Source organism: Neolamprologus brichardi, chromosome 17 (genome assembly GCF_056152115.1).
Source record: "Neolamprologus brichardi isolate AB-2024 chromosome 17, ASM5615211v1, whole genome shotgun sequence".
NCBI lineage: Eukaryota > Metazoa > Chordata > Actinopteri > Cichliformes > Cichlidae > Neolamprologus > Neolamprologus brichardi.
Window position 1 is genome coordinate 28,406,316 of NC_142120.1, and position 72,089 is coordinate 28,478,404.

Consider the following 72,089-nt stretch of genomic DNA (forward strand, 5'->3'; position numbering starts at 1 on the left):
TATAATCGAATGAAATCCTGTCACTGGAAGTGCACATTCTCATCAATCTCATAATGTGGAAAATACAATGGAGACAGAGAAGAAACATTCCCGTGGGATCTGCTCTGCAATGTATAAAGAATACAAAATACGTTTTCACATGTGGGATGGCTTTCATCTGTTTTTATGTTACGTTTCCACGTGAGTGTTTCTCATTGACAACTATTAACCACAACATCATGGTTTATAAATAAAATCTATATACACTCATTGGCAACTTTGTTAGGTGCATCGGTTCAACTGCTCATTAACTATGTTATCTAATCAGCTAATAATAGCAGCAACTTGATGCATTTAGGATTGCAGACGTGGTCAAGATGGGCATCAGAATGGAGGGGAAATGTGATTTTCGTGACTTTGAATGTGGCATGGTTGTTGATGCCATTTCCCACTCAGCCATCTCTAGAGCTTATTGAGTAAAAAAATGTCTTGTTGATGTCAGATGTCAGAGGAGAATGACCAGACCTCTTTGAGCGGATAGGAGGGTAAGAGTAACTCATGCAGCCATTCATTACAGCCAAGGTATTATAAAAGCATCTCTGAACACACAACACAAAATTAACCTTTTAGGTAGATGGCCTACAGCAGCAGAAAATCACACTGGGTGCCTCTTCTGTCAGGTCGCTACGGGAAACTGAGACGATGTCCACACTAATACGTTTTCGTTTGAAAATGTTTTTTCTCTCCGTTTTGGCCTTCCGTCCACATTGAGACGGCGTTTTTGGTCAAGGAAAACAAAGGTCTTTGAAAACGCTCTCCAAAGTGGATACATTTGAAAACGCCATTTTTGCATCGCAGCGTGGACTGTGAAAACGGAGGCTTTCGAAAACGATGATGTATTTTAGTCAGGTGATGCAGTCATGTGACCAATTCAACTAAGACGGCGGACGGCATTATACAGCAGTTGTTTTGTTTTGTGTTCCCATCTTTTGGTGGCTATTTCTAGCAGGATAACGCACCATGTCACAAATCTAAAATCCTTTCAAACTGGTTTCTTGAACATAAAAATGAGCTCACTGTACTCAAATTGTCTCCAGAGTCAACAGATGTCAAGGAATGTTCCCAACACCCTGTTGAATCTGTGCCATGAAGAATTAAGGCAGGTTCTGATGTCAAAGGGGTACCAAGTACTGCGAGACGTTAGGTACACCTTGCAGTACTGGACTGCAGTAGTTGGTGAGTGTACATAGGAAGAGTTTATAAACTGTGACCTGATAATTATTAGTATTCAACTGAATAAAAATGCAGTTCAATTTTTTGTTATATAGCACCACTTCACCAAAAAGTCGCCTCAGTATTGTAAGATAAAGACCTTGTAATACGAGATAGAGCCCCAACAATCAAATGAGCCCCTGTGAGAGTGACCTACATTTTCTATCAACCTTTTTAAGAGGTGATTATAAGCGCTGGACATAAGCGGATACTACTTAATGAGAACAAATGTAAAATGTTAAATAAGGAATCCAGGATCCTGCTTTTTTTCCGTTTAACATCAATAAACACATTTATCCTTGATTTAGTTGTTATTGAATCTGTTTTCTTCAGCTTACTGAATGCCACTTAACCCACAATGTTGATCTCACAGCTGCCACGTAGCTCCACCACACTTGCACTGGATCGATCCTCAATTTCAGCATCTTCCTTCTGACTGGCAGTTTCAGGCCTCCAAGGTGCAAAACGAAGCAATACAGGAAAACTTTTTTTTTTCTTGAAATGAAACTAAAGAAACTATTGGAGAATTGGGGAAAAAATAGTGTAACCTGTGGACTTTAATATTGTGTTAGGAACTATATGCTGTTTTAAGATTTTTCACATCTGGTTTTTTTTTTCTTTATTATTGTGAAAGGCTCCTGTTTTGTTTCCTGGCTTTCATACTTCACTGTCTGCTCTCCTTGAGTATCATAAAAGATCCTCTGACGGTGTGAAGACAGCTCTTTTATTGAGAAAACAGACATATTCAGGCAAAGGTAGGCTTCTCATTTTTTGCAACTCAGAAATCCATTTGATAACATATTAGATGCCTCCTCACCTCGCAGGCTTGCATATTAATATTTTATCGCAACGAATAAAAACAGCATGTCCTTGCATTAGTGAATCATCTTTGCTTTAAAGATGACATCAGCACACGTTAAATCAGCGCTAATGCATTTCATGCCATCTGAAAAAATATCTCCCTCAATAATATGTTATTAATGGGAGTATATGTGGCAGGCAGTGTACGCACATGCACAGCCGAACGCCACATACACATGCACAGGCCATCTGGCAATCCTGGCAAATGTCAAAAGGCTTGCTCTGGGCCCTGGCATGCTGAAAAGCTCTTGGCAAACAGAAAAATAGTCAAATATTTGTGAAAGAATATGAAAGCTGCAGGGTACATTCATTGCACTGGCTACAACTTCATCAAATGTGCTAATAAAACGTGGCTTATGTGCTAATAATCAGTGAGTTGTGGCTTTTGGAGTGCACAAGTAGGAAATGGTGGCACTGGCCCTCATTAAAATGCATCAGCTCTAAGTGAGATCAACATTTTAGAGGTCACTTAAGTGCACGAGTTTGCTTGGCTTCAAAAAAATACAAAATAAAATTAAAAAAGGATCCCGTTAAATGGCTCGAGTGCTGTTTATTTATTATTCTTGTCATGGTTTAAGCTAATAAATAAGCGTTTCCAAAGCTAAATTAAAAACTTGTTTTGCTTTTGTTCATTAATTTTCCCTGCTGCACTTTTTTTCCATCTGTTTTATTAATATTGCCAATTATTTATCTCTTTATTAATTGCTGCTATTTCTTTTGTTGCAAATTTCATTATCACTTTATTTTTTTCTGTAATTAATTGGTCCGTTTATATTTTTTGTATTTCACTACATTTTTTACTGCCATTTTTTGGCACCTTGTCTGGTGAGTTTTTCCAGGGTTAAGGTTAAAAACCCTTTCGATATAATTTAATGCTGGTACCAGAGGAGGGAGGGGCTTATGCTGACTTGATTCACAAGATGTCCTGTTGGTTATTCATTTGGTTGATGATGCAGCTAAGAAATATGCTTTTTGATTTTCCTCACGTCACCACAGCCAAACACGCTCAAAATAATCTGCACCAGTTGTCTAGATCAGCAAATGTACATAGCCAGGTGGTCAACAGATCCGTACTCCAAACTCATTACAAACTGACAGTAGTCAAGACACGTAGATGCCACATTTTAAAGCACTTGCTATCTCATTAGCACTTTTCAACATACAGGGTCAAAAAGGATTCTACAGAATTCCCCCACTGTTTGAAATAAATGCCATTAGACTGCTGTCAAATGTGCTCTGTTGGTCTTATGGAAAGATGGTGATTAAAAAAAAAAGAAAGAAAAGAAAAAGCACAGCAACAGTGGTCGGCTTATAACAGCATGGGGTATAATGCATTGTGTTAATGACGCTTCATCGCTACCTCACTCCTCTGTCCTCCAATCAAAGCCTGCAAACTGGTCAAGGTCAACCATAAATGAGGCTGTTCCAATCCTCTAAATATGTCTCAGAGAAGATGAGGAATATTTACAGTTATAGCATCATAAAAACTGGTTTGTACCTGACCCCTTAATGACCACTCAGTCACTCTAATTTCTGATCCGGTGAGACAGTAAAGCGGCAGCTTCCGTGGATATCAGTTCACCAAACAACTATTGAACATGGTCAAAATCCAGTTTACTCATTTCTTTCTCAGCATCATTTGCTTTATTTGTTCAAAACACTTTTGGGACTCCATAAATGTCAAACTTTGTATTTACTTTGACACATTAAAAGCAGTTAAGAGACTTTAAAGCCTGATGAGACATAAGTGTCTTTTCAGTTAATGTCATTGCTGACAAGTGACTGGAAAAACATTTGCATTTGCCTTTAAAGTGAGAAAAAATGAACAAAAATCACATTAAATCTTCACACTTGGTGTGCCTTTTGGTAGCACCCACGGCTGTTTTCTGGTAAACTGAGTTATTTTGGCCGGCCCTGAACAGTCTGTTTGACAAAAGCTAACAAAGCGAGATGAGTCCATGCAACACGCATGATTCTCACTCTCACGGCAGTATTCCCAGGGTGAGGTTCTGCACACTCAGACATACACAGGTGCAAGTGTGTGCACACCTATGTGCATCTCTCAGTAATACAAATAGTCCCAGTGCACCACATGATGATATTTAGACAAGCTGGCCAGTCAAATGGAAGGTCAGAAGAAAAGAAAAGCTTGAACAGAAAGAAGTAAGATAAAGAAGAAAAGACTCTTTACCAAGCAGAGGTAAAAACTACAGCACTTTGGGATCAATGTATGGAGGCCTGGAGAGGTCAAATAGACTGCAACTTGAGAAAACGCCTGCATCTTTTTCTCCCTCACAACACTGATGAATCAGACGCTTCTTTTAAGCATGTCTCAGTGCAATCCTTCATCTTTTGGTTTCTGTCACTTCTGCAGGTGGTCATTCACATTAACCTCACCCCAAGAACACTCCTGTTGTTTTATTCAAAATTCTCTGGATAAATTCTTCTCTCTTTAGTTTTCTTTCAGTCTGCAGTGTGCTAACGTCTAGCTTTTCCCTATATTCTCCAAAGACAGCTTTTTGAAAAGGGCCATGACCCATCACTAATTACTCTAAACACAGCTGTAATTGATTTGGAAATCCAAAATTCCAAGTTTGGGCCACCAGTTCACCTTACTGAACCAGTGGCCCGAAACCAAACACTCCACTGAAGCCCACAGAGCTTTCATTCTATTATATTTCTACATTTGTAAACGTTTCTATAATTACTCATGTCCATCAACTTTTTGTGTCCCATGAGTGCTATTTGGAGTTGTGCAACCTTAAGACCTGAAATGTAGACAAATTCCAAAAACTGCAGTTCTTCTAGGTGTCTGTTGAGGCTGGTTTTAACTGGCTCCCATGTAAAATTGTTAAACTTTACAACATTAAATAGAAACTTTACAGTACATGCTTGAAAATGCCCATATGAAAAAGAAATAGGAAAAACTTGCATCAGCTTTAGCTTGCTTCATATAGTGAATCTTATAAGGCTTATATGATTTACTCATGAAAGTGGCCACTTTCTCAGTACTTTCATATATTGTTTTAGTAAGTATCCAAAACATACAAGTTTCATTTATATAATTTTTCAAGGGATCTTATATCTGTTTTCACTTTTGTATGCTTTTCATACAAGTTTCACACAAGACAGACACAAACTTTATAAGATTTATATATATATTTTCCATATGGGTGCTATGGAGCAGTTTATTTCATTATCTGACTAATATTGTTGTGACAAGACAAATCCAAGACATTTGTGATTCAGTTTTGATGAGTGAAATGCTAATCTTATTAGTCCATTAGTCACTACTAATTAACCGACATGTGTGTCTTTGCATTGCACCCTTACACTTTATGCAAGCTGTTTCGTAAACAAGTCAGCTAGTATTAGCTGAGAATTTAGCACTCCACCTATGTATACAATGGTAACGGCTATGCTAAAAAAAAGTCAACATGGCAATAGCCAAAAAGCAAGTGTTTAATTCACTTCCGTTGAATTTATCTTTGTTTATATAGCATCAGCATCTATTAGCAGTCACCTCAAGTCAGTATATACGCACTTGGCAACAGTGGGAAAGAAAAACTCAATTATAACACAAAGAAACCACCGCAGCACCAGGCTCAGGGAGGACCAGCCATCTGTTAAGTGTTAAGGGTGAGGGGAGGGAGGCAGGAGAAAAGACAAATTCCTAATCTGTTGGAGTCCACTCCACTAGTTTTAAAGGGATATTCATGTTGTATCAGTTTTAAATGGGCTAATCAGTTTTTAGCTCTCTCTATGTGCGAACAATAATATTGCAACAAGCCTTGCAACAATAATCTTACACATTATTTTCTAAGGCCTACCCATACAGGTGCATGTAATGGTCCCAGTATGATTTTTCACACACTGTTTACATTGATAGATATAATATGAAATGATAAAAATGCATTCATAAATTCAATCAGCAAAAGTTCCCCAGGGCCGATTAATGAGAGATCAAAACAAACATCCCTATTCATGCTCTAACATGTACAAAAGTAATTATTGAAGCTTCTACATTTCTGCTCCTCATAATAGAGGCAGTCAGGAAATCTAGTGTACCTCCCGTAGAGTCACTTGAAAACTTGCAAACTGTAACTGTCATCCTGATAACACATATTAAAGAGTTTTCACTGCTGGTTTAAAACCAATAGTGTGGAAAAATTAATGGATGTAAAGTGGAGACGTGTCTATTTGAGATTGTTAAACAAGCACAGACAAGCAAGTCCGACATAAGGAGGACTTATCAGAGGAAAGTAATTATTCTCTCATTATTCTCAGTTTTCAGATGTGGAAATCGTTATGATAACTTGCCAAACATTTCCTCCTGAAAGCAAAGGATCCAGCTGAGATGTTATGACGAGTTGCAGTAGAGTGTTGACATGGCTGAAAATTGATTAGAAATCCCAAAGTTTCAACACTTTAAGTTTGAAAAAGAACAAAAACAAAGAGAGAGAGAGAAACGCACCATAGCTCCTGTGTCCTCCCCGGTGAGCGAGACAAATTGATTTTATTATTCCTGGCTGTTGGCAGTCACTATAATATAATATTCAAAACCAAAATAACGCCATAGGAGCAGCGGGGAGTTTATGCATCACAGGAAGATACTTGATGGTTATCATTTTGAGAAGAAAACATGCAACGAATTACTGTTAAGTCCATGCTAGCCCTCCCACCGTGCCGGTGCTGCTTTTTGTGTACAATAACCTAATCGAGACAAAAGACAGTAGCGTTCACGTTGACTGTTTCTTAAAATAGAAATAGAAACATTTAATATACTCAAAGAAATAAATAAAATAACAATGGGTAATGTGACAGAAACTTTAAATTAATTCAGTCCCATTAACACATACACGTTCATGAAATAGGTGTTACCTTTCAACTTGCTCACTTGCTCCAAGGTGACAATAATTCTGTTATATTTGCAGGGATTTGTCACATTAACAGCACTGCTGAATGTAAACTGTATTTCAGTAGTGTTGAAACTGAAGGTGTTACATTTTTAAGTATATTCCAAAAGTCATTTAACTACCAAATGAAAGTAAACTGAAGAGACGTAAAGCTTCAGAGGTGTCAAAGAGCTCCACATGAACATGTTTTAGGTTGGTAGCACTACAGACTGTTCCAGATTTTAAGCCGTCAGCTTTATGGCTGCTGCAACGTTTGCTTGTTTTTTTGTGTAGTTAGAAGTGATCATATTTAAATATTTTTTTTTTCCATTACCTTGTGTAGAATTTAACTAAAACAGAAGAAATAGAAGATTTGTGGCTCTGTGAAACCATATACACTTTTAGCTAACTAGCTTAGAGTGTATGTGGTATGTGGTGTGTGGGATCATACCAAAGATACTGCTCCACTTTAAAACAAGATTTAATAAACAGGCTTCATTTTTTAACCTAAAATGAGTGACTGAGCCCATAAACAGATGTCAACACAGAAAGCTGTTTTCTTACAGAAGTCCTTTTGGAAACACAGTCATTGACCCCCGGTGGCCTTTGGATGGAAAACTGAACTGAGATCATTTTTTGACTTGTGTGTTATACTATCAATGGTTTTTGACGGTGACTTTGATGAGTTGGCTGGTTAAATAAAGCCTGACTTTCTATCATATGGTACAAATTGGTTTTAAGCTACAGTTCAGCCTTAGGTAAACTTCAGTTAATATCTTTGATGACTTCAACAACCTATAAAAAGTTTTACACATGCTGTCAAATCTTCACATTCTGCTGATGGCTTTAGCTCCTTGTGTGCAGTGCTAATTTACGAGGTAACATTACTGAGTTTGTTTGTATGGCAGAGCCACAAATACCTGCTAATTCTATGTAATAGAATAAAAAAATTTCCCTCATAAAAACTACTCCACAAGCGTTTGGACAGTCTGTTACACAGCATGTCATAACATGTGTTTGTTCATTTCACTCAGAACACTTCAAAAGGAATAAATGAGAGTCAAGAAGTTACAGTGACTCAGAATCCTGGAGGTGAAGTATTAAAGCAAAGCCCCTAACTTTAAGCCCTACCAATGCCAAACAAATGCTTTACAGAAGACAAAATCGCCCACCAGAAACCAAAACTGTTTTTATACCAGCACAAGTATAAGGTTACAAAATGTTATATTTTAGTATAGTGTTCTGCGGGATTGACTTATCTTTGGAACCAGCCTCTAGTGGCCACAAGAGGAACTGCAGTTTTCTTCCCAGTTGGTTTCTTTTTTTATCACTTGTGTAACACAAAATTCAATTTATTTTAAATTTATTTAGAGAGTGAGGTACTTTCGCTGCTCCCTTATTTCCCAGGGGTTCCCAAATTCCCTTCCTGATGGAATGTTCCCATTTATCTAGGCTTGGGAGTGGCAGAAAACAGAATAGATGCACTTGTGACCTCCCTCAGGCCGGCATTTTTGTATCTCTTCCCAGTCTCGACCAGGGATTTTTTTTAAGTGTAAGGCAAATGTGTTAACCACTATACAGATAGAAAGTAAAATCAATATAAACACAACACCAGTTGGGGGGTGGGGTTATTTTTCAGCTTAGCATTTGTTTGGTGACAGTCAACCAGATTATATAACAGAAATGATATTGAGGTAGAAGAATTAAAATTTCATTAACAGTTAAGTAGGATTATTTTGAATTCATATTATCATAACTGTGATATGCAAATACATTTTCAAAATGAACATGCTTAATAGCTTATTATTTGCACTATGTTCCTCAGTCTTTTTCTTTTTTTTTTACTAGAGGAATGAACGAGCCTGAAATGTTTGGAGGGGTAAATTAGTAACCTGGCTCTCCTCCCACCAGAAGCCGCTATTGCAGTCATACAGTGACTATATCACACCCTATTAACCAGAATGACCCAGAACCCAGGTGGCGGGGTACTTATTCATTTCACTGCTTCTTATGCAGTGTGGTGTAAACTCTGCAAAAATCTGTTATTAAAACACTTCCTCGGGACATAATTTAGCACAGGCTGGCGAGTGTGGAGAAAGGCCAGCATGTTTATAATCCATTTCGTGGCTTGGAAGCTGCAATGAAAAAGCAACTGTAAGTCCCCAGTAATTGCCACAACAACCTCTGAACCTCTTTAATTTTCATACAACCTGAAGGGATCAGGTGATTGCCCTAAGTGGATGAAGTACAGCGTCAGCGGCAGGGTATCATGCGCTGGGGGTGGGCGTGTTTGTGTTGTCAAGCAGTCCGACCTGCACTGTCCCCGGCTCTTGATGAGAACTGCCGCTGCGCCAAGCCGGGCCCGTGGGAATCAGTTGTGCTCGGACAGAATGCGGGAGGTGTCGTGGATGAAATATGATTTCAAGGCTCACTCTGAAATGGGCAAATATCACATTACAAGCATAGAGTTTACTGTATGTCTCCATGCCCTAAAGATACACGGGTTCATTATGCAGCGGCTTTGATGTATCTCACAGAATTTCAATGTTTATCGCTGTGGTCTCTTTGTCGCCGCGTGCATTAATATCACAAGGCCTCGCCGTTGTTCTTCTTTTTCTTTTTTTTTTCCTCGGAACTCGGTGGGAAGAATGGATTACTGTGGCCTCATTTGTCTGCCTCGACTCCTTTCCGGGTCAACAGCGAAACATCGAGTGAATTGTGTCAGTGTGCTTTGTGGAATTATGTCCAAATTGAAAGACTGGGGTAACGGAATTTATTTCTCTTTTTTTCCCCCCCATTATCAGAGCAGAGACGTGGCTTTCTCAATACACCTGTGGCTAAGTGAGTGGTGTCATTAAAAAGGTGGTGACAGAGATTAGTATTACAGCTATCACCCCGTGTATTCTGCCGCTCTTGATGGGTCCAATCACTGCGGCTTAGAGGGGGCTTACACTCGCAACGCATCATCAGTACCCCATCAGTGATGAGAAGGCAAGCATGGAGGTGACACTATAGCCTTTTAATATGCTTTAAGAGCAAGTCTCTCTCAGAGTACTGAGCAGCTTCAGAACAAAAAGCAATATTCATCCATTTGGTCGCATCCAGTATGAGAAGCTGAACTGCCATATGCCTGTTACATCCAATTAAAAATACATCTAACTTCTGCGCTGTCAGACACCTGCATCTTCAAAAACACAGTGAGATCCAACTCTAGCACCTTTTGACAGCTGGTTTTAAAAGAAATAAGGCAGGTTTCCTCGATGCATTATGCTCAAGCTGAAGAATTTGCAGCACCTGGAACGTTTTTAGCATCTTAAAAGGTTGCGAAGCTCAAACCCGATAACTGGCCATGCCATCAGTTTGCTTTGGTCAGCATTCCCATTAAAAATGTGACAATTTGCCTTCTCACAGCTCAGCTTTTTCTCCACCACACCAATCTCACTGCCACTTAGTAAGCCATCTTCCATGTTTCACACTATATTGCCACCCATATGTTGATATGCATCGTCCGTGCGTGCTTGTGGAAACAGTTTTGAGTACTGTATTCTCTACTGGGCAACAGAAAATGCTGGGATCATTTTCACGCTTCGGACATGAAATAAAAGAAATAGTTGGCACATGGGTTCCCATTAAATGTTCTCATTAAACCACCCTGAAATTTTTGCATTTGGTTATGTATTAAAACTTATAATATGTTCATTGGTGAACTTCAAGTGTGCTTGTGACAAATTTAGTAGCCCTTGGACTAGTTTTGTTCAAGTCTTTGTGTGCCTATAATGTCTAAATTAGGTGCAATTTCTAAAGCAGGTTCTGTAAATGAAAGACTCCTTATTCATTATATGTACTACCGTCTACTGCCCAGGATCATTTTACATTTGGTAATGTTATGAGGACACTTACTACTTCCATCTGATAGCCATCAGGACCATTCAGCAAATGGTGTGCAATTTGCAGAAACCTGGACCTGTTTCTGCTCCTGTTTCTGTTTTTCTCCAATGTGGAAATGGTCTAAGTCTGTATTCTTTATAATGGCCAGCAAAGGATTCTTCTGGTTGTAATAATCTATGAGAAAATGACCCTACTTCCACAGATATAAAAGATGGAAGTATTCCCTGTGATGTCACCTGCTGGTTTGTCAAGCTCCCAGAAGAGCAGTTTTGTTATCACCATCTTGATGTTTGAAACCAAATGTTTTGAGTGAGGAGTGGATATGCCTTTGAAACTGACTGCTCATTGACTAACAACTTGTCAATCACAAATCATTAGCCAATAAGTATTGAGGTTTTGCTGACACGTGAGCACTAACCACATGATGTTGACTTGCCTGCCATTTTGGACATGCGACTTGACCAGATCAAGTCAATAAAGACCCAGTCAAACAGGCTAAGAGATAGTTCACAACCATCTGGCAACAAAAGAAAAATGAGTATCACCAACCAGTTGGGAGGAGTTGCTGGAGGTCGAAGGCAGTCACTAAGAAAGTGATTTCTAAAGCCCCTCTTAATCCACTCTTAAAAGACCAGCGAGGAAAAAATTAATTATTAGGAGATTTTTGGTCCAGCACCTACTTCACAGCTGATTTAGCCAAATAACAGCCAGCAACTTCCAGGAACTACTGCTAGCTGGTCAAGGAATACACATTTTTACCTAGCAACCAGTTGTTACACCAATATCCAATATGGCAGACAAATCTCGAGGAATGTGAACATTTCTCACATCACTTGAGAAACTTCAATATCTTGAAAAATCATTCAAGTACATAGAAATCTTGGTTAACCAGACACAATGTTTATTTTGAAATTAAGGTCCCCGTTCAGAGTGAAGCAGGTAGGGCCTCTTGTGATTGACAAGTCACTACGGTTTTACCCAGCAGTACCATCTGTGACTCATTAAGATCCACCTGTAACTCATCAGGTATGGTTTCAAAAAACCAAGATGGCAATGGGCACAACAGGACTTAACAAATCATAGTAGTAACCATATTGGCTAACATAATAGAGCTCATCAATTGGGTATATATTGATATTAAATACATACGATTATTTTAACACCTCTTTTTATGTTGAAAAATAGAAAATAATAGATTTAGTTGCAGATTTCAGAAGGTGTTGAAGGCTTTCAGGTACCATGTGATTAGATGGAGATTAAACGAAAAACTCTTTAACACCAAAGATGCCATTTTGGGTGAGGACTAGCCTAACACCGAGCTGCATTAAAAGTCTGGAATAATAAATATCTTTTTTCTGACTCCCCTCTGCAGATGCTGCTAAAACGCGGGGTCAACTTTATGTAACATGCCAATTATTTCGCTTCTCTGAAAACACATATCTAACTGCTATCAGCCACGCATGTCTTTTCTACCTGGCAAATGCTCTTAGAATAATTGCTTTTTGCCCTAACGTGACCTTCCCATGTAAACGCTGCTTATAAATATGATTATAAGAAATTACCAGAGGGTTTAACATTTTCCATAAGGTGTTTACATCATTCCCGCCTGCTGTAGCTTGTTAGTTGGTGTGCGGCACAGCTAATATTTTGTGGTGTACATTTAAATGACTGGAGGAACACGTTTTGGTAATATTAGGGATATTTTCATTAATGGAGACAGCGGGACGAGAGTTAGCAGGCTCATAGGCAACACATCTGAGGGGGATTCAGCAATCATTCTCCTATCAGGGGGTGATCTAGCCACTGTGACCAGATTACATGGGGGGAACCCAAGAGGCTCTCTTTATAATTACTTTGCTGATTGGAAAAATAAGAGCCCTCTAACAAGCTCTGTCAATCAAGCTTGCACTGTTTTTCGTAATGATTATGTAGAGAAAAATGTTGAGCCGTTCATGTGTTATTATACAGCCCGCAGGTCTACTAAAACTTGAAACTAAAGGTTGGCCAATTTAGCAATTTCACAAACAAAACAACTGCAATCCAAAAACCCTACACATTCATAAACATGAGTTTCCGCTTCAGTGAACCCACTACTAAGATACATGTGGAGAGGAGGGTGTGTGACTGTGTCTCTGTGGGTGTGGGTGGGCGTGTGCTCACTTTAGTGTGAAAAAAAGGATCATGCATGCTCGCATTGGTATTTGCATGTGTTATTAGCTTGTGTGTCCAATGCAGTCCAAACCAAATCCAACATCCAGCATTTGTTTATTTGTGATTTGTCCCGTTGCGGTTTGCGCTCATACTAATCCCTATCTGAGGACTTATTCTGCTCTGTCGTTTGGGGTGAGACTCCAAGTTGATCGCAGAGCTTGGCAGGAAGGAAGGAAGCCTCTCGCTCTCCTGCTGGCGTGTCATTGATGCATGCCATTAGGCGCCATGTGTCACATTCTTCAGCTAGAGCAGGCGGCTTTTTTAGAAAAGGCACCAAACAATGCAGTGCAAATAAGGGACAACCTGCAGGATGGCATTCTGGGGAGATAATAAGGACAGCCAGGCGCTCAACATGAGAGAGCTCTATCTACAATTTGCAGAGGGTAAAGATTCATGGAGAACTAAAGTATTCATTTCTCACTACCTTTTTTTTGCTATTAAATGACCTACCAATATCAAATTGGCCCCCGAACCACACACTCGTGCACAACATACACACATGCTTACTTCTCCTTCTGACTGTGTGTGTGTATGAGTGCGGATTGGCTATAAATAGTACCAGAAGGATACTATACCCTTGAAAAGGAGGGTCTTCAGAAGCACAAAGGGCAAAAAGGAAAAAATAAAATAAAATAAAAAAAGCTGCAGCCTTGAAATATTGAGCAAGCATTAGAAGCAATACAGCCCTGTGCAAGAATTCACGTTGTTTTATGTAAGACTTTGAGACCCAAATAAACAAATCAAAAAAAGAAGACAAAGCAAGTGGCTGTGATGAAACTGGGCTGCAATGACATGTAATTTAGCCTGAGTGGAGCACCAAGAGACATGGAAGGGACTGCTCACCATCACGTTTTTATCCCCTGAGCTACTGCTGCCACTAAAGAGCTTTCTCTATGGGTACAAAGGAAAGGAATAGCTGCACAGGCAGGCATCCCTCTGTTGCTCCATGAATCAAACAGCAGATACAAAAATACAGGACTTCCCATTGTAGATGCATTAAAAACAGAGTCATCATTTTGCTTTTCCGTGTGGCATTTCACAAAAACTTACGTGTTTCTTTTTTTTTTAAGTTGTACATGCCATTTCGCATCTGCTTACACAAGCAAGGGCCAAATGTTCTCTTTTTGAAGTTATTACAGTCCCTCAAGGAAAACAAATTGTCAGGATTCAGGGTGCAAGGAGTTGTGAGCATATTGCTGTGCACTCACAAGCGCCGGCTTCCAAAGGGAATGCAAAAAGTTTAAAAGACAGCTAATAAACATGCCCACAAAGCCATGGCGCAACCGCGTAATGAATATTCATATTGTTACAGAAACAGGATACTTTGAAAGGACATGCAGCGGTATAAGACTGAGAATCCATGAGCATTTATTATTGAAATAACAGTTAGAAAAGGGAAAAACTGTTACAGGGAAAACAGATGGTTGTACTACATTTTTTTGGCCATTTTAATTAATTTTAAAGTAAAAACCACTGTTATTGGAGAGCTGCAGAGTTGCTTGGGATTTCCATAAGAAAACAGTGATGAGAGGTACAGACTGTTCTGCATGGTATTATGTTGCATTAATAAGTCCATCCAATTTTATTTATATGGTGCCAATTTACAACAACAGTCGCCTGAAGGTGCTTTATACTGTTAGGACACTAGCATATTTGAAATGATTATACGTATTGTATCTCTGTATTGTGTGTTGTACAACTGGGAGACCAATTGCTCTTAACTCATTCTGTGAAGCACTTTGGCATACCTGTGGTTTTTTAAATGTGCTATATGAATAAAATTGTATTGTATTGTATGTATGTATAATGACAAGAACATTCACTTGTGAAGCAGTCAATGCTACACTCATGCAGTTCAGTAGAGGCGGGCAGATCGATTCAAATATTGATACTAATTCTGGTATTGATGTTGGATAGATACTAGCCTGACAGGATCTATACCTTGTTTCTATCCTCTAACTTCAGCATGTAGCTCACTGTATTATGTTCAAAAAATGTTTTTTGGACATGAAAAAATATACCTCAAACATGCACTATGACACACGTCTGAATCTTTTTTGTTAACTGTCATGTCTGTTTTATTTATAGCCTATAACACATTTTAACAACAGAAGTTGACCTTAAGTGCTTTAGAGACAGACACGTTTAAATTCCAGGCCTTCAAAAAAAAACAGTTTCAAAATACATGAAAAGCTGAAAGGTTTGTTTCTATTCTCATCTCAATCTCGTCCTCATCCTCCTAACCTTAAGCCTCACTCGTGAACTGAAGTGAGGATTCTAACATAAGAAATCCTACATGAACATACTTAATCTCGACATTGTCACAGTTAATTATTGTCGGCAGATCAGATATGTGACCCTCCTGTCTCTGCACAGCTGAAAAGAGATGGCTAAACAGCAATATAAAGTTATAAGCTAACGTCATGCCAGCTAACATTAGACTGTAGTGTCCTAAAACTTTTAAACTCAACCTCAACAATTCACCTCAGTTTCACTGTCATTATTCAGAATGAGCTATGCATTGGTTGACGGTGTTAGGGATAATGCACAGATAATGCACAGAGACATGTCAATATCAAAATGTAATAAAAATCAGGCAAATACCTAAGCATGCCAACTTAATCCAGTGACTATAGTTCCGGGCAGAGTCCAGTGGCTGGGGTTTGTTACCCATCTTGACACAAAATACTGATAAATAGGTTTTTAACAATCTTTAGGGATAGTTACAAATTCAAAATGGCTGACAAGTTAATGTCAGCAAGTACACGGTTGCAGGTCTGCAAAAAATATCAGTAGTTTTTGATAATAAACTGATGGGTAACATCATGGTAGCTACTTCCAATGTATTTTATATGTATGTGCAATCAAGCGAATATCAGCCAGTTAGCTGTTAACAAGCTACTCTGCACAATTAGAGGTAATTTGTAATGCTAACTGATAAAGTAGCATGGAAATGACCAGCTGATTTATATCATCCCTGATAGTTTAGGGTGAATTTACAACCTGAATTAGCAATTCATTTATAATAGCAGCCATGCTAGCATTAGCCAGTAGAAAGACTGCTCAAGGCCGGATTAGAGTCCACAAACCAAACAATCCCTTCATTAATTAAACACCCTGCTGTAGTTAACCATCTTTTCAATTGATTAGGTAATTATCCCTTTAGACAGATGGCCTTTTTTGTTTTAGAAAAACATGTATTTGTTATGGCTGGTGTTAGATATTTTCAGCTAGCTTGCTAACAACATAACAGCTACTTCAGTTAGATTGCTTCCTTGCTGGTCATTTGTTGATATGTATTGTTCAGTGGTGATGCTGGGTACAGAAGAGAGGCACTTTGGAGAATGCATCTTCAGAGCCTTGGCATTATGGATGGGCCTCAGGGGTCCAAGCCCACCCAATAAAGTCACTGTGCCCCCTCAGAAATCTACTGATATAGTTGAACTATAAGTTAGACTAATTCATTCAATTTAGTAATGAAAACGTATACTATATAACACCCATATCACCGATAAGTTATTGCAGTGCAAGCTTAATTTAATTATTCGGTTCACAGTAGTTTAATGCTTCTGCAGCAATCGTGGTAACCAGCATGATTGAGGAGGACACTAAGAGAATGGGCCTATGCAGATCAGACTTTGGGAAGTACCCCTTCATCTCTCTTTGGAACTAAAAAGAGGTCATACATCAGCTTGTGCAGCAAGTTCTACTCGGAAATTGCAAAACAAATGGAAATGTGAGGATATTCTGCACTCACAGTCGGCTGTCCTAGTGTGCGGTGAGTTCATTGATCCACTTCTTCATCCAGAGAAAAGTGTCCTCCTGTTTGTCTTCCTGATAATAACCCTTTACCACGTAGAAAAATGGTGAATTTTTTTAATATCATATTTATTGGGTCTAATGAAAATGAAGAGGCAAGTAGATGTGCCTTATGATTACGGATTTTTGTGTGTGTGGACATTAAGCTTCACTATCATATTATTTTTCATTTCATGCTGTCACAGTTGATGTACATGTTTTTTCTTTAAAATGAGTTACTGTTAAAGATAAAATGACTGCATTAAAGTGTCTGTTTTTGGCTAATACAGTGAATGAAATGCCTGATAAGTGAAGGCACCTCATCACACTAATGCAAAAGTCCTATAAATTTGGTGATGCTGCAAAATAATGCAAAAGTTCCTTCAGTGACCTTATAGGGATATTAAAGTGTTAGCTGCTGTGGTATAAGTGGAACAGCAAATCTCTGATGGCAGACAAATATATTTTAAAGATATGAACCGCAGTTTGTGTTCTTGGCATGGCGATGTGAAATTGGATGTTACATAATAGTAAAGTTTGTATTTTTTCATTGTATTTGCGAGTTCTGAATATTTTGCTTCCCTTCAAAACAATAATATTCAAAGTCACTTTAAGTACTATTTTATTTTATTTATCAAATTAATTTCCCCCATTACACATGAAGTCACAGTTTAGAGCCAGAACCAAATATAGATTTTTTTTATATTTTTAGGTCAATTTGTTTCGTATTATACAAAAAAAAAAAAAAGATTATCTAAATTCAGTTAAAAAATAATTTCACCTACATTTTTATGTGCTCAATATGCACCCAACAGTATCCAGCTGCAAAAAGACACAGCAAACTAGGTCCTCCTTGTTACCTCGCCATGTCCGCGCCCCCGAACCGTAGTAAGGAGACCTCTGGGAATTATTTCGGATCCCGTGACTGGCTCGTAGCCGATAACTAGCTTACTGCGTGGGCCAACCTTGCGATTGAAGAGACAGAAGGAGCCAGTGGAAACTTCTTCACCAGAACTTTATTTTCTTCAGAGGCGCAAACACCGTGCACAGTGGGCTTCTAACACTTTACTCACAACGGGCATCGCCGACACATCCCTGGCTGCCGTGGGAGTTATTATATTTCTTTTATGCCTTTCCTTTCCTTTTTTGGTAGCCGTTGGTAATTCCCCTTTTCCAACTCGCTCCCTCACTCACATACACAAACACCCAGGGGCAGTCCCATACATCCTTTTTCCACAGTCTGCAATACATTTACCAATAGGCTTCACCCTTAAAGGGCCATGTCTGTAACATCCTGTTCACCGCATGCTTCTGAAGATAGAAAGCAAAGAAAAAAGTGAGACAATATAAATGCATGTAAGTGGTTAACGGTTGCAACAAGAACATCAGTTTGTTGCATTCTACCTGAAACATCCTGAGCTAGCAACGTAATGTATAAAAAAGGCAGTGACTTTAATAGCAATTGATTCCACACAATCCTGACTTTGTTAACAGAAACAGGTCAATGGATTTAACCCTAGCATGTGCAAAACTGTTCATAATATGTGGCCATTTATTTTTAATTGCACAGAATTTCAATCTGAAGGCTTTATTCAGCATCCCAAATGACCTCAATTACACAAGAAGATTTTACCACATTGTTTTGAGGACATTTTTTTTTCCCATTTCTATATTGGTTGTACAATCTCTAATATAAGATGGGGACAAAAAAAATCAGTTCACCCAGGGAAAAAGGATTTAGTGAGTGATTTTACTTTCTGTGTATTTATTTGTAAATGGGCCAATTGGTTAAAACAATTACTTACACCTACTTAGCTATTTCAGGCTAGAGTATTTGAACAGCTGTGTGGGGAGAATAAACAGATAAAGCTAGCATCAGAAAACAATGATGATTGTATTAATGCCCACACATTCTTTAAACATGCACTGACACAGTTTGTCTAAAGATAATAAGAAATAAAAAGGAAAAATTTAAGAAAATTATTTGCTCTTTATTTCATTTTAAAAAGAGTAGGCGGGAAGTTTATTGCCATTGATTTCTGCTGCTCTGCTATTTTGCTACACAACTCTAGCCTTGTGACTGGCTCCTTTCGACTCCATTTTGAAATATAGCAGGAAATGAGAGATGCGACTACGACTACTTTAAATCAACTTGTGACAGAGACTCCACAATCCGATCGTAGCATTAATGGTTAATTGCAGTTACAATTAATTCATTTAGCAGCACTAAAGGCTAAAGTAGATCTTCATCTCATTTCTTACCATTCAGCAATATTTTTTAACATGTGTTTTTTTTAAACTTGGTGTAAGGCTGCAGCCTTCAGAATAATAGCCCTGCCTTGCCTTTTCTCCTTGCTCATCTGTAACTGAACTCATTTTCTATTCACACGCTCAAGAAAATCTTATCAGAGGAGAGTTGTTGGCTTGTAGGCTGGTACAAAAGTTTTAATGATGAAAGTGCCAGCAGCAAATTGCGACACGATTCCCTGGAGTCCATGAGAGGCTATTTGACAGGGGAAAAAAAGCAAGAAAAAGAAGGGAACAGACTAATTCAGGCAACTGACCTCTACTAAGAAAAAATTAGGAAATAATTGTTTTGACAACAAACTTTAAATACTTGCAGTATGGCTTTTATAAAAGAATAAAAAAAATACATCTTCACTTATCAACTATATAAAACGTCTTAAAGGATGTGTGGGGGTTTCTCTTTAGGCTGTGCTATTATTCATGTGCCTACTAATGGAATTAGTTTTCTTAATGCAGAGTGAGCCCCCCCCTCCCCCTCATCCATCAAACTCATGAAGATGATGAGCAAGAAAAAAGATGGCCTCATTCACTTTATTTATACATACACACCTACAACTAATATTTACACATGGTACTGTTAGATAAACAGTTGCTTAATTGCACTATTCCACAGCTTGTTAAGACTCTCGGTATCCATTAACGTGAGGTAATTAGTCGTAATTTGCATCATTAAAGACAAAACAATAGCATAATCGTTTATGAATACTCAATCAGAGGATAATTACTTAGTCTTGATCTGCATCTTCAGGCTGGAGAGATGCAAAAAAAATGCAAAGGAGGGTGGGGAGTCTTTGTTCTCTGACTGAAGAACAAGGGGCCTGCATCTTTTCGTTCCCCCATGAACATACTTTTTCAGCTTTAACAAACCCTGAAATTTGGCTATTTAATTGCTGTTGGCCCAGTTTTTCTTTCTGTTCTTTTTTTTTCCTTCTTGGTGGTGGAAAGTGTTCAACAAAGTTGCTGCTTTTGTCTTGTCTTGTAGCCTGTAAGACTGGAGAATGGCATCTCTCTTTGTTGGGTATAGAAAGTGAGGATCATTAGTTACCGAGAAGATGTAATGAGGGGTGCGCTGGAGAGAAATATTGTACTGTGTGAATGTGTGATGTGTGTGAACATTTGGTGAGTGAAAGCTTAAAGTGTGACTGTATGCGTACCTGCTGCTGCTGTATTTTGGACAAAACCAGTGTGCAGTAGAGTGGCAATTTGTTTCCATCACGTATCAGTTAAACTCTGTGCTGTTCTGCCTGCAAACAGCCCCACACTAATGACTCTTTTTGAATGCCAGGGTATGAGTATTACTCAGATGATTTTGAGGTTTTCAAAAGAAAAGAAAGGCTGTAAAGATTTTATTGGAAACTGAATTTTTAAAATGTAATCATAAATTCTTCATGTTGAAAGTTATGACTGAACGTATTGCATTTCTGAAAATCATTTAGCTGAATATGTGTGTTTTGAATTCTCTTTGAAATTGCCCACTAATACAAGTTTGTAATTCCAGAAATTTCTTTTCCCTTTCTTCAAAGTGTATCCAGCGTATAAGGAACTTAAATGGACCACATTATATTTTTGTTGTGCAAGGTTCAGTCGACATTCAAGACGAGTAACCTCAGAAACACATCAAGAAAACAGACGAGATCGAATTTTCTTTCTATTTGGATTTTCTTCCCAACATGTTCTAAAACATTGTCCAGAGTGCCCTCAGTTTCACATGTCAAATCTTAAATTGAACCTTGTGAATTAAAAAAAAAAGATTAATTTCAAAGTAATATTTTCAGTGGGATTAATTCAGTACTTGATTATATTTGTGAAGTAAGTAATCATTTGCCTCTGATCTCTGTAGACAGATATCTGCTTGAACATGCAGAGTATGCAGGCAAAGTAATGCAGTGTTTGGTGCTGGAAGCTTTCTAGGTTGCACTTGTCTGTCTGTTATATTCAGGATTTTATTAGTCAACCAAATTTGAGCAGGATTGTAGAGAGTAAAATGAGAACTGCATTGCCAAAAAAGCAATCTCAAAACAGTCTGACAATCTGACAGTGATATAGCTTTTTTTTTTTTTTCAAAGATGGATATACATTAATCAGCTTTTTTGAAGAATGGATCAATGGACCAGGAAGTGAGCTATCTGCTGAAACGCCCCCCCCCCCCCAAAAAAATATGCATCTGCATCTGATGGAGCTGGTTCAAAGTTTCAAATTATTGTAGTGTTACTTTGCTACTGCAGTTTTCAGACACAGGTTTGAGACGGTACATTTTTATGTAACGGGAACCCTGTTTCAAATTCTCTGCAAACCTAAAATTGTGTGAATGAAACCAGAGCATGGGTTATGTTGGAAAATGAGGACACTGCACATTCATACTGTAGCAGCTCTTCAATGCAAAAGTAGGTAAGCTCTGAAGTACAACTCTTGTTTTATTCTAAACAGGACCATCATTTAAAAATTGGCGGGATGTTGTAATAAATAAGAGTCGAATTCAGGCAATCGAGACCATAAACTGAGCCGAATTTGATCTGGAATGGGCCGGACTGCTCTGCCGGACTCCAGATCTACTACCTTCTGACCCCAGCGTGAACATACCTGGCTTCAGGACTTTTTTGGGGGCCGACTGGCATGTTAAACTAAGCGGTAAGAAACTTGGAGCAACTGCAAAGACATGATTGACAAGTGGTGACATCCTGGATACGTTACTGGATACGTTACTGTGAAAAAACTTGGACCAACTGCAAAGAAAGAAAGAAGTGCAAAGAAATGATTGACAAGTGGTGACATCCTGGATACGTTACTGTGAAAGAACATTTCTGTGGCCTGAATATTGCACTGCTAGCTGTAGAATGTGTCTCTTACTTCCTGAGGTGATATTCATTGCTGTTTGAATCCAGCTGAACTAAGCAAAAATATTATTTTATTTTTTTATTAATACATCTTAGTGAGGTCTAAAAATGCATTTTCATTTTTTTAAATAGATTTTCAGTCTGTGTTGCGATACTGTTTTCAGCATGTCTTCCATTTTCCATTCATTGGAAAATGAAATCTATATTGGAGTTTATGGTAATTAATAATAACTTTGTTTTGATTGTCACACTTTACAAATCCATCCAGTGGGAGAGATTTGACCCTTTAGCTAGCTGGCTGCATGCTCAGCACCCTTGATCTATGCCATTGCATCAGAGGCAGTCAGATCTGTTGCACTATGGGGACTGTAGCAGCCTGTTTTTGTGGAGCTTTGCCCGAATATTAACAAGATTGATTCACCTGCATCCCCACCTGCCCCAAGTTACAAAGCTCATTGGACACAAAGAGAAGGACTAAAGGAAGAAACCAGTGCAGCAGCTGGGGAAACCTGCATGCAGTTCTCCGAGAAGACAATAGCGTTTTGCTCAATGGCGTTTATGTTCAGTGTAGGTGAAGTGCTGATTGGTTAAAAAAAAACACATAAAACATCAAAGACAAAAAAGCTGAGATGATTTTTTTAACACTTGGTTTTACTCGTCTACAAAGGCATTATTTCCCCTTGGTATTCTCCAAGGCAGGTGATTAGCTCAGGGACCTACATCAACACAATCACAAACAAATGGAGCCCATATTAGAAGAAGTTTGTTGCACATATTTTTGACACTGCCCCCCATGTGGCAGTACAGCTAGAGCTAGGTGTGGGACCCCAAAGGTTTGTCTCACCCCTAAGGACTAACATGCCAAGACCTTCAGACTCACTCAGGTTATCTTCGACTCTCCCTGTCTGCTAAATAGCTAGAATACTGAAACCTTGTTAGATCCTGTGCCGTGATCGTTTAATTCGTTCACCTCCTCGGCATCTCTTCTTATTATCAGATTGAATAATGATGCTGAAGTGTTATAAAGATAGCTGTTATAAGGAAACATGATGTTAAAGAACTCAGGTGAGTTTGTTTGTCAATGTGAGAAGGATAATAAATCACAGGCAACTGCAAAAATGTTAAGAAAAGAATAACTCATTTCAGCTGTCCCGCAGAGAGGTGTGCCTGCAAATGAGATTCCATTAATAGTTGGTCTTGTATTTGTATTTGGCCATTCATCTTCGTAAACAAGACAAAAACACCCCTTGCCCATAAAAGCTACCTGCCATGCAGTCACTAATTTGGAGTTAAGCACCTTTTTCATACTAATGCAAACTCACAGAGAAGAGGATAATTGCATATGCATGAAGACCAACAGAGAGATTACTCCCACCGCACATAGCCTAACTACCGCCATGCACACACACATGTGCATTTCAGACTCACTTTGACAGCTGTCTCATCTCTCTGCATGATGAATGTAAATTAAAGAATTAGCACACGCAAAGAGCAAAACACCCAAACAGACACATGTGCCACACACACGTGCACGCTTCCCTCGCCCAAATGGTCACTCCAAGCTACAGAGCTGTGAAACGCCGAGGCCACAGCGCATTAGTCCGAGGGATTCAGACTTCCCAGCTGAGCTTTTAACATGAGGAACAACGGCCCACAGCCACTGCATATGATGCCATGTGCCAGAGAGACAGACAGGCAGAGGGGAAGACAGAAAGGAAGCCAGAGCGAGACAGAGCAGACGCAGAGACACAGCTCCCCACAGTGGAGCTGTATTGTACCATCTACAAAACACCATAGGAAACGTAAAAAAAAAAAAGAAAGATATAAAAGCGTCGACACCAGCAGAGAGCTTTATTTACCCTACCTGCAACTCAGGTTTTCACTCCTGATCCTCAGAGCAGCTGCAATAGTTCTGTTATACCATCTTTTAATGCTCCGCATGGGTGTTATTTATCGCTTCACAGCAGAATTGCATTAAAATAGGCAAAAAAATAAATAAACCTTTGTAGGCTGTGAGGGCTTCTGAGATGTACTTTCATGGCCTGCGGCAACAAGATTCCCCCCTCCAGACGCAGAAGCGGAGAAATTATATTTTTTCCTATCTGTGTGTTGCTTCCTGTTTTTGTCACTGTCTTGACTTTTTTGCATCACACCCAAAGCCGCGTGTCTTTCCAACCGCGCTCTGGATAGGCCGTGCCCTGCGAGCATTCTGTCAAACGTAATGTAATTAGAGAATAGGGGTGACACAGCCAAACAGGGGTGAGGAAGGCTAATCAACTCTCTGTGTTGCTCTCCATCTGTAATCAGAGGGACAACAAGTGCGAGACAGATGCAGAGGGAGATTAAATTGATTAGAAATTAAAATCCCAGACCATTTATGTTCTAAGAGAAGTTAATTACAATTAAATTGTTCACTTATGCAGATTTTGAAGTCATTTCCCCAGCCTCTGCCTCCATTTTTCCATCTCCCTGACTTCATCTGAGCGCAAACTTTGTCAAAAGGCAGATACTGTGCAAAGCTATGCACACACCTGAGCATTCGTCCTACGTTTCAATGTTAAACAGCTCGCATTTGCAACATGATTCTGCCATAACAGCATTCCTGAGAGGACTTTTCGCCCAGCGTTGACGAAAACGTCTTCGTCGACTCAAAGGATTTTCTGCTATTCAGTCAAAAGAGCATTAGCGAGGCCAGACTCGGCTCGCAGCCAGCATCCCTGTTTATCCCAAAGGTGTTGAATAGAGTGAGGTCGAGGCTGTAAGCAGTGGAGTCATGTTCTTCGACACTACCCCGGATTGGCAGCTTCTTCATGAAGACATACTGGAGCTCGGGAGTGATGTCTTGTTAAAACACAAAATGCACTTTTCCAAACTGCTGCCACAAACTTGGAAACCCACTGTTAACTTACTAAAACAGAACTTCATGCCCTAACATAAAAAAATCCTCTAACACTCCAGGAAATACAACCTCCAGCCAGTGATGTATTTTGGCCTTTCGCAGTTATTTACAGTCACATCAGGCAATTAAACATTATTACATGTGGTTATACTGTGCACTACTGATGAGCATGATGCCATTAGCTGTTCCCAGAAACATCATTTGTCTGTGTTATTTATACTGCAGCATAATCTGCAACAGCTTCATGCGACAGTTCTGTTTAAAATATTAGAGTTATAGCCTCCTCATTCTGAATATGATTCTGTTAATTATAATACAGCAGCATTTCCTACATCTTCATGTCTATTTCTGTTGTTCTTGATGGCATTCTTAAAATAAACACAGTGTTTTGTATTTGTATTTATTTCTAAATATATCTGAAAATGAGTTTTTCTGGTCTCCCCGATTGTCTCGTGGATTTGGGTGTAAATGATGTAAAAAAAAAAAAAAAAGAGGAAGAAGAAGAAGATGTCCACATCATTTCAAATGTTTGCTTTTGCTTTAAAGCAAATGTGCCAATAAGAGGACTGTGCAAAAAGGTTTCTTCATATGTTGCTTCCATGGAGCCAGACTTTCCTTTGGTTTCTATGATCTTGAGCAATAGTTCTTGACCTATGAATCATTCAAGCGTAAAAAAGGCGCCTGACAGGGTTATGTCTACACATAGCAGCAGACAAAAGAACCAATTTTATAGATTTGTCCAATTTCAAGAAATTGGACAAGTGGATGACAAAAGAAAAAGTGGCAGGCTTACAAAAGTATCTACAGCAGGTGAACGGTATCTGAAAGCCTTGTTCTTACAAAACAGTAGAAATCCAGCAAACACCTGACACAGGACATTTGAGGGATACATCTGGCCTTTCAGTTAATCCATCTACTGTTCACTGAAGCCTCCTTGGAAATGGGCTCAATGGATATGTGGCTGTCAAGAAACCATCTTCAGGAAGTGAAACAGGGAGGAAAGGCTGGGGCATACGAAATTACACAAGAACTGAATAGAAAATCAGCATCAACAAGTCGGTGATGAATGCTAATTTGAAATATTTGGTTAAACTTACAGTAAATATGTACAGAGAGGGTCAGGGGAGAGGTATAACAGTAATACCTCTGTAAGTGTGTCCGTCCTGTAAACACAGTTGAGGCGCTGTCTTGATTTGGGGCTACATTTGAGGCAGTGGGGTTGGGACTCTTTGAAAATTCATAGAATTATTAAGGCATAAAAGTGCCGTCAGATTTTGATCCAGAAACTCAGTTTTTTATTGTATAAACTACATTTTCTTGTACATGCTTCAATAAATCTTTGCACCCATTTTCCAACAAAATAAAAAGGCATGAGGTGTGGCTCAAGACTTTTGCACACTGGATACCAAAGTTAAATTACCTGTAGTTTTAAATAGCTTGTTGTGATCCAAGGGTGTTATTAGGCTGGATGTGGGCCTCCCGTGGCCTTCATCTACCAAATTACTGGCATCTTACGTTAATGGTTTATGCAAATGAATATGGGTATGTACAGTTCAATTACCTGGTTCTTATAAGCAAAGGTGGGTTATTTAGGACGGACCTTGATGAATAAATTCTAAGCAGATGTTCTCTCCATGCAAAACTGTTATATTCCCATTGTTCAATATGTGCCCTGTGAGCAAGCATGAGAGACCTGTCCTTCAGCAGCTCATACATAGTCAAAACAGTTGTTTGTGTTCTCTGGGCAAGACAGACGTCACCAGTAAGTGAAAGCTTTAAATAAAGACACATTTATTTGTGTTTTGTAAAATACAAAATATAAAATAATGTACTGGAGTTTAACGTAACTGAAATACATTTCACAGAAGCGTCTTGTTTCATTTAATTAAGCCAAGGTTATCTACTTAGGGCGAGGGCTTTTATTTCACTGAATCCCAGAGTACGGCATGTTAGTTGTTCTTAATTGTAGTGTGTAGACATAATTTGCATTACACTGGCCTGGACTTTGAGTGGAATCAATGATTATCTGATTGCTTTGGTGTAACAAAAGAATCTGTACATACAAGACTGATGTATTACTATCTTTAAAAGAGGCACATGATAGCAAGAAGTTGCATATTTACACATGCAGCAGGCAGAGACCAACAGTAGCATTCACTCAACCCTCTGTCTCTTTTTTCTATGTTTCAGTCTGGGGGACTATATCTGTCATGGTCTGGGTGTGTGGCTGTAAAATTCCATTGAAGGTCTGGACCATCTGGGTCTGGGTATCCACCCATGGGCAGGGCCTACAGCCTCCCTCACCTGAAGCTGATTGAGGCAATCAGGTTGGAGATTTAAGCTGCTTGCTGACACTGCTTCCTCGCCAGTTCGTCAACTACCCTATGTTGGTAACCAGGCCTCATGCTTCATGTTCATGAATCTCAAGTGCTCTACTAACCTTGTAATCTCGTGTTCTAGTTACTCCAGGAAAACTCCATCCAACCACTCATCTTGGAAATCTGGTTAACCCGCCAGCTCTCAGAATCATCTCCTTGCCTCACCTGCCTGCCCTCCTGCCCTTACACCACCTCGGGACCTTCACGACTCAGGACAGCTGCCAGACACCACCTAACCCACCTCTCCCTCAACGCTTCCATCTCCCACCTGCACAGTAAGACGAAGATTTTCATAGCTTCCACTCTCTCCAGAACTCCTCATTGGCTACCGCTCGAACACTGCTCTCCTCTCTTCCAGTACGTACCTAATCACCAGCAGCTGCCGTTGTTTTCTTGGACCTGTCCCCTTGCTTATCCCTCTCCCCTGGCCAAGACCCTCACGCCCCATATATCAAGCCTTAAATCAAGTACTAACGTGAACATCATTTTGGTGTTAGTTAATAAACCTTTGTTAAACCCTTTACTCTGCCTCCGCCTTGGGTTTCCTGCACGTGGGTTTGATTTTTGGTGCTCTGCCTCCGGCCGTTTTGTGACAATATCTTGCTCTCAAGCAGCTACATGTAGTTCTGTATTCACCTGCTAGCTTTCAATTTTGTTAACGTGAAACATAGAGATGGTATGTACCAATGTCACCTTGGGGCAAAACCACCATTATTACCATTATTATTATTCGTAGTAGTGGTAGTACTGCATGAAAATCTAGAATGTACCAACATAAACATAACACTTTATAACAACCATCAAATTTTTAGCTAATTTAATTTATTATAAAATCATTATATTATCCTATTGTCAACATATGATTAAATGATTTTATGAAATGCTGATAAAAGGCATTCGCAATTCTAATTGGACGGAATGGATACATGTAACTTACACTTGATGTGGCGGTTGTGAGACTAACTCTTTTTTAATAAATTAGCACTTTTAGAACCCTAGTCTTACCAAGCAACGTATAACATATAAATAAGAGTGAAACTAAAAGAGGAGTAAATCTGAACACGAGCTAGTCTCAGTGTTTACAGTTAATGAATTATACCATTGCCAATTGGGCTCTCTATATGTTCTTTAAAACCAGTACTATATAACTATCAATTTTAACTTTATATTAAAAATATTTATAGCTCAAATATAAGTCTAGAGTATGGCATATAAGTATAAACATCAACTTTACAAGAACCGTCCATGTGAAACAGGCATAGTTTATAAGCCAATCATAAACCAGTCAATAACACATAACACCTGGTGTCATCATGCCATACTATAAAAATAATATAGTGACCTGTGTTAATGTCTGAAATCCACTCTGCCTCATCAGAAGTGTCTGAGGTAATATGCTTATTGTAGATTTACAAAGTGGAGCTGGAGATACAGCTGCATCTGGGTCACTCTTAAATATAATCACTCCATCTCATCTCATTGTCAGCCAGGCTTTTATTGGAAAGTCACTCTGTTGCTCTTTATCTGAACCTTTGATCTCCACACACTGAACTTGCTCAGCAACCTTAAAGCGTAAACATTATCGGTCCGGTATAGACCGGATTTGTAAACCTGCTTGGCAATCTTTTTCACTTATACCTGCAGAGTGTTTTGACCAAGTTTATATGTATAAAATTATATTTCAAAATGATGTTGCATAAGATTTTACAAGTAAACTTAAGACAAAGACTGTGGGCCATGAGGAAAAGCCAAGCGATATGTAATTTGGTGGGAAAGGCAAAAAGAAAAAGCAGTTTTCCATCACGGTGATAGTGATAGGTTGGCAGATACAGGGATGAATACCGCTCAGAGTGCGTATGTGACAGGTTTGCGGTGGGAACGTCATACTCGCAGCATCTCCAGTGAGGTCATTACAGATGCAAATCCCAGTCGCAGCGGTGTTTTATGACATCTGTTCTTGTTCTCCGGGTTGGCCCCGGCAAGCGGCCCGTCGAGGACTTGCAAATCAAGACAGAAAACGAGAGATGGGCGGACAGGTAGGCCCGCTCAGCTGTCAGCGCTGTCCCCCGTTTCCCTTCTTTTCCTCTCCACTTCTTTCCTACTGATCACAGCTCTGCCATTTGTGCTCCCATCAGTCATTTTCATTGCCCCATCCCTCTCCATGTCTTTCTCTCTCCGTGTTAGATGAGGACATTACACCCCAACCTCTGCCTGATACTTCAGCATCTGCCTCTTTCTGCCAATGGTTTTCTCCAAGGAGTTTGATGTTTCAGAGTGAACTGGGTCAAAGAGCTTCCTTTTCCCTACACAGATGCCTGCTTCATGCAAGGGAAAGAGACCGCGATAGTTATGAGGTGACAAGCCTGTAAGAACACACCTACAGCATAGTTAGCTGCCTAAATCATAAAACGAGGTTGAGTCAGTAAAGGCAGAGTGACATTTAACTAACTCACAGCCATCTAAGAAATAAATTTGTACTTTCACGCTCAGTGCAAACATTCAGTAAAGTTTTGTCAGCCAGAAAGTAAGTTAGGTTTGAAGGTCAGGAGAGTGGATGATGGGGATAATATAGCGAATAATTAAAAGTGTAGCAGGACACTCACAAACAAAGGCATGCTGATTACAGTCGCAACACAGGAACGTTGTGGAGGCAGCGTGGATTTGCCATTTAAATAACAAATATACAAACACTGGGCTGCCCAATTAATTGTTCAGGATGAAACATAAAGGAGGATAACTCAAACACTCAAACAACTCATGTACGCATTCTTACTTAGGAGTGTTTCCATGGTGAAAGTAAAAAAACTGCCCAACTTTCAACCAGAACACTGGTTTAAGTTTCATCTAGGACTGGCTTTCATTCCTGTTCAGTGAATATTAGGCAGCAAATCTACTTGTTAGTCGGTGAAATCAACTGGTAAAGTCCCAGTCATGCAGGCCTAAAGACTGGTCAGTCACCCTCGCAGTAACCACCAGTCATAAGAATGTGTATTACTTGAGCAGTTGGCATGTAGCACCACAGTGCACGAGGTCCGGAGCTCTGCAGTGAAAACCTCTTTGTGATTGTTTTGTTTGTTAGCAGGTTGCCTGTAGTTTGAGTGACACACCAATTATACAGTCCAGATCAAAAGCTTAAGACCACTTGAAAAATGGCAAAAAAATCAGATTTTGCATGGTTGGATCTTAATAAGGGTCCAAGTAGAGCTTCAACATGCAACAAGAAGAAATAGGAGTGAGACAAAACATTTGTTTTGAGCATGCAATTTATCGAAAACAACTCTTAAACTGAAACAGGCTGATTTACAGCTGATCAAAACTTTAAGACGTGTCTTTAAAAGGTCACATCTGTGCAAAAATGTGGATTCATTGTCATTTTCTGTCAGGTAGTCACACTGTCATGACGTTCTGATGGTAAAGGCAAAATACTTTCCCCTTTTGAACATGGTCGGGTTGTTGAACTGCATAAGCAGGGTCTCTCGCAGCACACCATCGCTCCTCAGGTGGGAGGCAGTAAGACAGTCATTTGGAATTTCTTAAATGATCCTGAGGGTTATGGAACAAAAAAGTCAAGTAGAAGACCCCAAAATATTTCACCAGCACTGAGCTGTAGGGTCCAATTGGCTGTGCGTCAAGACACTGGGCGATCTTTGACCCAAATTAAGGCCGTTACTGGTGCCAACTGCAGCCCCTTTACAATCAGACGGCATCTGACAGGGATGGGCTTCAAAACAATTTTACTTCTTTTATCACATTTAGGTTCAATCAAGAGAGTGTCTCCTGAATTAAATCCTCAATCAGCAAATCAGCAAAATCAGCTGTCCTATAAGAACAACTCATAGTTGATACCAATAAAATAACAAAGTGGATTCAAAATATTACAAAATACTGCAAAAAAAGGAAAAGTGTATGATATTCTGTCACTAGTAGTGATTGCTGTTTTTGTTGCTTTTTTAAGTTGAATATTATGTTGCTATAGCAACAACTAGTCACACAGATCTACAGTAATTATACTCACACATTGTGAAATTTGCCATTTTGTCAGACAGCAAATGCACTTGAAGCATTACCTCCTGGGTTTCTTTTTATTTTAACCCTTCCTAAACAACTAGGAATGATATTTACTGCTGTAATTAGTGTCCCTCCTTTGCCTAAGGCCTTAATGCTGATCCCTTTTCTATTATACTGGCTCATTTGTAGAATTTTCTATATCCAATTCCAATATCCAAACTCTCAGACCTCCTGTTTCCTATTTCTGAATTTGGCCAGTGTTCTTCTGACAGTTTCACAATTGCTTCCATGAATAAATACATAAAGCAAATTTTACTGGGTCACTGAAAAGCGTAACACCTACTGCTACAAATAGTGAGGACATGTTCATCTCACTAAATAACATTAATGATTATCTTAGCCATTTTTTAGTATGAGCAAAGAAAATGTTTGCGCTTTATTGTTAAATTAACAGATTCCTCACATCGGTTGCACGGCAGTCTCGAAGGGCCAAAATCTTAGCCAAACAGGTATGCAGCAGCAGGGAGGAGTTAGGAACTAATGATTTGCTTGAGGTCTATCTTTCTTTCTCAGTTTGAATGATTCACATTTCTAAATGTCTATAAACGCTAGCTTGAGAAACACATCTGTGGAAAGCAACAAAATGTGGGCTTTTGGTGCCAAAGTCCTGTGGCTTCGCTTCTGTTTTAGAGCGCGGTTAAAAACTGACGAGTGAAAAGTGACATTTCTGTCAACCCTGGAAACGCCTGTAGCGCAAGCTCAACATGCACAGACTTGTACCTGTAAAGTAAGTCAGAGGAAGAGAGAAAAGCCCGACAAGGAGGACACTTATCTGCACAACGGCAGAAAAATACTTTTCGGCAACAGAAAACACATGTTGTAAGTATGAGCTTCAAATTGGCTTCACGCTTCAAGACAAAGAGGTTGTCTGTCAGTGAGCTTTTTGGTACTCTTGAATATTCTCACTGTTTTACTTCCCCTCCGGTCTGCTTTGTTCTTCGGTAATGACTGACTTTCTCTGATCTCGCCTATACAGAAAACATGTTGCTAAAATAAAACTGGGATGTGTTTTGCGGATGGTTTTCTCTTGTCTGCGAGTTGGAGAACAAGTGTTTCTGATGGTGCTCCTGTGATCTGTGCCGTTTTTATTGGAACTTTCTTCCTTTGTGTTTCTCAGTATGCCTGCAGCTCTCTTTCGCTTCACTCTTTCCCTCCCAAAGAAAACATGAAAAAGGGCCAAAGACGAGCGAGAATACTTTGAGCTGAATGTGCTCTCTGTTCTATATGATGCACTCCAAAAACTGAGTGCCTGCATTAGGATAGCCTTTCTTCTGATGCCTTGTCCTGTACTTCTGAAGAACTGCTTGATAATGGTCATGAAACTGCAAACAGAATTTAAAGATGTCACAGCCTTTGGCTGAGTTTTGTTTTGTTATGAATAATTTTAGGAATTGAATGATTAGAGCAACAGTGCTTGGACAAGTGAGCTTTTTACACAATTATCTAACAGAAATATGTGCCAAGGCTGTCAGTTTGAGCCTTCCTATTAATCTCTTATATGGCATTTTCTGCCTTCAGCATCTTGTCAACACCATAAAAAAGCAAAAGGGTTTGAAAAAGTAAAGACATCTTCTCATATTTGATGTGCTATATGCATCTGCAAGCTACTTTGAGACCCACCTCCACCCTCATCTCTCGTCTCTTCTTCTTCTTCTGGACGTTTAGCATAAATATTAACACAAGCAGTTCTGTCTTTGCCTCCTCCAGCTAACACACAGCTTTACACTGCATGGCTCCAGACAGACAGGGTCACAGTGCCTCCCCTCACTAACAGCTGAAGTAGTTAACATTCATAACACCATACTACATTATAACAGAGACTAGCAATGATAGTTAGATAAAAGAGGAATAACTACAGGTCGGAGATGGGATATTAAGCCATGACAGAGCAGATTATGGACATGTAGAGAATCCATCAGGTTGCTGTCTGTGCACGGCAGCCGGGGAACTGTAGCTGAACTGAGCAGAGGGTTCAGAGTTTGGAGAACTAATCTGAGTAAATAAATAGTAACATCTAGAGCACAGCAGTGCAATCAGACAGACCTCAGGCCTGAAAAGCAGAGCCAAGGATGCAAAGAAATGCAGACTGAGAGTGAGCGATCTGTGGGTTTTTTTGTGTGTGTCTCTTTTGCATTTTCCATACTGCTGTTCCACAATAATTAAATCATTAAGATGCCAGGTATTGTGTTGTTTCCTTTGTTTATTAGTAGGTTTTAAAATATGTTATCTTCACGATTCGTGATGATCAAAATAATTTCTAAAACCTTTTATATTAAATCCTAAATAGTTACTTTGTAAAAAGTTACTTTTAATAGGGGAAATTAATTGTTAATTAACAAGTAAACTTTGACGTCATTACTTCTGTTGTTGAACGATGGGGTCAAAATCTTTCCCATCATATCAAAAAATGGTTTCCAGGATTTTCCTCTTATTTAAAATCGTACTATTCTGACAACCTTAATGAACATTAAAGGACAAGGCAGCGTGCTCTTCCCTTACATTTTTCACTTATTTGGATGGAAGGGAATTAACCTAATTTAATTTAAAAGAAGAAAAGGTTCTCTAGTTCATATGCTTACCTTCGTCAGGGCATTAATTTGCAGCTAAATGTTTCATAGAATTCAGCAAAAACAGATGTTAATCTGTTAACTAGAATCTGATAGAAAAATATGGGGGAAATCTGCTAGTTTGCAAGCAACACGAGTCTCCAGCATCTGTCTGTTATGCTCAGTCATTTGGGCAGCTGTCACAGCAGAAAAGTGCATGACACTAACTCTGCAATGTTGGCTTGCCATAGCAGGCTGGACTGTGGTGCCTGGAGCAGTCTTGCACCAGGTACTAATGCCTGCCTTACAGTGTCAGGCTGATGCTGCTGACTTAATGACATCCTACAGAGAGAAAAAAATCCACTGACATGAGGAAGTGTTCTTGATTTCTATATTTCTTCACACTGACAGCTCTCTATAGCCTAGCATATGGGAAAATTATTCTCAAGCACTGTTAAAGAAATTATGATGCCCATAACTGAGGCTCTAAAAACGGTCCCCAAAAAAGCTCACAGCTCTGGTTGCCAGGCATCTTCTGAATCTCGGACACAGGACATTCATCTATGATGTGCACATTTCTGAGTGTGTATCTTATAAAGAAGCAGGGCAGAGCAGTGTTTAAAGCGTACCCTCTCTGGAGCGCTGTCTTCCAGTGGCTTCAGACACACCAGCAGCTTCTTCTCTGCTGCACCTGCTCCTCTCAGCGCTTTCCTTTGTTCTTTTCTCAGTTCATTTTCAGTTTTTATTTTTAAACTCCAGTCTCAAATATTAGTCCTACAGAAATAGAAGGCCTAACTGTAATTGGCCACCTGGTGACTTGAAATTGTTAAATGAGATCTATTTAGCTTTATACATACAAAAGTTCCAACCTGAACCGCTAAGCATCAGCCAATTTGTGTTCAGTCCAAATCAACTTTAGCACAAGCTAAAGCAAAAAGCCACAATTCCAAAAAGGTGTGTAAACTGTAAATAACAGAATGAAATGATTTTTAAATCTCATAAACCTTAATTTTATTCAGAGAACAGGAGAATATATAAAACATATCAGATGTTTTAGGTTGGACATGTTACTTGTTGATAACAAACAACAGCTCACCTTAAATCTGGTGGCAATTTCACTGTGTTGCATGCTGATTTTTGAGAGAGGAATGTTGTCCTGCTCTGTTCTGATGTAGGATTCCAGCTCCTCAACAGTCCTGAGTCTTCATTGTCATATTTTTCATTCCATGATGTGCCCAGTCAGGTCTGACTAAACAGGTCTGGACTGCAGCCAGCTCAGTACCTGGACACTTTTACAACAAAGCCATGCCCTTGTAATAGCTCCAGTATGGGGTTTAGCACTGTCTTGCCAAAATACTGTATGCAACAGCTTCCATTAAAAGGATATCAAATCTGGATGGGCGCATATGTAGCTCTAATATCATCTTTACTTCTGAGAAACTCAGAAACAACAGTATCAAAAACATTCAAGCTGGCTCATCTTCAAGTATTTATTGGAACATTTCTTTAACGCAGGTAGAATAAAGTATTTTTTTACGCTCAAAAGCTTGGACGCTTTAGTCCTTGCTCTACCACTTTGTACTGTCAGACTAGTTTACGAGCATAAAAAGTGAAACGTTTGCTATCATCAGTGCGTCATATTCCTCCCGTCAGATCTTGGCCATCTTTCCTGTTTGTTCCTATTAGTGCTCCCTTAGATCACTTACTTTAAATAGTTCTAAGCCTTATATAATTCAGCAAGTAATTGAAAGCCCACCCCGGGTTATGAATATGTATGCTGTAGTTAGAAGAGCCTGTGGGAATATACAGGAGGTTGCATTAAAAAAATAGTACCTAACAGAATCCTGAGGAGCTGTCACAGATATAAATAGCACACGTTTCCCTACAAGCAGAAGCTACTGTATCTGCCTGCTTACAATCCATATGTATCTCTGTCATTGACATTATCTGTAAAGCAGCTCTTATGTCATCCGAATGTCAGATAGCGTGACTAGGTCTTGCCAAGTATTTGATCCTGTGAGTCTGTCGCTGATTTTTTTTTTATTTATTTGCTCTACTTTTCAGCACGTTCACTTGCTTTAATTCCTTGAATAACATTTACCGCTCTGACTTATTCTCATCTGGTTCCCTGCTGCTGCAACGACCCAGTTTGCCCACAAGAATCATTAAAGTTTCATCTAATTTAGAATCTCTGAACAAGTGTATTAATGGCAAGAGGATGCTGCTGGTTTGCCATAAAAAAACAGATTTCTGACATGAATCTAACTCACTGTAGATGAGTTACAATTAAACTTACAGGCTTTTCAGTCCATGCTAGTACCCCCAGTCCCCACAGCTGTCTAACTGCCATCTGCATAATGTTAGCAGCTCATGTGTAAGATATTTAGTTACTGTTGTTTCCAAACTGCAGTATTGATAATTTTCCTGCATTTGTATTATTTTATATTGATATTTTTCATCATCAAATTTGGATCTAGGAGAGCCTAAAAACAGTTTTGTAGGGAGTAACTGTTTTGCCTAATGGCTAAACAAGTATTGTCATAAAAGTAATGCTTCTGCATGAACCCGGTCCTTTTGTTCCTAGTTCTGCTTCCTCCCTTTGTGTTCTATCACACTTTTTCCTCACCAGTGAACTATCCAACCTGTATCAATATACCCTGCTCTAAAAATTTAAAGCAGCACTTGATGAGTGACTTGATACAATGAGTATTGTATCAAGTCAGTTAAACTTCTGGGATATTGATCTGGTCAGTTATGTAGCCGAGGTTGTTGTTAATCAGTTTCAGCTGCTTTGGTGCACTAAGGGCACAGCAATGAGACAACCTCCCAAAAAAGAATGGTCACTGACGCTGTCCCCCTCCTCATCTTTTTTGACTGTTTTGGAGTAGTTTTGCATTTGGCTGGTCAATACTGGCAGCATCAAGCAATATCTGGACCCTACAGAGGTTGCACAGGTAGTCCAACACCTCCAGCATAGCACACCAATATGTTCCATTGCTAGAAGGTTTGCTGTGTCTCTCAGCACAGTCTCAAGAGCATGGATGAGATTCCAAGAGACAAGCAGTTCATCTAGGAGAGCTGGACAGGGCCATAGAAGGTCCTTAATCCATCAGCAGGACCAATAACTGCTCCTTTGTGCAAGGACGAACAGGATGAGCACTGCCACAGCTACAACATAACCTCCAGCAAATCACTGGTGTGTTGTCCCTGAACAACCAATCAGCAACAGACTTTATGAGGGTGGCCTGATAGCCCATTGTCCTCTAGTGTGCTTACGACTCTTACGACTCTTAAATTTTGCAATTTTAGTTACAGCAAAGTGGGGGGTTCCTTTGGAATTTTTGGACTTTTGACTCTTTCCTGCTCTTTCTGTCAACTGACCTAAACACTCCATTAAAACTGAGGTACAGACTTTTATCCTGTGTTAACGCCACAGGGACACTTAACGTAAAAGTGGTTATTATGACAGGTGGCTATCTCGCAAATGTTTTACATTATAAAGTGTTGAAAAACAAAGTTTTCACAGTACTCTATGCGAAAAACTACATACACCCTATGTTTTTGTACATTGTAGAAAAACATTTGGCAGCAATAACTTGAAGTAATTGTTTTGGTTTGGTTATTTTAGTTAATTTATTAGACTCTCATGTTGTTGCAAAGGAATTTTGGCATACACTTATTTACAGCGTTGGTTCAGTTCATTGATGTTTGCACAGTTCTTCTAAGATCCTGCCACAGCGTTTCAGTCATGTTGACATCTGGACTTTGAGTGGGCCATTGCAGCACCATGGTTTTGTTTTTCAGTCATTCTGTGAAAGCTTTGCTGCTGTTGAACGGGATCATTGTTCTTTTCGTTTGCCAAGCTTTAGCTGTCAGCACAATGGCTATTTGACTCTAGAACACTTTGGTATAAAGAGGAGTTCAGGATGAACTCAAAGACTGTAAGGTGTCAAGCTCCTGTAGTATAAAAAAACCCCAAATCATCACCCTTCTACCACTGTACTCGGCAGTTGCAATGAAGTATTTGTGCTGATATGCTGTGTTTGATTTGGTGTTGTACTTTATGACCAAACATTTCCAATTTGGTCTCTCTGTCCAAAGAATTTGGTTGCGGATTATTCAAATGGAGCTTTGCAAACCTTTGCTGCCAAGTTATTGTTAGAGAGAATAGACTTTCTATACTTGTTTTTGTACTTGTTCAGCTTTTTCCAAATTGCTCTGTCATAAACTTTAATATTTAACACGCTAACTGAGGCCAGTTGACTCTGAGATGCAGCTCTTGGGTTTTTTGCAGTTCCTCTAAACATGAATTTCTCCGGGGGAATTTTCTGGGGCATCCATCCACTCCAGGGAAGATTTTGGCATTGTGTTAACACACACCTGAATGCTCCAGACTGCATTCAGGTTCTTATGCTTTTATACAAATGCTCACACTTGATGATGATCATTTAATCAGGCGCAGCACCTGGCTGCTACTTATCCTCAAAATTCCTTTTGGAAACAGTAAATATGCACTTAATTTTTCGCATGGCTGTATCATTTGATTAAGCTGATGGTCCCATCCTTCTGGGATGAAATCATGCACTCCTTTTTATAGGCAACCAATCAAACCAATGATTTTCACATTATGAAGTCAGCATTTATGACATACTTTGTGATGATACGTAAAAGCAAAAAATTGCAAGGAAAATATCTGAATACTTCTTTCACTGCTGTGGTCAGGAATGAACTCACATCCAGGAGAAGCACTGAGTGATCTAATATTTGGCATCAGATATCAAGTCATTCACTGTACTGATACCTGGTATTCAATTAGGAGCCAATATCAGCTAAGATGTTACTCATTGTTATTAATTTCATCCTCTAGACTTGGAAATATGACAAGATGAGGTACCCATTTGGAGTTTTATTAAACTGACAATATGAATGATTTATATCAGTTAATTTAAAAAGTGACGTTTAAGAGATAAAACGTTAATTAGTTAATCTAATGTAATAAGTAGGTACAATTTGGGATTTAACTTTTTATCAGCTTATCTCTGACGTGAATGTGCCCTGATCCTTTGTACAGAATGTACAGTGTCTGTTTGACAAGATGTACGTTTCATGAAGATTTTTTTTTTTCAATTTTGCTCTGCAGAGCTCCTGTTAATGATGTCATTGATGGCGTGGGGGGAGTCATTTGACCGTCTTCTGGAGTGTAAAAGTAAGGCCACTTACTCCTCTCATTGTCCTGTCAAAGGCTGCTCTCTCTCAATTCCTCATCCTCTTTCTCTCTGTCTTTTTTCTTTCCTACCTTCTCAATTCTGCGCCGCTCGGCCCTGCAAATCTTGGTGAATTGCCCTCGAGACTTCTTTAGGAGGATCGAGGATATATTCTCCCCTCAAGTTCATCAAACCCATTTGGAAGATATATTTAAGGAGGACGACACTGGCCGAGATAAGAAGCGTAATCTGAGCTGCCGGTGTAGATAGGATGATTTCAACCAACTCTTATTCATTTATAAAGCCGGCACCCACTCGCGGCTATCACCTGACCACACTCCTGCCCTTTTTTTTGAAAATGACTGAGGTGGCAGATAAGTTCTTTCTTTTTCTCACTCTTTACGCTGCCTTTCGTCTCTCATTACTCCACTGAAATGAACTCAGCCCATCTGTAATATTTTAGCCTGTTGTCTTCGGCATCAAGATTGACTGCCCTCCGGAGTATAAATTTCATCTCGCATTCCATTTGCTCAATTTCCCTTTGAAGGACTGCAATGACACGTTTGATAAACAGGTAAACAGGGGCAGAAAAAAAGGAAAAGCAAAAAAAATCTAATGGCATTCATATACCTTTACGTCTCATGCGAATTTAACCAGTCAGCTCTGTTGTGATTGAAAGTTCAGATATGGAGTGATTTGTAGACGGGAACAAGCGGCCTCTGGATGTGTTTTGTTTCCTGTCAATTACTGTCAGAGCGCCAGCTGTGATTTATGTAAAGCGATTTCTGTGAATAACACCGGTGCTCGCAGTTAGCTGCTTGTTTGTGCTCCCCTAAGACGAGCTGAGTATTTAACACCTGCGTTGGCATCAGAGCTCCATGAATACGCCCATAACAAAGGTAAGGAGTGTGGGGAGCAGATAACAAGAAATACTGGTGTGTGCAATTATATGATGCAGAGGCAGAGCACGCGGGGTTCGGTTTTTTGAAGGTTTTGAAGTTAAAAGGGCCTCCAGACATGCACCACAATGCCTGGCAGTTTTCTGCATCGTCTCTTTGTTCACTGACTTCTTTGAGCTTTCGAGCACTGTTAGGAGGAAAGGAGAATGTGAGAGAAAGATACAGAATTGCTTAACCTTCAGAGGAGGCTTGTTGCTCTCATGAAATTTACCTAAAATATTTTCTAAATTTGAAAGTGAATGATTCGTTTAAATTTGCTTTCACCCAATTTTTTGTCCCTGTCATCAGAAAAACTTGTTCCTGATTTAAGAGCTTACAGCAGTTTACAGTGAACAAAAGAGGCCTCTTTTGAAGAGCACAGAGCAGAAGTTTCTGGTGACAGACAGTGAAATTGAAATAGCAGAAAAGTCCAAATGAGCTGCTGTTTCCTGTAGATTAGATATGTGAATCCTTCAAATCAGTGTAAAAAGTTATTTTCAAGTTTACGTCCATGCTACCATCTTGGATCTTTCATTTATTTGCACTGAAATCAGCCGCAATGACTGTCATGAATGCACATAGATGTAAAATAGCCATCATATGAGCTAATTCATTCTGAAATGATCATCTAAAGAGGTGGATAGAGTCCCAGGAATGGTAGAGCATAAGTTTCAGACCTTCAGTCTAAAAGAACTCATTGACTTGTATATTTGGCGATTTGGTTCTCCCCAGTCGGGAGAGCAGTAGTAGCTTCCCTCAGTACAGTGAGCAATTGGCATCAATGAGATGACACTGATGAAGTCAAAAATAAAGTTAATAGCTTGAAATAGATGAGCTGGGGTTTAGGTGGGTTGCAAAGTAGCTTACAGATGCAGCATGATTAGGAAGGCTGCCAAAAGTAATGCAATGTTCAACAAGATCATTTTTAATTTAACTATTCAACAAGCTGATTTTGTACCTTGCCATATGTGGTTAAGGTTTAAAAATTATCCTTTTTTGGCTCTGTCAGGTCTCATGGCATTTTGTGAAACAGTCATAGAAAATCTTTAAAAAAGAAATATTTTGTGGTCTTTGTGGGCATGAATTATTACGCTTTTTCCTGTCTCTGAACAACATGTATTTGTAGTGATACATTTCAAATTTGTGTCACCATGGAAACTAAGAAAACAGCATCTGGCAGCAGCTGTATTTGAACCCAAACCATGATAAAAGTGACATATTTGTAGTGAACAATGTATTTATCAATCAAATGATATTTGTAAAACTCTCAGGCAAGAAAGTTAACGTGGCTCCCTCCTCCACTACCCCACTGCTGTTTTGGAACAATTTTGAACTTTTAGAAAAAACACTTCACTTGATAGCATAAATGTGAAAGCACACAGCACTAATCAAACCATGGTTCAAAGATATTTCTTTTTAAACAGCTGTCTAATCAATAATCTTTTATTCCAAGACATCAAAGTAACAACTATCAGTAAGCACAAGTGAAACCAATGATTTAAGCATAATTTTCCACAGCTTACATAGTTAATAATAATTTCAGCAATTTAAAATGAAAATATGAAATGGTAACATACTTTTGAGGAATATAAGGTTGTTGTTTTTTTAAATAATTTATGGAATCGAAAATCTAGTTTATATATATGTAATTTATATAACACTATAAGACACTTTTAAAAGAAAATATAATAATGTAACGGCCTACGACATGTTATGATTCACAAATAATAGGCTAAAGTGCCTTTACTGTATGTTTAGGGTGTTACCATATAATGTTTTATATATGCAGTTGTTAGCATAACAAATGTGAGCTACCTGAGCTCTGGAAGCGACTGATTGAGTTTTGTGGTGTAATACAGAAGAGGAAAAAAAATCCAACCTGTAGGGTTATAAAACTGTAGCAGTCTGAACACACAGGTCCTTAAAAATTCAAGTGTTTACTTCTTCAGGGTTTGAAATGAAACTGTCTGTATTTCAAAGTGCTTTTGTTGTTTTTGCACAGCTGGCCAGCTGGTGTTTGAGGACTTCTTGAGGACAGAGTACAGTGATGAGAACCTTCTTTTCTGGCTGGCCTGCAAAAAGTACAAGAAAATAATCAGAGTGACAGAAATGACCATTGCTGCCAAACAGATATACACTGAGTTTGTCCAAGTTGGTGCACCTAGACAGGTATGGCTTTTGTGAATTGAGGAGTAAACAAAGTCAGACCTGTGTATCTACAAATCACCCCCGGTTGGTGGTGATTTGACTCACTTTTACGATAAAAACATTCAAATAAAAGGAAATCTTTCACTCTCTGTTATTCAGTACTACACTGTTTATCTTTTACAGTTAAACACATGATGTAAAAATATATTCAGAAAGAAAGGATGAAATAAAAGCTGCTGTTTTCTGAACCTAGATAAACATTGACTGTGTGACCAGAGAAGAAATCAGTAAAAATATCTCTCAGCCGGGGCCAAATTGCTTCGACAGGGCGCAGAAACTGATATATGGCCTGATGGAAAACGACTGTTACCCACGATTTCTGAAATCAGAAACCTACCAAGATCTCCTGGAGCAGGCTGAACAGCAATGAAAGCAAGATGAAGAAGAAGAAGACAAAAAAAACACGGCTGACACCTCAGAAGACTCTTTAGAAACTCAGTTAAACAAAAAGGGCTGCCTGTCAGACGAAGGAGGAGTGAAAGGAGATACAGAGCTGTTGGTATGGAGACTGACAGGATCTAAAAGCCAAACATGATCTAAATAATGTATTAAGCTGCTTTTGAAGTCAATTTTTGTTTTGGATTTGATGTTGCACAAAACGCCTGTAATTCAAAAAAAATAAAAAAAGATATCACGCCTTGAAAGGTTGACATTTGTTTGGATGAACATCAAGGGTAAATTCTGTCATTTGTAAACGCGCCTCCTTAAATGATTTAGAATATGTTTTGGGAAAGGTAATTTTTCATTACACTGTCTTTTGGTATCCAATCACACAAACTAATAAGATGTGAACAGTGCCTAAGCAATATGATAGGATGTAACAGGTGATGTCATCTCTTTGACCTGATGAAATTCTCTGTGTGTATATTTGAAAAGTGTTTTTTTTTTATGGCAGTAGGAAATGTACGAAAATGTTCTATTGTTGCAGCGGTGAATCACACGGGTTTAGATTTAGTTTCGTCTGGCTGTACATAACCTGCTGCCTCTGGAAAGAGTTTGTTTGCTGCACAGCTTGGAAACAGGCTGCCAATCATCTGATTACTGTACAATGTGATACCACCGGACCATTGTACGCTCCCTGTCAAAATATTGACAGTAAATATCGTGTTAAAAAAGCACTGTATTGTTGTTTTTGTTGGATAAATGCTGCAGCCGCTGTGGCTGATTAGTGGTTAAAAAATAGTTTGCACGAGCCTGTGTGTTTGCAAATGAGTGTATGTGGCCTTCACTGTGGCCATTTTGTCAAATGATGTGTCAAGCACCTCTTCTATGTGAGCACGCACAAAGCCTGGGTTAACAGCAAAAAGTTGATGAGCACCATTGTGATACCCGTTATGTCTTACTGGAGTTTTTGGATTTGACAAACCAGCTAACATAAAACTTGCTTTGTAATATCAAGTTTGGCATTTAGGACCAGCACAGTTCAGCTGGTTTGCTAAAATAGAGTGGTGAAATAAATATATTCACTTATAAGAATAAGAATTGTGTGTAGCATGTGGAAATTATCAAAGATGGACTTAGATTCCAGGCCTAAAACGGTTAGACAGAAGGAAAATGCCTTAAACTTGCGTTCTGTTTAACTGCCAGTAGGGGGAAAACTCTAGAAGTCTGTAACAAAATGATTTGACCTCAATAAATACTTTACAGATGAGTTTATGGCTCCAGTCACTAATTTCCGATCATATTTAACAAAAACAAACAAACAAAAAAACATAGTCAATTCTCTAAATTAGAGTTATTCTAAAAGCCAGAGCTGAGGATTAATAATTGGCTAATGAGCATGAGGTTTCACAGACAGGCATGCCTCCTGCTTGTCATGTTCAGTTTCAAGGTGGTGAAGGTAAAAACACTTAACCTGAGGACTTACGTGGACCATTTCGAAAAGAAATGCTGCTGCAGTAAATGAAAGAAATCAGTCAGCACGACTCTTTGGCCTTTTTGTAGGAAATTGTAGGAAATACACGCGTAAAAGTGTCTGGAAACGTTCTGGTAGCCTGTTGCAATGATTGTATTGTAATAATACAACACAATTATTATTTTTTTTTAATTAATTTATTAATTTTATTGTAGACACATTGTAAAAAAACAGAAGATTCTATAGTATATAGTATACTTTGTTGCTTTGCTGTATCATGAATGGCTGTCGGGGAGTTCTTTATCAATAGGACAGGCTGTAAAATCTATGAAAATACAGCTAAAATGACTAAATTTAGGGCGCTCCACTGTCGTCTTTTCCAGGTTAATTCTGGCCTCTGATGTTTCACACCCATTTTATACCGTCTATGGTAGGTTTGCACTCTTGCCTTGACTGTTATATTTTTCTTATATTCTCGAAAACTGTAAATGACTTGCTCCAGTTGCCTGAATCAGGTCCGTGTTTGCACAAATAGAGAGTTAAATGTCACGTGTCACAGCGAGCCTGACACAGACAGCCTAAGTTAACAGATAAAGTTTAAAATCACCATCTCTAGATAACATTTGTTGATGAAGGCTAGGTCAAGCTTGCTCCATAGATAGTACACTATCTATCTATCTATCTATCTATCTATCTGACAGATAGATAGATAGATAGATAGATAGATAGATAGATAGATCAATAAAACTGTCTATACCTCTGTACACTGTACACTTGCAGTATACGTTTGGTCCACCGGAGGGCCACGGTCTACATAATGGGAATCAGTGATTTACATGAATTCTCCATAACACATAGCACCACTGCATCATCCATGTAAGCAATGAAGCATTCTTCATACTGTTGTACCTTCAATATGTGAAGCAAGCTGAAACCACCATGGTGGTTAAAATAATTATTTATTTACTTGTTTATTTTTTTTTATTTTTTTTTGTGTGTGTGTGTGGGGGGTGGGGGGGGTTATGGGTTAAAAACATTTGCTTTTAAGTATATAGCAAATCCCAGCTGAAGTGACTTTTTCTAAAAAAAGAAAAAAAGAAAAAAAAAGAAGTGAATTTATTTCTCAAGTTTGCAGCCCATGCTGATTGAACATGTCCCTTTGATGGAGATGCAGGAGGTTCTCAGTTCAGTTCAGGTAAGAGTGACGATTGGACCCAACATTCAGAAGACTGCTTGCTTCACACACGTGTCCTGTGTTCAGTTAATGGGTGCTTAGTGAAGGTTAGAGAGGATTTTTCATTCTTTCCATCACGTTCTCTCATGCACATAGAATAAAATAGCCCTTTACAATGGAACATATATTGCACAGATATCGTTATAGTGAAGAATGCTCAAATTAAGCATGGTGCATGTAGAGGTAATGCCTCTAAACCAAAAACTCAGGCTTCAGCTACCAAAGAGATGTCAAAATGACAGATATGGATATCCTTAATATGGTCCTCTCAGGCAAACAGCCATGATCAGTCTTTCAGATTTGCTGCTTCCAAGAAGAAACCAGATCTGAGGGAGGGGAGCTAAACCAGCTACCTGGCTACAGAAGGTGGACTGACAATCAGAATTATCTCTATTGGCCAAGTATGTGCACACATACAAGGAAACGTGCTATTATTTTGCTCCCAGTGTTCATAACAGAACAGACAACAGACAATAGTGACAATAACAACATGGCACAGACAATAACAATATGTATAGCATATTCACTGTCATGGTGCAGAGTGCAAAGATGGCCCAGCATCTGCTACTTTGAACGGTGAATTATGCAAAGCTATTCTGCTACCGCATACGAGTTCAAGAATAACTTCATGAAGTTGGAAATGAGCAGAACAGGTCCTCCTTGGGTTGCTAACAACTCCAGTAGTTAGCATGAAACTTGTTAATAAATGATGATCTTTCCAAATGTACCAACTCTCTGTGGACATCTGTATTTCTTAAGCATAGTCAGTCATATGCTTTTTAGTGGCTTCTGTTATATTGTGTTACTTTAACAGCAGAGTAGAGCTTACAGATATTAATCTTTTAGTGGTTACAAGACTAGTTACAAGCATCCCACACAACAGCAAAGTATGCAAATGTGCCATTTATTTTCCCTGAAAGGCAAAATATCTGTTTTCATAGCACAACAAAAAAAGACAAGAAAAGTGTAAAGTAAAATGTAACAACACACATTTCTCATGACGGAAATTAGCATCTAATTCCCAACTACCGTCATTTATAGTAAAAGAAACAAAGATGTATCAAAATGAGGACGGCATGATATAAACAAGAGATTGTGACATATATTTTCTGACCTTATGTTATGTTTCCTGAATGAGCCATGCACGGAAACCTTTTGTGGACCTCACACACGGCATCTGCAGAATGTAGTCGCTCTGTGCAAGCAATCCTGCAGGGAGCTAGCTTCTGCCTGTCTGATTGGTCTGCCATTATCTGATTGTATTTCTGGCGCTAGTGGAACTCAGCATGGACTTAATACTCAGGAGAGACAGGATAGGACGGGATAAGATAGGATAGGGTGGGATGGGAGAAAAGGGGCTTGACAGCGAAGGTCAAAATGTAGGAGGAGAAGGAGACAAAAAGAAAAGAGAATCTGTAATTTAGAAAAAGGAAAAAAAGGAAAGCAGAGAAGGATTAGGAATAGGGAGGAGAGTGGAAGATGGGGAGACAAGTAATGAGAAAAAGAAGGATTTGTGGTGAGTTTACAATGAAATGGGGGGGGGGGGGGTGAATTAGGAGAGGCAGTAAGGAGAGGAGGAAGGGTATAGAGAAAGAAATAAGTGAAAGCACAAACACTGGAGAAAATTGAAAAAAGCAGTGGGATCCAGGAAGGCAGAGGAAGCAGGAAGTGATTGAGAAGAGAAGCATGGCAGGGCAAAAGAAGGGTAGGAAAAAAGATGGGGGTCGTGTTAAAGAAGGAGGGCTCAGGGGCAGAGAAGGCCCAGCAGGTCGATGTAATGTGAGCAGCCGAGGCAGAGATAATGTCCCGGGAATTTGGGACTCGGAGGGGCACGAGTGGCAGAGTTCGCAGTGGGTGGGAGATAAGGCAACCGAGTCTCTGCTGACTCCCACAAACTGTTCCTTCTCCCCCAACTTTACACAGTCTCAACACATACTCCCACAAATTAACTTCTCCTGTGGCAGACCTTCAGCGCTTTAGCACAGAAGCTTTAGAGATACGGGGCAAGTGATGAAAGAGTGCTTTTATTTCTACGCTAGCTTGTAATCTAAGGATGTGACAACTTTTCCCGTGTAGCTTTCTCCCAGCTAGTGTGCCGACGGGTGTGTTAATGTGGGGGAAAAAAACAAAGTGGGGAAACCCACGCTGTATCATTCACAGAGAATATTTGACACAGTTATCGCTGTTGTTGTTTTTTTTGGTTTATCAGCTGTCGGTGGTAATAGGGTGCAAAGAGGGAACACAATGTGCGAGAGAAGGAAAGAGGAAGGATTTAATAATAGCTATAGGCTTCATGAGGAAGGAAGTACTCTCAAGACGTCCATTCAACCTCAGTGATACACTAAGGCACACTACGCTGCCAAAATATTCACGCACTTCACACGCATATGAACTCGACTGACATCCTGGTCTTAATCCATAGGGTTTAATAGGATGTCGGCCCAACCTTAGGCTTTCCACAAGGTTTATGAGTGCTTATGGAAATTTTTGACCATTCTTTTGACCATGAGGTCAGACACTGATGTTGGACCAGAAGGCCTGGCTCACAGTTCCCGCTCCAATTCATCCAAAGGCTTGAGGTTAGGACTCTCTCTGACTGTGTTTTGGAAGAACTCGGCTAGCTTGCACACTCATCCACGTCTTTATGGATCTTGCTTTGTGCATTGGTGTGCAGTCATGTTGGAACAGTAAGGGACCATCCCTAAACTGTTCACATAAAGCCCACACCATAATCCCTACTCCACCAAACTCTGGCACAGTGCAGTCAGACAAACACGTCACTGCATGCCTTCCATAACTGAAAGGCAATCGTATTTCTGTCTTAATCACCAGGGGATGTCTCATAAAAAAGATGAAAGGGACAAAACCGTGTGCCATAGTCAGGGGTTAAAATTGGTGCAAAACTGGAACGAGTGTCTAGTGCAGGGGTGTCCAACTCTCGGCCTGAAGGGTCAACACACCTGAATCAAATGATTAGTTCATTACCAGACCTACGGAGAACTTCAAGACACGTTGAGGAGGTAATTTAGCCATTTATATCAACTGTGTTGATTTAAAGACACAACTAAAGCCTGCAGGACACTGTCTCTTGAGGCCTGGAGTTGGAGACCCCTGGTCTTGTGTTTGTGTCTACAATGTGCTGTGCCTCAGCATCCACTGACCTCCCTCTGTGATGTCAGCTCCCGAGAGCTTAGATTTATAGACCTGTGGCCATGGAAGTGATTGGAACACCTGAATTCAATGAATTCACCTGAATTCAGCCACCCTGGGGCGCACTGACAGAGGCGAGGCTGCCGGACACTGGCCCCACCGGGCCCTCTGACCAGGTACTGTTTGTGCCTGAGGGTAGTTTCCTTTTTTTGTATCAACTGTTTGGGTAATTAAGTCTTGCCTCACTCTGCATATTCTTTTAGATTAGTATTTACACCCAACCACTAGATGGAGACAAATGCCAGCTCTTATCATTTCAGCCTCATATGAGACGGGTATGACATGGATCAGGCAGAGTAAACTATACTGCACATTTTTAACTATTATTTTTTTTTATTTCATTTGCATCTTTGGTACCTTTGAGACCACATGTTATGATTAGCATGTTGTGTAATTATAGCTGGAGGCTTTCTGGGTTGTTTTTTTTTCCCCAAATCGTATTTTGAGGAAAGGCAGCAAGCTTTTTAATCCTCTGAGGTGCTTCTATCCTGGAACATGGTTCTGTTGGCTGTGGAGCTTTGGTTGCTGGGTGCTCCAAGAGTAGGCACAACCAGTGTGTGGGCCACTCTTGTTTGTGCCATTGTTGGTCCTTCAAGCAGCCACAGAAAAGGGCCAAACTGAGGCCGAGTGTTAAAAACAATGAAAAGTCTCCACTGCAGCCAATCTCTGTTCTTTCCCTGCTCTCCTTTTTTTGATCTTTGATAACTTTTTTTTGCACTTCTTCCACTCTTGGTGACTTTTAGTGGCATTCCCTTCCCTGTTCCAGCCCACTTTTCAACCAATTTGATCTACACATAGTCAAATACATGCTATAGGGGTTTTTGAGTGCAAATGGTTCCATTACCTGTAGGAACACAACCACTGTACCATAAACCGAGAATAAGTTGCCATCAACCCTAACTCTAACCTTAGGTCAAACTTTACATACAAAGAATGAGCAACTTTTGTGTTTACAACACTGCAGGACTCGAATGAGCACCAGGTTGTGAATGTTCACAAGACTTTTGAGAGATTTCATCATTAGCTATGCTCTAAAAACAGGAAAGTGTCATGTGGTAAAAATTCATGCTGACACAAAGAGTGACACTTGCGGCACAGGCTCAAGTCTGGGGAATGTAGATGACATGATAAGAAAATGACAGTCCGACTTCCCTCCAAAACAGCCTCGTGTCCATCAGCTATAGAAAGCCGTTTCACTTCCACACAGTGTTCTGGTGAAACACTTGCGACACCGATTCCTCACAGTGTCAGGCTGCCGAGACAGAGGCGGTTTTCAATGTGACCAAGTTGAAGGTCAGCACACCAAGAGACTTGATTTTAAATGTAGCAGGACTATGAGTGAAGGTCTTTGCAGACTCAGCATGCAATTTGTGATATTGTCTATTATATTTAATAGCATCAGTTGTTTACATATTTAGACTTGGGTTAAAAGGAAAGCTTTAGAGCTCAGTAGCTGATCTTTAATCGTGGGTGGAAAAGCAGGAATATGATCATGCTGAATGCAATGTGCGCTGCTAACATCACGCTGCATACAGCTTTCTCGAACTGTAACGATGTTGAAAATGAAACCTGACCGGCTCCTCATCACACCTCTCTTTCACAAGAAACAAAACCTGCATAGGCGCTTCCTATGAACTGAGTCATGTCTCTTTGTTGGGGGGGCTTCACACAAAATTATATCACAAAACATTTTTTTGTTTACTCGGTAAAAGAGACTCCCAAAAAATCCCTTTCTGGGCTTTTTAAATTTGAAACACAGATCCTTGTTGTAGAAAAGAGTACTAGAATTCCTCACTTCCTCTCGCGAGCTGGTTATTCATTCACACTTGTACCTCATATAGACATGACCATGCCCAACATGATGGAAAAGCTCATTCCAGACAGCACGGAGGATCAGCTCTGTGCGTCTCTTCCGACTCCCAATGCGGCACTTTTACGAGCGACCCTGAGGCTCAGTGGGACGGCATGTCACAGTGACCACAGTTGTTTTTGTTTGCGATCATTTATGTGGTTGGCAGAAATCATTTCCAAAAACAAAGATAGGGCTTTTTTTCTCTCTCTCTTCTAGCTCCTCGGGTTGATACGAATGTGTCGTATGATGATTAAAATAGTAAAGGGTCTTTTCTTGAGCCGCCTGAGTCATGCATGCAAACAAAGCTTGGTGCCAATTTTAACTTGCCTGTGATTGATGAGATAAAATCTAGTTAAAAGCTGTTATTCCCCACAGGGCAAGCAAGCACAGAAGAGGATATGTTCAGATGTGTGGGCAACATCAATGCTATTCTTCTTCTTATCACTGTGAGGCTTACGTCAGCCCCAAATCTAGCCCTGAAAACTACCCCTGTGGTCTGGAAGCAAGCAAAAAGTGCCTTTCTGTATATTTACAGAAATGTCTTTTTTCCAAGATGGCTGAGATAATTTAATGAAAAAAATACAGAATTTGATAGCATAAGCTTAGGGTCAGAGAAGGGTTTAAGTGACTGGGTGATGATGAGAATTAACCCCATCCCCGATTCAATATCCAAACTACAATTTCTGATTGCTTAGGCTCGGTTAGAGGTAGGGGTTACTGATAACTCAGAGGATTCCAGTGGTGAGGGGTATCACTAAACCCTCTGAGATCATCTGTGGTGAAGTCCCCAACCGTAACACCATCATCGTAGGCAATCAAAAGATGTAATTTTTGTTTTATGACATCTTTTTCATATGTTTTTGTAACAAGGGAACAAGGAAAATAATCAATCTGACATTCATGTGTTTCTCCAAATCATAGGGTTGGGCTCAGAGTAGGGTTAGCGCTGGCAGCTGTAATGACCTGAAAGCATCTATGACAAAACAGAGTTGGATTTCTACACTTTCACAGAAGAAGAACAAAGAGCTGTTTGAATTCCGTGTAAGAGTAACAACAGCATTCCCAGTAATCACAGCAAAATCTTGAATCTCTCTGTCATCTGCGTAGAATGAAAACATTCTGACGTTTTGTTTTGGTTTTGGTTTTTACCTAGTAATAAATTAATTAAACATAATTACTGTAAGCTGTTCCTACAATGTTAAGTGAAAGTGACAGAACCTTTTATGGTCTCTAGTTTTTTTTTTTGTTTCGTTTTTTTTTTTCACCACATTATTACAGCTTCTAGAGTTATTGTCTCACCAAGTCCACTTCCTGTCAGTCAGTCAGGCCTGATATGTTGAAATGTTTCATGATTTTCCATTATTATGTAATGCTAATGTCACAACCGCACTTCTGAAAGGTAGTTTTATACAGCAGACTAAGAAAGAAGGACATTATTGAAAATCTGGGGAAATTCTAATGCAGTAAACATACTTGGGAAAAAACATACGACACAAAGAAAAGAAGAACCACGGTGTTTAAAATGCAAATAAGTGGTTAAATCAGAACAAGAGTAAAAACAGTGCTCCTGGTAAACAGCAACTAGCTAGCACTGTCTCTATCTACATTAGGTATTTAAAACCTTGTTAAAAACTTTTGTTTCTCCTTAACTTCCAAAACCAAAGCTGCAGAACCACTGCTACTGCATTAACAGTAGCCATTATGTAGTTTAATAAGTTATAACAGTGAGACCATTAGATATTTAATAGGAGAATACAAATTTAAACTGAGAAACCCTAAAAATGAGGTAAACCGGATGCATAAAGCTTTTTTTTTTCTTTTTTTTTTTGTATGTTCTTTTGCACGCAGGTGGAAATGAACTTGATTTGATGGAAAGTATGTGTCAGGTTCAACAAGATCTACAGAGATATTAGTAGTCTAAAAATAGCTCCTCTGAATGGCTAAATATGAAAAGAATGTTCACGACCATGCTTTCTGTTCAGTCAGATGCCTGTGTTTGTTGTTTTTATACTGCTATGTGTCAGCGGAATATTTGACTCAATTCGTTAGCATAAAAAGGACACGTAGTTTTGTGCTTCTGTGCTGTCACCTCAGAAAAGTCTGTTACAGATAACATTACTTGATTTTCTAAGGACTGCACTTGACCAGGAAAATAGCAAAGATATAATGTTAGAATGACGTTAACAGACGCAGTAAGTAAAGTAGAAAATAGAAAAATGAGTCACTAAAGATGGTATAATTAATTAAGTAAAATAAGCATTTTCACATGTTTCTAGATCATTTGTAAATGAAGTTTAAACGCATGTGGAATAATTTTAACTACCACAAAATCTGAATGAAACTCATGTACGGTGTAGGCAAAATCACCCGAGTGCCCTGTGATGCAAAACTACAATAAAGTTACTGCTGCAAAAAGGCACGTTGTTCGGTTGCTCTGTTGTACGACCGTGCAACACAGGAGGAAATCAACCCACTGTGTGTTTCCATTTGTTTTTATATAAACTGTCAGTCAGTCTAGCTGATGTCTTAGACTGAAGAAGACAAGGCTCTAGAGCCACAATGTTTTGCAAGTGTCACAGGCAGCCGCAGAACTGGAAGTGCCCTGCCCTGCATTTTTTTTTAATGTGTTGTAATCAAAAGGTTGAGTCTCATTGATAACCCACCTCTTGACCGAGTAAGCTCCAGTGTTTCACTGCGGAAGTTCAAATTTTTCACCATCTATATACAAACAATTGAGATTTTAGTCTATTAAAATCGTATTACTTTATATATTTAAATTGAAAACGATTCGAGAACAAAAAGGGCACAACTGAAACCTGTTTTGTTAACTTGAACACGTCTCATTACTAGCGTCACTCATCGCAAGCTAATTAGCACAGAGCAGTTTTTTCCACTTTTTTGTAAATTGCATGAAAAAAATGTAATCTCTGGAATATTTTATGACTCCAATCATACTTTTATGAAGTTGTGGAGTGGTTTTGTTGTAATGGCTCGTGAATGACACCTGGGCCACTGAATGGATCCCGTGTAGTTTACCTTATAAGGAATACAATCTGTGTCAGGATCGCTGAGATAAGCTGGCTAGCTGTTGCTCTTCTTTCTGCTCTCTTATCATTTGCCTTTCATTTTCATTTAGAAACGGCATCAAGTATAAAAAATACTAACAGGAAATAATTCATGTAGCAGGTTGTTGCCCATTTGCAAAATCTCAAGCCGGCCCAGGCACACATGAACATTTACTTTAAAGGCTATAAAAACAAAGCAGGGTGAGATAAATAAATTAACCAAGATATTAATGCAAATTTAATTCAGTGAAAAAATATCAGCCAGTCATGATAAACTATTTCAAAAAGATGACTAAATAAAGCATTTTTAAGATATATTTTGAGACTTGATTTTAAAAAATGGAAAATAATTCAATCCTCAAACACATTTAAACTTCCAGTTTTAGCTTATTCCTTAAGGTAAAGCTTCCAGCTTACTAATTTTCTATACCTAAACTGCTTTTTTCTGTGGATCCCACAGAGACTTTCAGTGGGATTCAAATTCAGATATTTCACATACTTGATAAAGGCATGCTTGGGATTACTATTTTATTAGAAATTACCTTAATTGCTGAGGTTAATTCATGCACTGGGAATCTTAAATGCTGCTTTAAAATCATGTTTCAATGTCTATTATTTAAAAGAATGCTGAATACAAGTCCTATAGTAAAATGAACCATTTCTACAATGTGTTGGTCCTTTCTGTATGTTTGATCCTTGGGATAGTCATACAACCCTTACCTTTCTAATTCTATCCATGGTCCAAAGAGTTCCAGTTTAGAAATTGAATTGTATGGACTTATCATAATTTATTTTAGCCTTTATTCGGGTCATATTATTTACATTCATTTGACTAAAGAAATGATTTCAGCATATGTTAAAGCATGAGGCTTTCCCTTGTTTAGTGTATTTCATTTAGTCTATAATTCTCCTGTAACACAGCAGATGCTGTAGTATCCTCTATCATATATAAATGTACAGGCCTACATAATACTTCCACTTTAAACTTACTTTAAAAGGAACTTTAAACTTAAAAGAAACTTTAAAAGTCATGTTTGCTACTTATGTTGAACAGCTGCAAATAAAGAACTTTTACGTGTATCACACCTGAAACACATCCTGTTTCTGGCAAAAGCTACACTTTAACATAGAAAAAAATGTGAAGTTTGATTTAAATTATTGTCAATAGAACGCAGATGAAAAAAATACTTTGTGTAACCAGTTGTTCAGTAAATGCCATTGCATTTAGTCTAAATGACCCTATAATATTTTCTTTCTAGACAACTGTATATTTTCATCTTGGTTCATTATTTAACTATTATCTCTACATACATATTCCATTTATTGACTCACAAAATAAGTATATGTAAATCTTGTCCTTTTGAAAAACACCTGGTTACAAGGTCACTGCAGAAGCTAGTAGGTAGCTAGGCATGGTAATAAACACTGCTTCTGGAGTTAGGACAGCAATAGGAAAAAAAATCTAATAATCTATGGCTTACAATTTTGATATAGATTTTCTTAAATGCGATTGATAGCCTCGCTGAATGTTTCTCTACATTATCAAAAACTCTTATTTCTTTTGAATGTTACAAGATTATTGTTGAATCTAGTTAGCTAGCCATGCTATTATCTATAGCTTGTGCACAGGTAGCAGATTAACAACCTATTTGGGTGTACAAGAGACATTAACCTGGAAGTGGGCAATATATCAAAGCTAATAAATGTAACAATGATAATCCAGATTGTACAGTATTGTATAATGCTTATACTTTATATAGACTATTAAAATACCATTTCCATTTGTTACAACTTAATGAACTTGCAACACAACGTTGCAATTTCACAAACTCAATGGACCCATGATGAAGACATTGATTAACAAAGAGCTGTTCTGTATTCTGTGGATTTTCTCATGCCCTGGTGTGAAAGTGCAGTTCAGTCAAGCATGCAATATTAAGGGTGTCGGCTACTAAAAATTTAAATCTCCAGCTTCACACGTGCATCTGCTACGGCTCCTGTAGTGTTAGAGGGGAAAGTTTGAAATAAACCCACTTCAACATTCTCCTAACCACAAACACAGCAGTAAACCCAACGACGAGACCCCTGAGGGAATCTTGAAAAGCACCAAATGGATACACCTGATTTAACACACCCACCCAAAAATGCACACAAGCACCGACTTTGTGTGTTGTAAAATTTCCATTAGTATATCTATATGGGTCATCAGAGAAGAGGAACATTGTCTTGCCGGTTTACACATATAGTTTAAGGCTTGCATGTTAAGGCTGATGGGGACAGTAAAGAGGGGACATTTGCGTTTTAGGAGTTGTTCTCAGAACTGTCTGGGTCACTCGCTTCAGGAGTTTCAGTACTTATAGAAACTTCCCTACTAATTTCCTGTGCCTTAAAATGCTGCTACTCTGTCCTTGTATGACTCAGTGCATGTTTCGGTTTCTGTGCGCATGTTTTTCGGACCTTCACAGTTTTCAAAACAGCTTTTTTTGAGTTATTCTTTTTCATTTTTTGGTTGTCCTTCTTACAGCCAGCACAAAAATAATGCTGTCTTTGATCTAAAGAGCTTCCTGCAAATGACTTATTGGGCCCTATTCCTCAACAGTACCTTCAAAGGCCCAACTTGGTGGTCAATTGTACAGGAGCCTGCTTAAAATCAGAGGGCATTAGCTCTACAATGTATTGCCTTGCAACCCAATATTTAGGGTGTTAGAGTTATGCTGCTCTCACTTGAAAGCCACTTGTTACCATGACGTTCAATTTATTGTTGGTATGCAGAATATATTTAACTTATCATTTAATCAAATTAGCAAAAAGAGTGATTCAAGGGTGTGGTACTTTGGAATGTGCTTGAAAACTGCTAGTCTTTTTATGCCTTGTCTTTGTTTCTACTTTTATTGTTTTACACAAGTAAATGTACAAGTCTGTTTGTCCAATTTATCAAATACCTTTAATATTTTGAAAATCAAGACTGTCATGTAGACAGTTTCACAGTTTTGCTCCCTCTGATTCAGATCCAGCACTCTGATTCAGAAATAGGTGAGGTTTGTCTCTGAAGGGATGGTTGGTTCCTCTTTATTTTCTGTGCACAGTGATAGCATTAGCTAATGTTTGCCAATGGGTGGCTTAGGGCCTGTGCCTACAAATCCAAACTGACCTGTAGTGCCTAATGTTCTGGACAAATCTAGACAAATGAAATTCCGTGTTCACACAGTCCTCGGCAACAAGAAAAACCCCAAGTTTATTTTTGCTTCTGCACTCAGCTCAAAACGATTCAACTTTTGAATCTTCTCTGCGCTCATCCATGTTTAATGTCTCTCGCCAACTAATGTGGAGATTGAACTAGGAAGGAAAATGTTTATTTGTAACCTGGCAACAAGTGTGTGCAAGAAGCATCAGAAGATGAGGTTATAGGTATTTTTGATGGGGAAAAAAAATATGTGGATGCATAGGATTGTCTTGGTAATCCGTAGATGCTTTGTAGACATATAACAGCTCTATACTATATCACTGCTACAACAGTGTCAAAAATGTTTGAGTGAAACAGTGTTAAAAACAGTTGACATTGTTCACTGCAGCCATTGTCAGCTATGTTTTCATCTGATGGCATCATCTCCTTGGCGCCCTTCCTTTTCAAGATTATTTGACCTGTTGTACCAATACCTCTGGGCTCACTGTATGTGTTATCACATCTTCACCAATTGGTTGAATTCTCATCATTTTTCTCTTTATGTCATCACATAGCAACAAAAAATGGACATAGATACAATATCCAATCCCTGTTTTACTGCATGTTTACATCCCAATACAGGTGTTTTTTCTGAGTTTTTAAGATTGTGGGTCATCTCTGCTGGTGGTTAATTAATCATAGCCTCTTTCACACAAGAAAATCTTGTCAATCACAGTCAGTCGGTTGCCTTTAACAAACAACAAACAACTGATCAGTAAATTAACTGCTAATTCGTGACTTTTGTCCAGCCATTCATTGTAACAATGAATTATGATTCTCACAAGATCCCACAGCACACCTGGACTTCCCTTACGGCACACCCATGTCTCGGCACACCATTTGTGAAGTACTGATTTAAAATATGGCATAGGTAGTGCATCTAGAATCTCCATACAGACAAGCAAAAGACAAAAAGGCAAGCGCTTATATCGCCCTATATGGACTACACACACATCAAGTAGTCAATCAGTCACCTAAATACCTTTTTCCAGAAATCTGAGTAACAGAAAAAAATTTCTCCCATAGGAATTTTACAGCTGTGAGTCAGTAACAAGGGTAGATGAGTCTAACAACAGACATTTGTATTCGTATCCAATTGGCGTTTAGATACAGGTACCAGCAGGCCCACAGCGTCATAAGTATACCTTTCCTGGCAGTTTAAGGACAAGCCCAGGAGGGAACAGTGCTTTTACACATATCACAGCAGGCTATTGTATCGCCCTACAGGGAATTACAGGGATATTAAAATGCCCAAACTCTTATTTTCAAGGATTCGACTTTACGAATTTAAGGATTTAATGCCCAACATGAAGCGGCCACGAAGGTAAGCCAAGCACACTAATGATACTAAGTTTACATTTATAAACTTTACATTAACAAACATATTCAACTTGATTTTATTTTTAAGGATTGACATTGTACTGAACTGCAGGAGGCGTAAGAAGGATATCCAGTGTGTCAGTGTACAGAAATGTAATGATGAGATGTACTCTTCAAAGCTAAGGTATCATATGATTGGAACTGTTAGTTATTTTCATCTCCATGGTGTATATTAGAAAGAAAATAATAGCCATATATCATTTCCTTATAGTTGTCAGACTGACCATAAACTTCACCTGGAAAAACTGCTAAAGGACAAAAGTAAGAAGTGTTACTCTTCACAAAACTGAGCCATGTGATTCTACAAATGAATTTCACTTAATGAATAATTCTGTATGTTTAACCCTTTCCCTCTTTGCAGAGTATTTAGCAGCATTCCACTCTTTTCTGCAGTCTGAGTTCAGTGAGGAAAACATTGAGTTCTGGCTCGCATGTGAAGAGTTCAGGTTGACTACCTCACCAGAAGACCTTCAATGGAGAGCAGAGGAGCTCTACCGGGAGTTCATCCAGCCTACAGCCTGCAGAGAGGTCAGTTTGTCCGTTATACCAGAGCTGAATAATATTTCATCCTTAAAAGAAGAAATTACTTTCTTGGACTTTCTGAGTAACTACTAAAAGTAAGCCCAAATATAAACTGCATTTTATCAAACTGGCATTACAGAAAAGAGGAAAGTATGATTGCATCAGAGGAAAAACTGTACAAAACTTTTACAAATTCAGTGAAGCAATGCAGATGATTACCAAATTTCATAACTTCCAGTGCTTCTGGTGCTTTTAGTACAGTATTTGCTGTGCCATATTTTCAGGGAAGATGCACTGAATCAGAATCAGAATACTTTAAGAAATCCCAGAGATAATTAAGTTGTCACAGTTGCTCCAAGACTACGGAAGAGGATTAGGGCCACTGGAAAAAAAATCTGAGAAAAAAGTCAGAATTCTGACGTTTTTCTCAGAATTCAGGAAAAGAAGAAAAAAAAAGACGTGCCCCCCCCCCCCTTTTTTTTTTCTTTTCTTTTTTTTTTTCAGTGGCCCTAATCCTCTTCTGTACAAGACAGTAAGAACAATACCGAACACGTAAAAATACCAACAAACAAGTTAAAGTACCAAAGTAGAAGAGTATGGAGGGAGGTTATGTAGTGTTTTATTCATTTCAAATATGGCACAGAATTTTCCCATTGTGAACCACAGACTGCACAAACAATATATACATTCCTAGTAAGAAATCACTTAGTGGTGACAAGTAAGCAGCACATGTATCATGTAGGGTTGTCAAGCAACGTACACTTGGATACCAATTCTACTACACATTATTATAGGATCAGATATTTACGTTAGTTTTTTGGAGTCAGATGTGGCCATATTTGGAGTTTGGAGTCTTAAGTTATGAGCTATAGCTAGCGTGCTAGGTTAGCAACCTGCAATCGTAAATTGAAACACAAACTTCTAATACAGGATGTACCTCACAGCATGCTATATTATTTGTTAGGTAATTTAATTAAAGTCCTCTAAAAGGCAATAACACAATAAACAAAGGGAAGAGGAAGAAGTCCACTTTAATAACTGGGCCACCAGCTGCCTGTGACAGGATAAGCAGTCACACTCCTACCTCCAACATCCACATGAATAAGGTATTTAAAAAAAAAACCCATTGTCTTAAAGAGGGATTTTACCCACCGAGAATAAAGTTAGGGTTTTTTTTTTTTTTTTTGAAGCAGGCTGTTAAAAAAATTTGAATGCTGTATTTCTTGGAAATATAGAAGTCTATGGGGGACTGACTTATGTAGCCATTCAAGGAACTACCACAATGGTTTCTTATTTAGTTAGTTGCAACTTGAAGTGAAGCAAGACCAATACAATAGTAATCATTCAGCTAAATGGCAAGCTAAATGTTTTATATGTTCTTCAATGTTTCTTTGAAAGAATGAAGTATTTCAATTACAAAGAAAAAGCAGAATCCAAATAAACAAAACAGGACAGGAAACTCTTCAGGGACAAGTAGTGTGTGTGTGTGATCTGTCTCAGTAGCTAGAATTCTGAATTTCATGGAGTTTCATCTGAGTTGAAAAGCATATAAGAGAGCTAGCAAGTTAATGTTTGATTTCATGTTTTTTTTTATTGTACCAGTAATAAAATTGACCACAAAATAGACTTTTTTTTTTCTTAAAAATGTAACCCTAGGATTAAGAAGTATTTTCTTACCTCCTTCCTGGGGTGTATTTTGTACACTCCTGGAAGGTACAGGGGTGTACATATTTTGGATTGTACATATTTTGGATTTAACGTTTTTCAGGCACCTTTTTACAAATTGAAAACAAACACAGATAATTTGGGAACACATTACATGATGATATGTTGACTTGTCACATTTGTTTCCTTCTCAGATCAATGTAGACCAGCATGTTAGAGAGAAGATCAAGCAGGCGCTTGAGAAACCGAGCCTTTCCTGCTTTGACGAGGCCCAGAAACATGTTTACCTGCTGATGGAAAGAGACTCTTGCCCCAGATTCCTGCACTCAGATGCCTACCTGAGTCTAAAGCGCAAATCCAGGACTCTGTGGTACCTTTAAAGAGAGCTACCATCCCTGTTTTCTATTCAGCTGCTCCGAAACTTTATTTCACACTGGATCAACTAATTTACTGTTTCACTCTGAACCCAAACATAAAAAAATAATTTTTTAACAGTGTGCAATATAATTTTTTCTTTTTGTACTGATAAAATGCCGTGGACTATAGTACAGCAAGGCAAACACAATGACAGAAAAGTAATGTGAGTGTGGAGATATGTACGTATAAAGAATGTTGGTATGTGTTAGTACTTTAGAGGACTTTGCAGAGTTCAAGGTTCTTTGAAATACTGTATGTGTTAACTGAAAGTCTAGGTAAGTTAAGCTTGTTTCTGATGTGAAATGTTAGGACTTCTTGCCCAAATTTGGCTAATTCAGTCAGTAACTGTAGTCATTCATCTATAAGTATTCTTTTTATTCCAATATAGTCAGAATTATATTTATCTGACTGACTAACTGAGACATGAGGAAGGGCATGAGTCAAAATAAAGGATAACAGTTTCCACAGCTTACCCAGCAAAGGGATTCTGTTTTCAGTCACATGTCTGCTATATCCTTTAATTAGGTGTGGGCCTGACTCTGTACACCAACATCAGGGTTTACTAAACTGGAAAAAAGTAACCCCCCACTCTAACCCTCGATCCCGCTCTGTTCTGTAAACGGCCTTATTCCTAAAGATTGTGCCTTAAAAAGGAGTACTGAGGCAGCTAATAATAACTCAAGGGCTTAAATGACAGCACAGGAGTCATCAGACAACCTGATGCGTAACAGATCAGCCCTCAATGTGCTGCCTTGTTAGGGGAATAATCTCATCACCCACAGACAATGACTGGGGAAAATACTTGTGAAAAAAATAAAAGCCAGAAAGAGTAGTCTGGGAAAGGTTTGTTCAGATGAAAATAGAGAGACTGTGTATGTCAAACAGTTCCACGTTAATAAAGGTTTTTGTCACATCGGTTTGTACTCATGGCCTGATGTTGTTAACAAATTTAAGCAGTTTTTCCAACCATGATGAGTACTGTGGGGCAAAAAAAGTGGACGTGGTCATAGAAAATCTGCTTCATCACTTATCAGATTTGATAATAAAAGGACAGTAGCTTATATTTTTTACAACAGTAAGCGCCTCATACCATTACTCAAAAGGATATTTGAACCATATCTGGTCAAAGACTAATAGCTTTATGACTGGAAATCCTATTTTTAAAATACTATACTGAGGCTTTTGCTCTGTTTTTAACATAAAGGTGAAAGCCCAGAGTTCATGTATTACCATATGAAAGAGAACACCAATGAAAGGTATGAAAACAAACTATGAAGCTCACTTTTTTGTAGTTCCAACACAAGTGAAGAAGGCTGTGAAACTATGTTGTTATATTGTTTCCCTGTGTTAGCTAGTTTATAATCAACATCCACTTCAACATGACACAAATATTTGTGTCATGGCAGTTGAGTCTAAACACATCCCAGTCTGTTAGTCAGCTGCCATTATAGGGACGACAGATTGGGCGTTTAGGTGTATATTCAGTTTGAGTTTGCCTGTTATAGTTACTAGTCATTAGATAGAAATGCATATGGATTTTAAAAAGCAATGGAAGAGTTACGTTTTCAGACAAAAGCCAAAGGTTTTGGCTATTGCTTTCCATGCAAACTATTTACTTTGATGTGAGAAAGGTTGCTCTAATGCTATTTGGACATCGAGGGAAATAGAAACAGAAATCATACACTCAGTATAACCATCAGAACATCCTTTATGGTTCTATGGGAACATGGCCCCTTGGCTTCCTCGATGCATGACCTCAATAAAGACTTTCTATGGTATCGGTCACTAGACTGAAGTGTTTTCTATATCATGGTGATTTTGTAAATTATGGTTGCCATTAGATTGAAAAAAGGAGGATAAAGTCTCAGTCAAATTAGCCGCTCGCTCTTCCAGTTTTAAGTTGCCGTGCTGGCTACAATGAAAATGCAAACTTTAAAACTTTGCAACTGAACCTACAATTAGTCATGTCCCAACATCCATGTTTCATAGTCGCTGAGAGAAACCAGAAAAGCTTCAGACACCAAACTACTTCAGGGAGAAATATCTTTATAGACACACATCCACTCATACTGTTTTTCTATGGACTAGTAACTACAACTCTTTTAATAACAATATTATTATTTTTATTTATTATATCCAGGGGCACTTGTGTTTCAGAGATATAGCTATTGGAAAGTTTATTTTGGATCCTTAATCTCATAATTACACACAAAAAAAGAAGAAACATACTTTTCCCTCATGAACATAAAGCAATAATTTTGTGTAAAATGCAACTGAAATGTTTAATCAAATAATTAAGCATTACAAAAGAATATTCTTGGTGTAAACCGAATGTACACCAATCAACAGATTCCATTAAATGTAATGTTTTACATTATTATTACATACACGATGGGCGATCGTGGCTCAAGAGTTGGGAGTTCACCTTGTAATCGGAAGGTTGCCGGTTCGAGCCCTGGCTTGGACAGTCTCGGCCGTTGTGTCCTTGGGCAAGACACTTCACCCGTTGCCTACTGGTGGTGGTCAGAGGGCCCGGTGGCGCCAGTGTCCGGCAGCCTCGCCTCTGTCAGTGCGCCCCAGGGTGGCTGTGGCTACAATGTAGCTTACCATCACCAGTGTGTGAATGTGTGTGTGAATGGGTGGGTGACTGGATATGTAAAGCGCTTTGGGGTCCTTAGGGACTAGTAAAGCGCTATACAAATACAGGCCATTTGCCATTATTATTACATATGTAGCAACTCACTACGTACGACTCTGGATACTGTAGCTCCGGTGAAAACTAAGGTCTCTAATCAGAAGTACCTGACCCCGTGGTATAATTCTCAAACACGTACCCTAAAGCAGATGACTCGTAATCTGGAGAGGAAATGGCGTGTCACAAATTTAGAGGATCATCATTTAGCCTGGAGAAATAGTTTGTTGCTTTATAAGAAAGCCCTCCGCAAAGCCAGAACAGCTTACTACTCATCACTGATTGAAGAAAATATGAACAACCCCAGGTTTCTCTTCAGCACTGTAGCCAGGCTGACAAAAAGTCAGAGCTCTTTTGAGCCAACCATCCCTTTAACGTTAACTAGTGATGACTTCATGAACTTCTTCACAAATAAAATTTTTATCATTAGAGAAAAAAATTACCAATAATCATCCCACAGATGTAATATTATCTACAGCTACTCTTAGTTCCATTGATGTTAAGTTAGACTCTTTTTCTCCAATCGATCTTTCTGAGTTAACTTCAATAATTACTTCCTCCAAACCATCAACGTGTCTTTTAGACCCCATTCCTACAAAACTGCTCAAAGAAGTCCTGTCATTGATTAATTCTTCGATCTTATATATGATCAACCTATCTCTAATAATCGGCTATGTACCACAGGCCTTCAAGGTGGCTGCAGTTAAACCTTTACTCAAAAAGCCATCTCTAGACCCAGCAGTCTTAGCTAATTATAGGCCAATCTCCAACCTTCCTTTCATATCAAAAATCCTTGAAAGAGTAGTTGTCAAACAGCTAACAGATCATCTGCAGAGGAATGGTTTATTTGAAGAGTTTCAGTCAGGTTTCAGAGTTCATCACAGCACAGAAACAGCTTTAGTGAAGGTTACAAATGATCTTCTTATGGCCTCTGACAGTGGACTCATCTCTGTGCTTGTCCTTCTTGACCTTAGTGCAGCATTCGATACTGTTGACCATAATATCCTGTTAGAGCGATTAGAACATGCTGTAGGTATTACAGGTATTGCACTGCAGTGGTTTGTATCATATCTATCTAATAGACTCCAATTTGTGCATGTAAATGGAGAGTCCTCTTCACACACTGAGGTTAATTATGGAGTTCCACAGGGTTCAGTGCTAGGACCAATTCTGTTTACATTATACATGCTTCCCCTAGGCAGCATCATTAGAAGACATAGCATACATTTTCACTGCTATGCAGATGACACCCAGCTCTATCTGTCCATTAAGCCAGATAACACACACCAATTAGTTAAACTGCAGGAATGTCTTAAAGACATAAAGACTTGGATGGCCACTAACTTTCTGCTTCTTAACTCAGATAAAACTGAGGTCATTGTACTCGGCGCTGAAAAGCTTAGAAATATGGTATCTAACCAGATTCTTACTCTGGATGGCATTACCTTGGCCTCCAGTAACACTGTGAGGAACCTTGGAGTCATTTTTGACCAGGATATGTCCTTCAACGCACATATTAAACAAATATGTAAGACTGCGTTCTTCCATTTGCACAACATCTCTAAAATTAGAAATATCCTGTCTCAGAGTGATGCTGAAAAACTAGTTCATGCATTTATTACTTCCAGGCTGGACTACTGCAATTCATTATTATCAGGATGTCCAAAAAACTCATTGAAAAGCCTTCAGTTAATCCAAAATGCTGCAGCAAGAGTACTGACAGGGACTAGAAAGAGAGAGCATATTTCTCCTGTTTTGGCTTCCCTTCATTGGCTTCCTGTTAAATCCAGAATTGAATTCAAAATCCTGCTCCTCACATACAAGGTCTTAAATAATCAGGCCCCATCTTATCTTAATGACCTTGTAGTACCATATCACCCTATTAGAGCACTTCGCTCCCACTCTGCAGGCCTACTTGTTGTTCCTAGAGTATTTAAAAGTCGAATGGGAGGGAGAGCCTTCAGTTTTCAGGCCCCTCTTCTGTGGAACCAGCTTCCAGTTTGGATTCGGGAGACAGACACTATCTCTACTTTTAAGATTAGGCTTAAAACTTTCCTTTTTGCTAAAGCATATAGTTAGGGCTGGACCAGGTGACCCTGAATCCTCCCTTAGTTATGCTGCAATAGATGTAGGCTGCCGGGGGATTCCCATGATGCATTGAGTTTTTCCTTTCCAGTCACCTTTCTCACTCACTATGTGTTAATAGACCTCTCTGTATTGAATCATATCTGTTATTAATCTCTGTCTCTCTTCCACAGCATGTCTTTTATCCTGTCTTCCTTCTCTCACCCCAACCGGTCGCAGCAGATGGCCGCCCCTCCCTGAGCCTGGTTCTGCCGGAGGTTTCTTCCTGTTAAAAGGGAGTTTTTCCTTCCCACTGTCGCCAAAGTGCTTGCTCATAGGGGGTCATATGATTGTTGGGCTTTTCTCTGTATCTATGAAGCGCCTTGAGGCGACATTTGTTGTGATTTGGCGCTATATAAATAAAATTGAATTGAATTGAATTGAATTGAACTTACATGGAAAATTTACATGTAAGCAAATTGCTTAATAAAGTCAGTATTTTGGGGAATAATCTTTTTTAAATTTTTGAATGTAAACTCTGAAAGCATTACAATTAAGTTAAAAGGTTAAAATGAGTTTTAAAGCAGGACAAAATCCATGTGTGCTGTGAAAAGGTTGAAAGTGCTCACTCTAATTTTATGTGGATACTGTAGGAAATGTTATGGTTGACTTGGTTTTGATTGTAATTTTGGGCTGAAACTATTTGCAGGTGTACAGTCGTACGTCAGAAAACTCTCAGTACACTGAGTGTCACGGGTTGTTCCTGATAAACGACAGAGGTCTCACATCTCCTCCATCACATGGCACACAATCTGTCACTGTTTTCTCATAGCCCACAACTGTTACCATGGTAGCAAAAAGGAAGTGAGTACTGCTGCTGGCACAGTGTTAGTCAAGACGGTTACGGTCGGGAGGAACTTTACTATAAGAGCTGGATGCTGAATGTTAAATCTTATACACTGATGTGCTTGTCCACATTTTAACTTCAGGCAGGGAATGCAGCTTTCACCTCTCAGTGTTTGGTGACTCTATCGCAACGCCTCAGTACTTATAACCGTGTTTGGGCAAAAAAGGGAAGCGTCAGTGAGGCAAAGCCTAAGGGTAGATTATAACAGGGTAGCCTATGGCATCAGGTTTCGAGTGGAAGCTTTCAAAAAGCTTTAAAGACTTCAAATTCCCCAGTTAGGAACCAAAGTTCGCATCTTAGATCTGTGAAATACACTTGCTTTGGGCTTTCACACCTCTAACAGTAAATCTATTCACACTACCAAATATTAATAAGATTGCAGAGTTGCTATTTTTGTCTGGTTTTGTGTATTTGCTACAATGTCAATGCAAAGCTGTTTCTATTTATTTTCGGGGGGAAAATGAACATACATTTCTGTGCTATGTGGTCAAGGATGAGAATGAATAAAGCACCAACATCCTTTCTCTATACAAAATGAGTAGAAAATCTTCTGCAACATGTAAAGGCAGAGGCAGATGGTGTGACTCAGTACTGTCACACTCCCAGCTAGGGTCTACATGGCAGTGCAAGGCTATGGGCTACATTTGCTAATAACCTGATCTATTTTTGCTTTAAATGTAAACTGACCATAGTGACTATAGTCAGTACATTTATTAGAGTTGTAACCAATGAGTGATAACCCAGAGCGGCCTTGCTTGTTTAATGTCCCATGATTGTATTTTCCTATTCTGGGCGATACATTGCAGTGAAAGCAATGCCGTTGAAAAGTTCTGCAACTCTGCACATCAAAAGCCATTGCAAATTACATGCAAACTTCAACTTGTGCCAAACTGACCACCAGAGTGTTGAAGCCCAAAGGGTATCAAAATCAAACAGGCTACTATATACAAACTGAGGCATATATGAAGATGGTTTTCTGCAAACTACCCGAATTGCCAGCATATGCCAGTACAATGTGTTTTAGCCCAGCTAACACAGTTGTAGCCCATTCAGACAAGAGGAGGTCCCATATGCAAGCTAGACCTAGGCTCTAGTCATATAGGAACTTCCTGGAAGAGTTCCCGTGCTGTACAAATGATAAAATTCAAATCAGGGATGCTTTTTTTCCTTTTCAAATTTTGTTATAGGTGGACTCCAAAAACAATAATAATGAAGCTGTGGTGAAAAGTTTACTTAAACTCTTTATGGTCATAACTATCATGGTAATTTTGGGCTTCTAACAATTTCTATGAATTTTTTTTTCCATGGTGTATGGTTTTTGGATTTTCTCAAATCCACACAGGCTCAAATATTATTACTTGGTTAAATGTCTCTTAACAAGTTGCTCTTGACCTGACGCTTTTTGTAGCAATCAAAAAGGTTCTGGTGTAATTTTGGCTGTATGTTTAACCACTTGGCACATTTCCTCATAAATTGGTTGGTTCCCTGGAATGGACCTGGCTTTTAAGTGTAGTACACAAATTTTAAAGATGGTTGAAGTCAGGGGTTTGACAAGGCTATTTAAGAAGGCAGTTCCAACTTGTGCTCAAGTTTCAACAATCTAGCTGTTCATCTGAGCGGACGTTGGAAGAGTTTGGAAGTATTCTTCCTTCATTACTGCATCCACTTTCCTGGCAACAAAACAAACCCACCCATGAAGCTACCACCACCATGCTCGACAGCTGGTACAGTGTTCTTAGGTTTGAATCCCTCACCTTTACTCTTCCAAACATAGCGTCATTGTGGCCAAATAGGTCAATCTTTATCTTGCATGAACATAAGAATTTCTTCGTGAGGCATTTGGCTTGTCAAGATTGACTGCATGTTTCAGTAAGGCATGGTTGGTTTTGAAACAGTGGCTTGTTTCATGGTTGGCATGGTTGGCATGGTTGGCATGGTTGGCGTAAACTTGCTTCATAATAGACAGTGACACTGGTGTTCCTGCTTTTTCCAATAAATGGCAGTCCCTGTTTGTTCCCAAACATCCTAACCAGTTTCTGCTTTTCTAAGAATGATGCCCTGGGTCTTCTTCTATAGCTTGACAAAGTTGTGTCACATCTATAAAAATTCTACTTATGTTATGATGATCTTGATCTTGATCTTGGGATCTGCAATTGTTTAGAAATGGCTCCAAAGAAGACTTCTCAATTTGTGTACATCTACCATTTTCCCTCTTAGGTATTCGCTAACCTGCTTGGACTATATATACACAGGCTGTTTGAGCCTGTGTATGTACTTTTCACCCTGTGTGGATTAGGAAAATATCCATAATAAATTCAAAGTTGTATACCCAATTCTTGTTTTTTTTAAAGTGATTAAAGACTATGTAAGTATTTAAAAGTATGCTGTACAGTTATTTCACACCAGAAAAAGAACAGCTAAGAAAAATCCAGAAAAGCCCCAAATTCCGATTATATCCATTCCAATAAATGTATGTAAACTTCTGACCACACCTGTATAAGCCCAGCATCCATTTGTCTATCCAAATAAACAAATCGCTTCCATCTTTAGGTGGGTTTCAAACAAGGACCTTCGCTCAACAATCATCATTTGAAACCTTGACTGACAACACCTTAAACCAGGGGCTTTTTCTGGCAATATCGTTAGCACATTTAGAAGTTTCAAAGTTTATGAGCATGAGACCAAGAATACCTTCTGGCATTTACTCTACTACACACTGTTCTCATCCAACCATTTGCTCCAAACAGTTTACTTGAAACCTTCAGATGTAGATTTGAATTCCCACAGTTCTTTTCTGTGCTACAATTATCAGCAGAAACGTCTACTTAAATGCCAGAGAAAATATCTGTTGTAGATCACCACAGAACTGAAAGGAACGTGAAATGTGGAGGGTCACCACAACTAATGCTAATTTCAGCTAATGCTAGTTCTTGCCAAGACCCCATCCAGTTCACTAAAGGTTCTTTGGCCACAGCCCCGAGTTCTGGCTGACCTCGGTTGGTTCTCCTCACTCCTCGTCTGTTCCCCTGTCCCTTAAACAAATAACAGGCTCAGATGTAAAACATTGGGGCCCTTCAAATATGTATGGGTCTCTGACATTGGCAATGACATCATGCTCATTATCATAGTACTTGACTTTGCTGGATGTCTACCTTTTGTGTGGGTTGATGTTACACTTTCTTCATTTTAACGGTAAAATATGCCTAAAATTTAACTGTACGTTTCTTTTCTTTTTTTTCTTTTTTAATTCTTTTTGTAGTCTACAAATCGTGCTTGAAGGGGCTGACAGAATATCCTCTTTTTTTTTTTTTTTTTGAGGCACTTCCAAACCCTTCTATATTTTCTGGAGATATTTGGCATTGGATTAAAGCTGCAACTTTTTTTCCGCCTTTTACACTAGTTTTAGCCACCATATAAGGATTTCCGCCTGCAGTTTGACGATGGTGGAAGGCTTCAATAATCAAGTAATAACTCTGCAGCTGAAAGATGAGAGTGGTCAGGATATGATGTTCTGACAGTCTTTCTGGCTTCCTGTAGCCTTGCGGAGCCTCTCTGTTGCAATCAATTTGCTGTTTCCTCTTTCTTACTCATGACTGTAGCCTTGTGTTGTGCACATTTCTACCACATCTTGACGAATTTCCCTTTTTTGGGATCAAAAAATGTTAAATATGAAAGACAGAAGGACAATCCCGATATTTGGTTTCAACCGCCTTCTCTTTTACATCCCATTTAATGGACACACTACACAAACAGCGTGTGAAGGTCACGATTTGCCTATCAAAGTCACTGTTGCTGTCATTTGCATCTGTGCTGGCAGACTAAAAATAATGGGAACACAGCAAGCTTTCAGCCACAGAGAGTGCTGTTTGTTTGGCAAGTCCAGTTAGGAGGCGGGAAGGAGCAGCAACAGCAGAAGGGAAGGAAAAGAAGCAGAGACATAATAGGGAGTAAGGCATCAAGTCGAGGGAGGGAGACACGCATGCAAAGCACCGAGTGAGTATGTGTTGTTTCTAACTGTGAGGTAGGAGGAGGAGGAGGAGAGGAAGGGAAGGAAGGGGTGCTTCCTCTTTAGTTTGAGCTTCTGATGTATCCCATCAACCCCAGACCGCCAACAGGAAACCTTGGTATAAAAAGCTGCATTGCAGGGGGAATCCTCCTCAGTGTCTCTCAGCCACAGCATGACCAGGACCGAGAGCCCGCGAGAGTGGACTTAATAAAACAATGCCAAGCTTAATCGTCGAACCACCCAACACACAGCGCTTCATCATGGACAGAGATGACAGGAAGAGAAACAAAAACATGTGAGTGAAACTTTTGACTTTAACGCTGAGCTGGAGTTTCCAGTAAATGTGCTGACTTGGAGCTTGACGAGAAAATCTCGAGCTGTTTAATAGCAAATAGTGTGGTGACATAAAAAAAATATGTTAAAAATACTTCATACTATCTCTGAAAATAGCCATTCATCTTATATAACGGCACCAGTCACTGTCTTTTCTAAACACCAGCACTCCTAACATTCTTTGACGCATTCATTGGAAGCTAATCGAACAGCAATAAACGCAACAGGGATATATTCATATATTTTTTATTCCCTACACAGTGGAAAGAACTTTATGTGCCGACTCCAGTGCATGTTCTCTCACTCCTCCAGCTCTGAGAGGTAAGGAGACTTATGGAGTGTTTTGCATACATTTCAGTTTTAAAATAGCCAGCCTGCGCCTATGATTTCCATCTATGGCATCATTGAAAGGATTCAAATGATCCTGAGACACCATGTTTGCTTTGGCACAGCACGCACACCAACCCGGCATATCCCAGGGTTCGGCATTTTTGTCTGAATTCGATAAGCCCATCTGCTATGCTTTCTTAATGAGTGTGCTTCTCTGTGACTCGCACCCTTTACAGCTTCGCTTTGCTCAAATTTGATTCTGTTAAGTAATCCAACTTGCATTCTCTCCCAGCAGGCTAAGTTTAGAAGATACCCAACAATGGTCACAGTCACTGGAAAAGCTTCTCGAGTCTAAATGTAGGTTCCTTTTTCCCCCGAGAGTGAGAATACTGCTAAAACAATATTGTGTTTGTAAGAATGACAGTTTGGGCAGACTGATTTGGGTTTCTTCTTCTTTTTTTTGTTTTAAATGAAAGCTGAAAATGGGCTTGTTTTATTTGCTTCACCTCAGATGGACTGGCTACTTTTCGCAACTTTCTCAAGTCCGAATACAGCGACGAGAACATTGAGTTCTGGCTCACGTGTGAGGACTACAAAAAGATCAAGTCTTCATTCCGAATGTCCTCAAGAGCCAAGAAGATTTATGAGCAGTTCATTAAAGCAGAATCGCCTAAAGAGGTAACTTCAGAGTCACACACAGACACCGTTTCCCTTACATATTGTCTTTATATGTCAGTGCAAGCAGTCCTCTGAAAGAGGAGAGAAGTGCCAGCTGAAATGTTGAATCTCACATCTTTTGCTCTTGGCTCAAATCCCCTCATTCCTATCTTTGTGCTTCATTCCAGATCAACATCGACTATCACACCCGAGAGCAGATCAAAAGGAACGTCAAGACTCCCACCATGCACTGCTTTGACGACGCTCAGAAGATCGTTTACGGGTTGATGGAAAGAGACTCGTACCCGCGGTTCCTCCGCTCGGACATTTATAGAACTCTTCTGGAGAGCCTCGCCGCCGACGCCATGAAGGGATGAAAGCACGGCCAGAG

General features: G+C 39.2%; 3 protein-coding genes across 6 annotated transcripts in view; all 3 read left to right on the forward strand.

Annotated features, from left to right (window-relative positions):
* The first annotated feature begins 32,071 nt into the window (after positions 1 to 32,071).
* LOC102786677 (regulator of G protein signaling 8-like) lies at positions 32,072 to 43,891 on the forward strand. The gene is made up of 4 exons (XM_006797812.3): positions 32,072 to 32,209; positions 39,077 to 39,142; positions 42,081 to 42,247; positions 42,480 to 43,891. The coding sequence occupies exons 2-4, from the start codon at positions 39,088 to 39,090 to the stop codon at positions 42,654 to 42,656; spliced, it is 399 nt and encodes a 132-aa protein (XP_006797875.2). The 5' UTR covers positions 32,072 to 32,209; positions 39,077 to 39,087; the 3' UTR covers positions 42,657 to 43,891.
* A 14,018-nt stretch (positions 43,892 to 57,909) lies between these two features.
* Positions 57,910 to 61,329, forward strand: si:ch211-117l17.6 (regulator of G protein signaling 21). The gene is made up of 5 exons (XM_006797811.3): positions 57,910 to 58,049; positions 58,134 to 58,229; positions 58,317 to 58,366; positions 58,467 to 58,633; positions 60,487 to 61,329. The coding sequence occupies exons 1-5, from the start codon at positions 57,973 to 57,975 to the stop codon at positions 60,670 to 60,672; spliced, it is 576 nt and encodes a 191-aa protein (XP_006797874.1). The 5' UTR covers positions 57,910 to 57,972; the 3' UTR covers positions 60,673 to 61,329.
* An 8,981-nt stretch (positions 61,330 to 70,310) lies between these two features.
* Positions 70,311 to 72,089, forward strand: part of rgs13b (regulator of G protein signaling 13b) — a 3,674-nt gene continuing 1,895 nt past the window's right edge. Inside the window, exons 1-6 of one of the 4 annotated variants that reach the window (XM_006797810.3) lie at positions 70,311 to 70,365; positions 70,477 to 70,673; positions 70,973 to 71,032; positions 71,334 to 71,398; positions 71,553 to 71,719; positions 71,887 to 72,089. The exon at positions 71,887 to 72,089 is cut by the window's right edge and continues 1,895 nt beyond it. In XM_006797810.3, coding sequence (XP_006797873.2) covers positions 70,594 to 70,673; positions 70,973 to 71,032; positions 71,334 to 71,398; positions 71,553 to 71,719; positions 71,887 to 72,075 — 561 coding nt within the window. In that variant the 5' untranslated portion in view covers positions 70,311 to 70,365; positions 70,477 to 70,593 and the 3' untranslated portion in view covers positions 72,076 to 72,089. Of the gene's footprint in view, positions 70,674 to 70,972; positions 71,033 to 71,333; positions 71,399 to 71,552; positions 71,720 to 71,886 lie in introns of all 4 variants that reach the window. The other 3 variants (XM_006797809.3, XM_035910736.2, XM_035910737.2) reach the window with 3 other exon arrangements.

Coding starts and splice junctions, on each gene's coding strand:
- si:ch211-117l17.6 (XM_006797811.3), top strand. CDS start 57,973: ATGCCCAAACTCTTATTTTCAAGGATTCGACTTTACGAATTTAAGGAT. Junction 58,050..58,133: donor AACATGAAGCGGCCACGAAG/GTAAGCCAAGCA, acceptor TTTATTTTTAAG/GATTGACATTGTACTGAACT. Junction 58,367..58,466: donor AAAACTGCTAAAGGACAAAA/GTAAGAAGTGTT, acceptor CCCTCTTTGCAG/AGTATTTAGCAGCATTCCAC.
- LOC102786677 (XM_006797812.3), top strand. CDS start 39,088: ATGATGTCATTGATGGCGTGGGGGGAGTCATTTGACCGTCTTCTGGAG. Junction 39,143..42,080: donor CCGTCTTCTGGAGTGTAAAA/GTAAGGCCACTT, acceptor GTTTTTGCACAG/CTGGCCAGCTGGTGTTTGAG. Junction 42,248..42,479: donor AAGTTGGTGCACCTAGACAG/GTATGGCTTTTG, acceptor TTCTGAACCTAG/ATAAACATTGACTGTGTGAC.